The 58,840-nt window shown below is 60.2% G+C and overlaps 1 protein-coding gene across 1 annotated transcript; it reads right to left on the bottom strand.

Moving 5' to 3' along the window:
- Window positions 1-21,781: 21,781 nt before the first annotated feature.
- On the bottom strand, window positions 21,782-53,355 carry KCNN3 (potassium calcium-activated channel subfamily N member 3). The gene is made up of 10 exons (XM_029055466.1): window positions 53,245-53,355; window positions 52,735-53,157; window positions 52,494-52,688; window positions 48,352-48,447; window positions 43,765-44,183; window positions 38,089-38,230; window positions 30,686-30,796; window positions 26,466-26,593; window positions 24,510-24,579; window positions 21,782-22,039 (listed from the first exon to the last, which is right to left on the bottom strand). Exons 1-10 carry the CDS (start codon window positions 53,353-53,355, stop codon window positions 21,782-21,784), a joined length of 1,953 nt encoding a protein of 650 aa, XP_028911299.1.
- Window positions 53,356-58,840: the final 5,485 nt, after the last annotated feature.

Genomic DNA, 58,840 nt, shown 5'->3' with positions numbered 1-58,840 from the left:
CCACGTGGAGGGGCCCTCCGAACACAGGCTATTTATTGAGCGCTCGTTATGCGGAGAGCAGTGTACTGAGCCCTCGGGAGAGTCCACAACAACGGAGTTGGGGGACGAGTGCTGCGGAGCTGTGGGTGGGGCGAGTATCGCTGCCTCAAGAGGACAGATGATTTTTATTATTGTGAAGGTATTTGTTAAGCGCTCACTATGTGCCAGGCGCTGCTCTAAGCGCCGGGGGGGGGGGGGAGATACGAGGTCATCAGGTGAAGCAGCGTGGCTCAGTGGAAAGAGCACGGGCTTTGGAGGCAGAGGGCATGAGTTCCAATCCCAGCTCTGCCACTTGTCAGCTGTGTGACTGTGGGCGAGTCACTTCGCTTCTCTGGGCCTCAGTGACCTCCTCTGCAAAATGGGGAGTAAGACCGTGAGCCCCACGTGAGACGACCTGATTCCCCTGTGTCTACCCCAGCGCTTAGAACGGTGCTCTGCACATAGTAAGCGCTTAACAAAATACCAACATTATTATTATTAGGTGGTCCCACGTGGGGCTCACAGTCCTAATCCCCATTTTCCAGACGAGGGAACCGAGGCCCAGAGACTTTCCACTGAGCCACGCCGCTTCTAGGACAGGGACCGTCCGACTCGATTTGCTTGTATCCACCCCGGTGCTTGGTACAGTGCCTGGCGCATAGTAAGCATTTAAATCCCACAATTATTATTATTATTATTATTATTTTTCTCCGGGCCTCGGTCCCCTCAGCTGGAACGAGGGGATCGAGGGTCGGTGTCCAACCTGACTCGCTTGTATCCATCCCAGCGCTTAGCACAGTGCCTGGCACACAGTAAGCGCTTAACAGATACCACGATTATCATTATTCAAAGCCTTACTGAAAGGCCACCTCCTCCAAGAGGCCTTCCCCGACTAAGCCTTCATCTCCCCCTCTCCCGTACCCAAATAAAGGGATTTGCGCCCTTCACTCACCCCTTCCTCATCCCCACAGCACTCACGTCTACATCCCTAATTTACTTATTCACTTTTATTTCGGTCTCCACCTCTGGACTGCGAGCTCGTGGCGGGCGGGGGAGTCGCTAGGACCTGGGTTCTAATGCCGCCTCGGCCACTTGTCTGCTCCGTGACCCTGGGCCGGTCACGTCGCTTCTCTGGGCCTCAGTTCCCTCATCTGGAAAATGGGGACTGAGACTGGGAGCCCCGAGGGGGGCAGGGACTGGGTCCAGGAAGCAGCGTGGCACGGTGGAAAAGAGCCTGGGCTTCAGAGTCAGAGGTCGTGAGTTCGACTCCCGGCTCTGCCGCTTGTCAGCTGTGTGACTGTGGGCAGGTCGCTTCACTTCTCTGGGCCTCAGTTACCTCATCTGTAAAATGGGGATTAACTGAGCCTCGTGCGGGACGACCTGATGACCCTGTATCTCCCCCAGCGCTTAGAACAGTGCTCTGCACATAGTAAGCGCTTAACAAATACCAACATTATTATTATCTTGTATCTGCCCCAGTGCCTGGTACGGTGCCTGGCACATAGCAAGCGCTTAATATCACAATTATTATTATTATTACTGCACTCGCCCAAGTGCTTAGCATACTGCACCGCACACAGTAAACTCTCCATAGAGAAGCAGGGTGGCTTAGGGGCAAGAACCCGGGCTTGGGAGCCAGAGGACGTGGGTTCTAAACCCGTCTCCGCCACCTGTCTGTTGTGTGACCTGGGGCAAGTCACTTCACTTCTCTGGGCCTCCATTACCTCATCTGTAAAATGGGGATTCATTCATTCAATAGTATTTACTGAGCGCTTACTGTGTGCAGAGCACTGGACTGAGCCCTTGAAATTCAACAGAATTTTATTGAGCGCTTACTATGTGCACAGCACTGGACTAAGCGCTTGAAATGTACCGTTTGGCAACGGATAGAGACGATCCTTGCCCAGTGACGGGCTTTCAATCTAATCGGGGGAGACAGACGGACAAAAACAAGACAACGTCATCACAATAAACTGAATTAAGATAAAGACTGCGAGCCCCACATGCGACAACCCGATTACCTTGCATCTCCCCCAGTGCTTAGAACGGTGCTTGGCACATCGTAAGCGCTTAACGAATACCACCACTATTATTATTATTCTTCTCTGGGCCTCAGTTCCCTCATCTGGAAAATGGGGATGAAGTCTGTAAGCCCCGCGGGGGACAACTGATTACCTTGTATCTACCCCAGTGCTTAGAACAGTGCTTGGCACATAGTAAGCGCTTAACAAACACCATCCTCATTATTATTATTCTTCTCTGGGCCTCAGTTCCCTCATCTGGAAAATGGGGATGAAGTCTGTAAGCCCCGCGGGGGACAACTGATTACCTTGTATCTACCCCAGTGCTTAGAACAGTGCTTGGCACATAGTAAGCGCTTAACAAACACCATCCTCATTATTATTATTATTCTCTGGGCCTCAGTTCCCTCATCTGGAAAATGGGGATGAAGTCTGTAAGCCCCGCGGGGGACAACTGATTACCTTGTATCTACCTCAGTGCTTAGAACAGTGCTTGGCACATAGTAAGCGCTTAACAAACACCATCCTCATTATTATTCTTCTCTGGGCCTCAGTTCCCTCATCTAGAAAATGGGGATGAAGTCTGTAAGCCCCGCGGGGGACAACTGATTACCTTGTATCTACCCCAGTGCTTAGAACAGTGCTTGGCACAGAGTGAGCGCTTAACAAACACCATCATCATTATTCTTCTTCTCTGGGCCTCAGTTCCCTCATCTGGAAAATGGGGATTACCTTGTACCTACCCCAGCGCTTAGCACACAGTAAGCGCTTAACAAATACGGTCATAATTACTATTCTAAATACGACTGATGGATCAGCCTCCTCCCAGACCTGCCGACCTCTGTCTCTCCCTGCTCCACTCCAAACCTCCTCTCTGCCGCCCGGATTATTTTCCTAAAACAGATCTGCTCCCGTGCCCACACTCCTCAAAACCCTCTGGTGGTTTTCCAATTCCCCTCCGCCTCGGGCGGAAATCTGGCGGAAATCTCCCGGCAATCGGCTCCCTCCTTCCCCCGCGTCCCGGCTCCTCTCGAACCAACCGCCCTCTCCCACGGCGCCTCTCTCATCTCGCCCGCCTCCTCCGGGAGGCCCTCCCCGACTCCTCTCTCCCTTCCCCACCCTGCTTCCCTCCCCACTGCTCCTTCGGGCCTCTCCTCGGCAAGTGACTTGGCCAAGGTCACGCCGCAGGCGGGGGCCGCGGCCGGGATTAGAACCCGGGTCCTCGGACTCCCGGGCCCGAGAGCTAAGCCACGCTGCTTCCCTATCAAAATAATTACCGTTTTACATTAATTATTGGCACTGTGTCTATCCCTCCCTCTGGAGAAGCAGCGTGGCTCAGTGGCAAAAGCCCGGGCTTGGGAGTCCGAGGTTATGGGTTCGAATTCTGGCTCAGCTGTGTGACTGTGGGCAAGTCACTTCACTGGGCCTCAGTGACCTCATCTGGAAAATGGGGATGAAGGCCTGTGAGCCTCACCTGGGACAGCCTGATGACCCTCTATCTCCCCCACCGCTTAGAACAGTGCTCTGCACAGAGTAAGCGCTTAACAAATACCAACATTATTATGATTATTTGGTCTCCCCCCGGCCCCAGCCCCACAGCATTGATGTATATATCTACCATTTTATTTATTTGCATTGCTATCTGTCTCCTCCTTCTAGATGGTGAGCTCAACTGTGGGTAAGGGACTGTCACCGTTCATTGTATTCATTCATTCAGTAGTATTTATTGAGCGCCTACTATGTGCACAGCACTGTACTAAGCGCTTGGAATGAACAAGTCGACAACAGATAGAGACGGTCCCCGCCGTTTGACGGGCTCACGGTCTAATCGGGGGAGACGGACAGACGAGAACGATGGCGATAAATAGAGTCGAGGGGAAGATCGTCTCGTAAAAACAATGGCGACCAAATAGAATCGAGGCGATGTACATTTCATTAACAAAATAAATAGGGTAATGAAAATATATACATTGTAGAACTGTACTTTTCCAAATGTTTAGTTCGGTGCTCTGCACACAATAATAAGAATAATAATAATATTGGTATTTGTTAAGCGCTTACTACGTGCCGAGCACCGTTCTGAGCGCTGGGGGAGATCCAGGGTCATCAGGTGGTCCCACGGGAGGCTCAAGGTCTTCATCCCCATTTGACAGATGAGGTCACTGAGGCCCAGAGAAGTGAAGTGACTTGCCCACAGTCACCCAGCTGACAAGTTGATTCTCGATTCTATTTATTGCTGTTGTTCTTGTCCGTCCGTCTCCCCCGATTAGACCGTAAGCCCGTCGAAGGGCAGGGACTGTCTCTCTCTGTTTCCGATCTGTCCATTCCAAGCGCTTAGTCCAGTGCTCTGCACATAGTAAGCGCTCAATAAATACTCGTGAATGAATGAAAGTTGCAGAGCCGGGAAGCGCTTAATAAATACAACTGAATGAATGAATGACCTCCCAGGCTCTACCCACTAAGCCACGCTGCTTCTCTGCTACAGCAGCGCCCGGCACATAGTCAGAGCTAAAAGAACACCTTTAAATAAAAACGATAATAATAATGACGAAAGAACTCGGGAGTCTCTTCCCTTCCTTAGGCGAACGCTGTCACCCCAAACGCCTCCAGAAGCCCCCTCCTCTCTTGCGGCGCCTTGGCGGGGGGAAGGCCCGGGGCCTCAATCCCCAATCCTCCTCCGACCCAGCCCGCACCCTCCGCTCCTCTAATGCCAACCTTCTCCCTCTTCCTCAATGTCACCTACCCCGCCGCCGCCGTCTCGCCCGCGTCCCGCAACGCCCTCCCTCGATCATTCGATCGTATTTACTGAGCGCTTCCTCTGGCCTACGCGCTTGGAAAGTACAGTTTGGCACCAAAGAGAAGCGATCCCTGCCCACAGCGGGCTCACCGTCTGGAAGGGGGGAGGCAGACAGCAAAGCAAGTATTCAGGCATCAATAGCATCAGTATAAATCATAGCTACACACGAATGAAACCGAATTATAAATACGTGTATTCACACACGAGTGCGGCGGGGAGGAGGGTAGAGCAGAGGGAGCGGGGAGGAGGGGAAGGGGAGCAGAGAGAAAGGGGGGCTGAGCTTGGGAAGGCCTCCTGGAGGAGGTGAGCTCTCAGAAGGGCTCTGAAGGGGGGGGAAGAGAGTGAGTGCGGTGGATGCGAGGAGGGAGGGCGGGACGGAGGCCCGGGGAGGAGCGGAGAGTGCGGGCAGGGATGGAGAAGGTAGGAGGGGGCCAGGGGATGGACGGCTTTGAGGAGTTTTGGTCTGATACGGAGGTCGATGGGCAACCGCTGGTGGTTTTTGAGGAGCGGGGTGACGTGCCCAGAGCGTTTCTGGAGCCAGAGAATCCGCGCAGCGGAGTTTGAAGCAGAGCCTGAAGCGGGGAGACACAGGAGATCAGAAAGACTGTATATATTTTCGTTACCCTATTTTGTTAATGAATTGTACATCGCCTCGATTCTATTTAGTTGCCATCGTTTTTACGAGATGTTCTTCCCCTCGACGCTGTTTATCGCCATCGTTCTCGTCTGTCCGTCTCCCCCGATTAGACCGTAAGCCCGTCAAACGGCAGGGACTGTCTCTATCTGTTGCCGATTTGTTCATCCCAAGCGCTTAGTGCAGTGCTCTGCACATAGTAAGCGCTCAATAAATAAATAAATACTACTGAAAGACGTGGCCCTCCAGGGGGGAGAGGATGAGTGACTAAGGTGGTAACGGTTTGGATGGAGAAGAAAGGGCGGAGCTTGGCGATGTTGGGAAGGTGAGACCGGCAGGTTTGGGTGACTGACGGCTCCCTCCTCATAAATAGAGCAGCGGCGTGGCTCGGTGGAAAGAGCCCGGGCTTGGAGTCAGAGGTCATGGGTTCGAATCCCCGCCACTGGACAACTGGGTGACTTTGGGCCAGTCGCTTCACTTCTCTGGGACTCGGTGACCTCATCTGGAAAATGGGGATGAAGACTGCGAGCCTCACGTGGCCCTGTACCTACCCCGGCGCTTAGAACAGTGCTTTGCACATAGTAGGTGCTTAACAAATGCCAACGTTATTATTATTATAAATGACAGACCACCACTCTCCCCCGCTTTCAAAGCCTTACTGAAAGTTCATCTCCTCCAAGAAGCCTTCCCCGACTAAAGCCCCCCTTTCCTCTTCTCCCACTCCCTTCTGCATCATTCTGCCTCCGTCCCTTTATCCGTTTACTGTTCTCCTGTCCTCTCCCAAGCGCTCAGTACAGTGCTCTGCAGAAGCACCTGGCTCCTTCCTGCCCCCCCGCCCCAAAAATGCATGCAAGGAGACGTAATGGATAGAGCCGGGGAGTCAGAAGTCTTGGGTTCTAATTCCAGCTCTCCCTCTTGCCTCGGGCCAGTCCCTTCACTCTGTGAGCCTCACTTTCCTCATCTGTAAAATGGGGATTAAGACTGTAAACTCCACATGGGCCAGGGACTGTGTCCAACCCAATGTGCCTGCATCCACCCCAATGCTTAGTACAGGGCTTGGCCCATAGTAAGCGCTTAAACACGAATGCAACTATGAAGCAGCGTGGCTTAGCGGCAAGAGCCCGGGCTTGGGAGTCGGAGGACGTGGGTTCTAATCCCGCCTCCGCCTGCTGGATGGCCTCGGGCCAGCCGCTTCCCCTCTCTGTGCCTCAGTTCCCTCATCTGGAAAATGGGGGTGAGGACCGTGAGCCCCACGGGGGACAACCTGATGACCTTATATCCCCCCCCCGGCGCTCAGAGTAATAATAGTGGTATTTGTTAAGCGCTTACTAGGTGCCAAGCACTGTTCTGAGCGCTGGGGTAGATCCAAGGTCATCAGGTTGTCCCATGTAGAGCTCACAGTCTTCATCCCCATTTAAAATAATAATAATAATAATTATAGTGGTATTTGTTAAGTCCTTACTATGTGCCAGGCACTGAACTAAGCACTGGGGTAGATCCAAGGTCATCAGGTTGTCCCACGTACAGCTCACAGTCTTCATCCCCATTTAAAATAATAATAATAATAATTATAGTGGTATTTGTTAAGTCCTTACTATGTGCCAGGCACTGAACTAAGCACTGGGGTAGATACAAGCTGATCAGGCTATATGCACTGATTCATTCGTATTTATTGAGCGCTTACCGTGTGCAGAGCACTGTACTAAGCGCTTGGGAAAGTACAATGGTGCCAAACGCTGTCCTGAGCGCTGGGGACACACAAGGTCATCAGGGTGACCCCCGTGGGGCTCCCAGTTTTCATCCCCATTTTCCAGCTGAGGTCACTGAGGCCCAGAGAAGCGACTTAACCCCAAGTCACCCAGCAGGCAAGGGGCGGAGGCAGGATTAGAACCCATGATCCCCCCCCCCCAGCCCGGCTTTCTGCCCCCGACCCGCGCTGCTTAGCACAGGGCTTGGCGCAGAGTGGGCGCTTAGCAGAGACCTTCGTCATGCACGCCGGGCAACGAGCCCGACGACCCTCTTCTGCGGTGCTCTCCCAAGCGCTTGGCACAGCGCTCTGCGCCCAGTGCACTCAGTCCAGGCGCGTGCACGACCCCCGGGGACGCGCTCTGGGGGTGCGCGCGCAGCTCGTCCTCAGGGAGCACGAGGCACGTGCCCCCCCCCCGCGCCTGCGCCTGCGCGTCCCCCTGAGCCAGGCGGCCTGGCGAGGCTGTGCTTCGCGCCCCCCCCCCCCCCGCGCATGCGCGCTTCACTCGCCAAGCGGCCACGCGGAGCTGCGCCTCGCGCGCCCCCTCGAGTCCGCGCAGGCGCGCCCCCTCCCCCCCCCTCCCCCGGCGCCGCGGAGGAGGCGGTGGGGGAGGGCGCGCGGTGTCCCCTCATGGCGCTCCGCTCCGCGGGAAGCCCTTACCGCGCCTTCCAGCCCGGGGCCGCCCGGCCGTCTGTCCGTCCGCTTGTCCGCCCGGCCGTCCGAGCCGCCCGCCGTCCCCCAGCCCGGCTCCCCTCGGCCGCCGCGAATCAATGGCCCCGGCGCGGGTCCGTGACGTCACGGCCGCGACGCCGCCGCGAGGGAGCGCGAGCACCACGTGACCGCCCCCCCCACACCTTCTTCTTTCTTCCCCATCCCTCCCCACCCCCTTCTTTTCCTCTTTCTCCCTAAAGGCCCCACACAATATTAAAAAGCCCCGCCCCCTATCAATAATTGTGCTATTTGCTAAGCGCTTACTAGGTGCCAGGCACTGTATTCATATTAATACTGATGATGGTCTGCATTATGCGCTTACTAGGTGCCAGGCACTGTATTCTTATTAATACTGATGATGGACTGCATTAAGCACTTACTAGGTGTCAGCCACTGTATTCATATTAATACTGATGATGGTCTGCATTAAGTGCTTAGTAGGTGCCAGGCACTATATTCATATTAATGCTAATGATGGACTGCATTAAGCGCTTACTAGGTGCCAGGCATTGTATTCATATTAATACTGATGATGGTCTGCATTAAGCACTTACTAGGTGCCAGGCACTGTAGTCATATTAATACTGATGATGGACTGCATTAAAGCGCTTACTAGGTGCCAGTAACTATAGTCAGATTAATACTGATGAGGGACTGCATTAAGCGCTTACTAGGTGCCAGGCACTGTAGTCATATTAATACTGATGATGGACTGCATTAAGCGCTTACTAGGTGCCAGTGACTATAGTCAGATTAATACTGATGAGGGACTGCATTAAGCGCTTACTAGGCACTGTATTCATATTAATACTGATGATGGACTGCATTAAGCACTTACTATGTGCCAGGCACTGTATTCTTATTAATACTGATGATGGTATGTATTAAGTGCTTACTAGGTGCCAGTCATTATATTCATATTAATACTGACTATGGTCTGCATTAAGTTCTTACTAGGTGCCAGCCACTGTATTCATATTAATACTGATGATGGTCTGCATTAAGCACTTGCTAGGTGCAAGTCACTATATTCATATTAATACTGATGATGGTCTGCGTTATGCGCTTACTAGGTGCCAGGCACTGTATTCTTATTAATACTGATGATGGACTGCATTAAGCACTTACTAGGTGCCAGCCACTGTATTCATATTAATACTGATGATGGTCTGCATTAAGCGCTTACTTGGTGCCAGGCACTATATTCATATTAATACTGATGAGGGACTGCATTAAGTGCTTACTAGGTGCCAGTCACTATATTCATATCATTACTGATGATGGACCGCATTAAGCACTTGCTAGGTGCCAGTCACTATATTCATATTAATACTGATGATGGTCTGCATTACGCGCTTACTAGGTGCCAGGCACTGTATTCATATTAATAGTGATGATGGACTGCATTAAGCACTTACTAGGTGCCAGCCACTGTATTCTTATTAATACTGATGATGGACTGCATTAAGCGCTTACTAGGTGCCAGTCATTATATTCATATTAATACTGATGATGGTCTGCATTAAGCGCTTACTAGGTGCCAGGCACTGTATTCATATTAATACTGATGATGGACTGCATTAAGCGCTTACTAGGTGCCAGTCACTATATTCATATTAATACTGCTGATGGTCTGCATTAAGCGCTTACTAGGTGCCAGGCACTGTATTCATATTAATACTGATGATGGACTGCATTAAGCACTTACTAGGTGCCAGGCACTGTATTCATATTAATACTGATGATGGACTGCATTAAGCGCTTACTAGGTGCCAGGCACTGTATTCTTATTAATACTGATGATGGTCTGCATTATGCGCTTACTAGGTGCCACCCACTGTATTCTTATTAATACTGATGATAGACTGCATTAAGCACTTACTGGGTGCCAGCCACTGTATTCATATTAATACTGATGATGGTCTGTGTTAAGCGCTTACTAGGTGCCAGGCACTGTAGTCATATTAATAATGATGATGGTATTCATTCATTCATTCATTCATTCAATACTATTCATTGAGCACTTACTTTGTGCAGAGCACTGTACTAAGCCCTTGAAATGTACAAATCGGCAACAGATAGAGACAGTCCCTGCCCACAGACAGCCTTACAGTCTAATCGGGGGAGACAGACAAAAACAATAGCAATAATCTCATTAAAACAATAGCAATAAATAGAATCAAGGTGATGTACATCTCATTAACAAAATAAATAGGGTAATGAAAATATGTACAATTGAGCGAACGAGCACAGTGTTGAGGGGAGGGGAAGGGAGAGGGGGAGGAGCAGAGGGAAAGGGGGGAAAAGAGGGCTTAGCTGAGGGGAGGGGGAAGCAGAGGGAAAAGGGGAAGCTCAGTCTGGGGTATGTGCTAAGGGTTTACTAGGTGCCCGGCACTGTATTCATAATAATAATAATAATGTTGGTATTTGTTAAGCGCTTACTATGTGCGGAGCACTGTTCTAAGCGCTGATGATGGTATGTGTTAAGCGCTTACTTGGTGCCAGACACTGAATTCATAATAATACTGATGATGGTATGTGTTAAGCGCTTACTAGGTGCCAGCCACTATATTCATATTAATACTGATGATGGTATGTGTTAAGCGCTTACTAGGTGCCAGCCACTATATTCATATTAATACTGATGATGGTATGTGTTAAGCGCTTACTAGAGAAGCAGCGTGGCTCAGTGGAAAGAGCCCGGGCTTGGGAGTCAGAGGTCATGGGTTCGAATCCCATCTCTGCTGTTTGTCAGCTGGGTGACTTTGGGCAAGTCACTTCACTTCTCTGTACCTCGGTTACCTCATCTGGAAAATGGGGATTAAGACTGTGAGCCCCACGTGGGAAAACCTGATCACCTTGTACCCTCCCCAGGGCTTAGAATAGTGTTTCACATATAGTAAGCGCTTAACAAACGCCAGCATTATTATTATTATTGCTACTAGGTGCCAGACACTGTATTTATAATAATGCTGATGATGGTGTTTGTTAAGCGCTTACTACGTGCCAGGCACTGTACTCGTAATAATACCGACGATGGTATTCGTTAAGCGTTTACTACGTGCCGGGCACTGTATTCATAATAATACCGACGACGGTATGTGTTAAACGCTTACTATGCACCAGGCACTGTATTAATAAGGAGCGTGGCTCCGTGGAAAGATCCCAGGCTGGGAGTCAGAGGTCATGGGTTCTAATCCCGCCTCCGCCCTTTCTCCGCTGTGTGACCTTGGGCAAGTCACTTCACTTCTCTGGGCCTCAGTTCCCTCATCTATCAGAAAGGGGATTAAAAAAATGGGAGCCCCAGGTGGGACGATCTGATTACCCTCTATCTGCCCCAGCACTTAGAACAGTGTAATAAGCACTTAACGAATACCATAATTATTATTATTGTCAATTCCAGCTCCGCCACTCGTCCGCCCTGTGACCCCGGGCAGCCTCCATCTCGCCCGTCCCGCCGTGGACCCCGGCCCACGTCCTACCTTCTGGCCTGGAAGGCCCTCCCTGCTCAGATCCGCCAGACAACCAACTCTCCCCCCTGCTCCAAAGCCCTTCTGCGAGCTCACCCCCTCCAGGAGGCCTTCCCGGACTAAACCCCGCTTTTAATAATAATAATAATAATGTTGGTATTTGTTAAGCGCTTACTATGTGCCGAGCACTGTTCTAAGAGCTGGGGTAGACATAGGGGAATCAGGTTGTCCCACGTGGGGCTCACAGTTTTAATCCCCATTTTACAGAGGAGGGAACTGAGGCCCAGAGAAGTTAAGTGACTTGCCCACAGTCACACAGCCGACAAGTGGCAGAGCTGGGATTCGAACTCATGAGCCCTGACTCCAAAGCCCGTGCTCTTTCCACTGGGCCACGCTGCTTTTCCTCAGCTCCCGCTCCGTCCCGCTTCACCACGCCTCGGGCCTCTCTCCCTTTGCTCTTCCGCCCTCTCCCCACCCCACGGCACTTGCTCATATATCTATCATTCCATTTATTTATCTTGATGCCTCTTTCCTTGCACTGAGGTCCGTCTCCCCCTCTCTGGACCGTGAGCCCGCTGTGGACAGAGATGGTCTCTATTTGCTGGACTGTACTCTCCGAGCGCTTAGTACAGAGCTCTGCACACAGTAGGCGCTCCGTAGATAGAGTTGAATGGAAGAATGAAGGAAAGTATAAGCCTAAGAAATAGCCCAAATCATCTTCCAAGAGGGTCCGCAGGGCGGCAGCCTCTTCCCGCCGCCCAACCTCAGCGCCGACCTTGGGTTTATTTCGAGGGGTCGTTCCCCGCTCTCCTCCCCCTCCTCCTTTCCTCAAATAGCCCCTACTCCTACTCCTTTCCTCCTTAGCCCCTCTCCTCGTCCCCCTTTCCTCCTTGCCCCCCTCCCTCTCCCCCTTTCCTCCTTAGCCCCTTTCTCCTTCACACCTCTCTGTCTCCCCCCCTTTCCTCCTTAGCACCTCTGTCCCTCCCCCTTTCCCCTTTCGCTCCTCTCCCCTTCCCCTTTCCTCTTTAGCCCCTCTCCTCTTTCCCTTTTCCTCCTTAGCACCTCTGTCCCTCCCCCTTTCCCCTTTCGCTCCTCTCCCCTCCCCCTTTCCCCTTTCGCTCCTCTCCCCTTCCCCTTTCCTCTTTAGCCCCTCTCCTCTTTCCCTTTTCCTCCTTAGCACCTCTGTCCCTCCCCCTTTCCCCTTTAGCCCCTCTCCCCTTCCCCCTTTAGCCCCTCTCCCCTCCCTCTTTAGCTCCTCTCCCCTTCCCCTTTCCTCTTTAGCCCCTCTCCTCTTCCCCCTTTCCTCCTTAGCCCCTCTCCCCTTCCCCTTTAGCTCCTCTCCCCTTTTCTTTTTAGCCCCTCTCCTCTTCCCCCTTTCCTCCTTAGCCTCTCTTCCTCTCTCCCTTTCCTGCTTAGCCCCGCTCCCCCTCCACTTTCTCCTTTATCCCCCTTCCCCCTTTCCTCCTTAGCCTCTCTCCCCTTCCCCTTTCCTCTTTAGCCCCTCTCCTCTTCCCCCTTTCCTCCTTAGCCCCCTCCCCTTCCTCTTTAGCCCCTCTCCCCTTCCCCCTGTCCTCTTTAGCCCCTCTCCTCTTCCCCCTTTCCTCCTTAGCCCCTCTTCCTCTCTCTCTTTCCTCCTTAGCCCCTCTCCTTTTCCCCCTTTCTTCTTTAGCCCCCTCCCCCCACCACTTTCCTCTTTATCCCCTCTCCCTCCCCCTTTTCCTCCTTTGCCCCTCTCCCCTTCCCTCTTTAGCCCCTCTCCTCTTCCCCGTTTCCTCCTTAGCCCCTCTCCTGTTTAGCCCCTCTTCTCTTCCCCCTTCCCTCCCCGTTTTCTCTCTCTTCCCCCTTATCCCCTTTCCGTTTTTCCTCTCCGGCTCTCCCTTCTCCCTCTGGTCCCTCCCCTCTCAGCCCTTCTCCTCACTCTCCCCTCCCCACTCCCACCCCACCACAAAATCGTGGGCTTCCTGGAAACGTCCTTGAGCTAGGATCAGTCAGTCAGTCCATCCTATTGACCGAGCGCTTACTGTGTGCGGAGCACTGTGCTAAGCGCTTGAGAGAGTACGACAGAACAATAGAACAGACACGTTCCCGGCCCACAAGGAGCAGACAGTCTAGAGGGGGAGACAGACATGAATAGAAGTGAATAAATGTGGGATGTGGACACGATTAGACTGGAAGCCCGTCACTGGGCAGGGATGGTCTCTATCTGTTGTCCAGTTGTATATTCCAAGCGCTTAGTACAGTGCTCTGCACACAGTAAGCGCTCAATAAATACTACTGAATGAATAAATGCCGTGGGGCCGGAGTTGGGGGACGAATAAAGGGAGCGAGGGGGTGGGACTTCCACAATCTTCCTTACTCCCCGCTAACCCCAATAAATAATAATGTCGGTATTTGTTAAGCGCTTACTATGCGCGGAGCACTGTTCTAAGCGCTGGGGTAGATACAGGGTCATCGGGTTGTCCCACGTGAGGCTCACAGATAATCCCCATTTTACAGATGAGGTAACTGAGGCACAGAGCGGTTAAGCGACTCGCCCACAGTCACACAGCGGACAGGCGGCGGAGCTGGGATTCGAACCCATGACCTCTGACTCCCAAGCCCGGGCTCTTTCCACTGAGCCACGCTGCTTCTCTGTTCTGTTCCCAGCGGGTGCTCAGTACAGTGCTCTGCACCCAAGGAGATTGCTTATTATTGAGCCCCGCAAATAGTAGTCGCCCAGCACTCTGCACCCACGGGCACTTACTACAGCACCCTGAACGCATTAAGCACCCAGTACAGAGCTCTGAGCCAGAAGGTGGCGGTTCAGCTCCCCCCAGGGAGATGGGAGGTAGCTCCGCCTGGGTAGGGGAGAAGCAGCGGGGTGTAATGGTTAGAGCCCGGGCCTGGGAGTCCGAAGGTTGTGGGTTCTAATTCCGACTCCGCCACTTGTCTGCTGTGTGACCTTGGACAAGGCACTTCACTTCTCTGGGCCTCAGTTCCCTCAACTGTAAAATGGGGATCAGGAGTGTGAGCGCCATGTAGGACGGGGCCTCTGTCCAACCTGATTTGCCTGTACCTACCACAGCCCTGTGTACAGCGCTTGGCACAGAGTAAGCACTTAACAAATATCACTCTTATTATTCTTCTGGAGTCTGGACGGTGCCTGGCACAGAGTAAGCACTTAAAAAATACCACTGTTATTATTCTGGAAGCTGGACTCTGGATAAATTCACCCTAGAGAAGGTCTGGGGAGAGAGTTGGGGGAGCAGGTACATGGCCTCGAGGGAGGGTCGGAAAATAGATCCCCCCACCCCTCGCCACCGGAAAGGCTGAACGTTTCCTGCGGGAAATGGGAGGTTGGAGTGGAGGAAATCTCCGAGAAAGAAAGGAAGCTGGAGCCCCTCAGCCCCACACCACTGGGAGAGAGCCCGGGCTCGGGAGTCAGAGGTCACGGGTTCGAATCCCCGCTCTGCCACTTGTCAGCTGGGTGACTGTGGGCAAGTCACTTCACTTCTCTGGGCCTCAGTGACCTCATCTGGAAAATGGGGATGAAGACCGGGAGCCTCACGGGGGACAACCTGATTCCCCTGTGTCTACCCCAGCGCTTAGAACAGTGCTCGGCACAGAGTAAGCGCTTAACAAATACCAACATACCAACGGACTGAGCCACGTTTGCCGAGCGGCCCAGAGAAGGTGAGCGAGCCGGGGAGAAGGAGGGAGGGGGAGGCTGAGGGAGAAATGGTCGATGACTTCACATTATTGCGTCCTGGATGGGACAAGTGTTGGGAGACGTTCCAGATCTTCCCGTCTGGGACCCGGAGCGTGTGCGTGACAGTCGGATGCTTCCAGCTCGCACGCCCTCACATCCCCTCCTCGCCCGGGCCTCCATCTCGTCTGTCTCCCCGCCGTCCTCCGGCCCATAATGACTCTCCCCCACCCTTCAAAGCCTTATTCATTCATTCCATAGCATTTAGCGAGCGCTTACTATGTGCACAGCACTGTACCAAGCGCTTGGAATGGACAATTTGGCAACAGATCGGGACTTATAATAATAATAATAATAATAATAATAATAACGTTGGTATTGTTAAGCGCTTACTATGGGCACTGTTCTAAGCGCTGGGGGCGATCCAGGGTAATGAGGTTGTCCCCCGTGGGGCTCCCAGTCTTCATCCCCGTTTTCCAGATGAGGTAGTAACTGAGGCCCAGAGAAGTGAAGTGACTCGCCCACAGTCACCCAGCTGACAAGGGGCAGAGCCGGGATTCGAACCCGCGACCTCTGCCTCCCGAGCCCGGGCTCTTTCCACCGAGCCACGCCGCTTCTCGTCCAAGGCCCACCTCCTCCATGAGGTCTTCTCCGAACAAGCCCTTCCCTTTCCTCTTCTCCCACTCCCTGGCCCGCTCCCTTTATTCTTCCCCAGTCCCGCGCCGCTTCTATCTGGCATTTATTTCTTTCGATTCGTGCCCGTCTCCCCCTCTAGACTCTGAGAGCTTGTGGTAGGCGGGGAATGTGACCGTTTATTGTTGTCCCGCCCTCTCCCGAGCACTCAGTACAGTGCCCGGCACAGAGCGAGCCCTCGAGGGATCCGATCGACTGGTGGGATGAGTATGAGAAGCAGCGTGGCTCAGTGGAAAGAGCCCGGGCTTGGGAGCCAGAGGTCATGGGTTCGAATGCCACGGCTGGGCGACTGTGGGCGAGTCGCTTCGCTTCTCTGGGCCTCAGTGACCCCATCGGTCAGATGGGGATAAGGACTGGGAGCCCCACGGGGGACAACCCGATCACCTGGTATCCTCCCCAGCGCTTAGAACGGTGCTTTGCACATAGTCAGCGCTTAGCAAATGTCATTATTATTAGTATCCAGGCATGCCCTCCAGCACTGGGTCAACACCCCTAAAGGTTACCCAGAATCTTCTGCCCCATGCGGGCACGCTCTCCGTCACAGTTTTCAACGCCCCTTGAGGCTCCCCAGAATCCTCTGCCCCATCCGGGCACGCCGTCCATCACAGCGTCAGTGCCCCTAGGTGCTGCCCAGAATCCTCTACCCCATCCGGGCATGCCCTCCATCACAGGGTCAACGCCCCTTGTGGCTCCCCAGAATCCTGTGGCCCATCCGGGCCCGTCGTCCATCACAGCGTCAACGCCCCTTGTGGCTCCCCAGAATCCCCTGCTCCATGCAGGCAGGCCCTCCATCGCAGTGTCAACGCCTCTAGGGGCTCCCCAGAATCCTCTGCCCCATCCGGGCCCGTCGTCCATCACAGCGTCAACGCCCCTTGTGGCTCCCCAGAATCCTCTGCTCCATGCAGGCGTGTCCTCCATCGCAGTGTCAATGCTCCTAGGTGCTACCCAGAATCCTCTGCCCTATGCAGGCACACTCTCCATCACAGTGTCAGTGCCCCTTAGGTGCTACCCAGAATCCTCTGCCCCGTCCGGGCACACTCTCCATCACAGTGTCAACGCCCCTTGAGGCTCCCCAGAATCCTCTACCCCATCTGGGCATGCCCAACATCCACGTGTCAGTACCCCTAGAGGCTCCCCAGAATCCTGTGGCCCATCCGGGCCCGTCGTCCATCACAGCGTCAACGCCCCTTGTGGCTCCCCAGAATCCCCTGCTCCATGCAGGCAGGCCCTCCATCGCAGTGTCAACGCCTCTAGGGGCTCCCCAGAATCCTCTGCCCCATCCGGGCCCGTCGTCCATCACAGCGTCAACGCCCCTTGTGGCTCCCCAGAATGCTCTGCCCTTGCAGGCAGGCCCTCCATCACAGCGTCAACACCCCTAGAGGCTCTCCAGAACCCCCTGCCCCGTGCGGGCCCGTCCTCAGTGGATACGTTTCCCCCCGCCCCCACCCAGGGGGTCCCTCGCACCCCACCGCCCGGGCCCGGGGTTGGGGCTCCGTCCCGCCTCCGGCTCTGGGGTCCGGGCGGGGCCCCCCTCCCCACCCCGGCCCAGGGTCCCCGGCTGCCGAAGGAAAGAAGTCAGGCACGCGGGCTGGTGGCGGGTTTTCTTTTTTTTGTAACCTTTACCTTTTTAATAAAAAGTAAAAAACAAAACTAATAAACAATGATCGTCATAATTATTATAATAATACACCGTTGTTCGGAAGCAGGACCCCTGTGCAACAAGGTCGCTTTTGGAACAATAGATGTCAGACTAGATCGGAGCGGCAGATAGCGGTATGATTGGATATTGAGAAGCTGTCCTATCGGGGAAGGGTCGGGGGGACCGGGGGGTTCGGGGGGGCGGGCGGTAGGTATATATCCTCTATCGAGTGGGGTGGGCGGCCGGGGGTCTTGGGGGGGGGGGGCTCTCGCCTCCACAGGGAAACACCCACGCGAATGTCTCTGACCTCTTCGCAGTGAAGACCAAGGCACTTTTTGCAGGGAAAAACAGGATCGAAGCCCGTCGTTCCGGACGGGGCTATTTCTGGGCACGTCATCTCTCCGCGGGCGGCCGGCGGAGAGATCTCTGAAATGTCTCCCCCCTCCCCCTGCTCCTCTCCCCTGCGGGGTGGGTTGGAGAAGTGGGGGGGGGGGGGGGAGGACGAGGAAGAGGAGGAGGAGGAAGGTCCCCTGGGGGCGTCCGGATGGGGGAATCGGGGGGGGGGGGGGGGAAGGGGGTGAGCGCGTTTCCCACCGCCTCGCCGCCCCCCTCTTTCCGAGAGCGTCGTCTCCCCCGCCGCCCCGCGGGAGCGAACCCCCCATCCCTCCCCACCCCCAAGGCCTCGCGAAAGACGACGTAGAAAGATCTTTTTGGTTTTCAGGTTTCTCCCCCCCACCCCGCCCCAGATAAAAGCAAAGGAAAAGGGAGAAGGGAAGAGCGTAGAAAAAGGAAGGAAAAAGCCGGACTCTTGGCCTGGTCCCGGGGGGATCCCCCGGATCCCGACCCGCTCTCCCGGAAAGAAACGAATCGGGCAAGGCCCGGTTCGGGGCGAGGAAGCCGGGGTGGGGAGGGGGCCGTTAAGGCCTTTCGAAGGGCCGGGTCGGGCCAGATCGAGTACCCCTCGCCCCCACCCCGAATCACACGAACGAAAAGCGTGGGGGAAGTCGGAAGGTTTCCAGAGGAGGGGCCCCTCCGGCCCGTCCCCCGCGGCGGACGGCCGGGCCGGAGAGGAAGGTCGCCGTCCCGCCCTCGACGACTCCGGGCGGAATCCCGGGCTAACCACGGGTCACCCCTGGCGGGAGGGGACGGGGAGGCCGGAGCCTGGGGGCGCGCGGGGGTCCCGTCGCGAGGACGAGACCCGACTCCGTTGGCAGTGAGGGCCGCCCCCTTTGACCCCCGACCTCCTCCCCCGGACGCGTCCCGGGGGCCCCAGGAGGACGGGCCGGCGGGGAGCGATGGCTATTGATCCCGGTCCCCTGACCCGCCGGGAAGGCTGGCGAGAACCGGGGTTTTCTGGGGGCGGCGGGGGGCTCCGTGGTCTCGGGCCCGGAGGGACGGCAGTTATCAAGGCAGTGACCAGGCCGCGGCCTCCGGGACTCACTGCGAGGGGTCGGCCGGGACAAGGGGTGTAAACAAGGCGATCCTGGGGGGCCGGAGGGGCAGACTGGGCGTGCGTGTCGGGGAGCGAAGAAGCGGGTGGTCGACGAGAGAGGACGGAGTGACCCCAAGTGGCCCCCGCCCCCCCACCGAGGCCCCGGACCGACTCCGGACGGATCGCGGGGGACGGGGGAGCGGATCCCCCCCAACCATCGTCCACCCGGGATGGAGATGAAGGTGGGGGGACCCTTGGGGAAATTCCCCCACGGTATCTCGCCCCAGTCCCTGGGGGTCTTGGGGGGGGGGGGTCTCACCAGGCCCAAGCGGGGAAGACAGAGGGGAGCTGGGGGATCCATCCGGGGCCGGGCCCAAGTCCGGGCCGGTCCGAGCTGTAGCTTCCCTGGCTCCGGACCCTCGTCCACCATCTCCCTCCCCTCCCGGAGGGCCGGGAGAGGGGCGGGACCCACGGCTCCCCTCCTTTCTCGCCCCTCTCGACACCCGACTCCCCCGAACCCGGATCCCCTCGTCACCATCACCCCACTGACCACCGCCGGTCGTTCTCTGGCCCCAGCGCCGAGCCCAGCGTAATGAATCCTCTCCTTCCAAGGGGGTCCGGCCCCCAGCCCCTCCCTCCTCGGGCAAGCGGGCAGAGGGAAGGAGCCTCTTTGGTGGGGGGGGGGGTCGTCTCTTTAAAAGGGACAGAGGGCGGAGGGGGACCGACCGGGCCGCTCAGAGGGGAAGCAGAGCAGGGTGACGCGGGAAGGACCCCGTGGCTCGAACCGTAGCGGGGGGCCGGAGCTAGCGGGACCCCGTCCCGGGGGAGGAGGGGTCTCTGAGATCACAGTATATCCCTGACCGTACTACCGTACAGTACTTAAGATCGCACTATGGCTTGAGGGGACTGCGTGCCGCTGTTTCCTTGGGGTCCCCTTCCCCCCGAGATGAATCGGGGAGGGGGGCCGGGAGCGTCTAGGCGGGGAAGAGGTCCTGCCGGGCGCCCTCGTAGTACCGAAGGGGAGGCGTGCCACTGAGTCTTCTGGAAGATTTTGCTCCTTTCTCCTCCCCTTTCCCTCCCGGGAGACGGGGCCATCTTGGCAAAAGGCGAGGGCGCCCACGTCCTCCGGAAATAGCCGTCTCTCCGCGGCGACGGCGACCCGGGGCCCGGGAGGATGGTCGACCCCCGTGGACGACCCGGGTCTCCCCCCACCTAGGCCGCGTAACCCGCCAGAAGGGCAGCCGGAGGGCAGAGCGGGCTTAGCGGGGTGGGAGGGGGAGTGGAGAGGGTCACCTCCGGTCCTCCCGCGACCCCCGTCCCTCAACACGGTGGAGAGAAGGGATTCCTGAACGATCCAACCCCTCGGGTCGCCGAGAGCGGGCCGGTCGAGTTGCGGCCCCGGCAGAGGCCGCCCCCGGGGTCCCCCCACCCCCTCTCTGGGTCCCCGGTTTCCGAGCCTCGGTCTCCGCGCCTCTGCCGGGTGGGGGGTCGGGGTCGCGGGGGGCGGGGGCGGGTCAGAGAAACATTCTTTGGCTGGGGTGGAGCCGCAAGGCCCCGGGGCGGGTGAAAATCCGCCGCCGGCTCGGACGCCGCGAGGCGAGCGGGAGAGGACCGTTGCGGGACGAGGGGCCGGGGTGGGGACGGGGAGGCCTCCCTGCCACAATCCGGGGAGGGGGCGTCCGCCCGGCTCCCCTCAGGACAGAGGTAGGGGAGCCTCGTCTGGGGAGGGGGAGGAAGGCGGTGGTCCCCACACCCGCGGATAAGCAGCATCCGCGGATGAGCGGCACCCGCCGACCGTCGAAGAAGAACGTGGTTCCCGGGAGGTCCCCGCTGTTCCCCACCTACCTCCCGGGGGGTCTGGGAAGGGCCCCCCCCCACCATTCACCCAGGTCACCAATGCGCCGGCACCCCCCGCCTCGGGCCCACCTCCCAGGAGGCCGGAGACCGGGCGGGCCCGAGGCCGAGGCGTCCGACCCGGGCCTTCCCGTTCCACCTTTTCCCAGCGCGGGCGGTCGGCGCCGCGCCGCCGGCTTCCCGGCCGGCCCGGGGAACCGGGCTCGGCCGGCTCGCCCCCGGGACCCTCAGAGAGCCGGTTCCCGAACAAGACCGTCGCGCAAATCCCACCGCCCCCGCGGTCGGGAGAAAGGTGTGAAAGTGCAGCTCCCCCAATCTGGCTCAGCGGGCCGGGCCGGCGCCCAGGTGCCCTTCGGGGACTGGAACAGGTTGGGGTCTGTTTGGCACAAGGCAAGGGTGCCGAAGTTTCTCAGACGGCACGGACTCCCCGTTACCCGCGGTGATGGCTGGCCGGCGGCTGTGCGGATAGATGAACCCCCGCCCCAAGGATAATATACACGCGCGTGGATAATCCGGCCCCGCGGATAATCAGCACCAGCGGGGTCATCCGAGACGTCCCCGGAAACGCGACCCGGCTCGACCCCGGGTTCCGGCCCACCCGGGAAGCCCCCCCGCCCGACCCCCGGGGGCCGGCGGCCGGCCGCGCCCGGGAATTCGGGACGGAGCCGGGCTGGGGAGGCGCGGGGAAGCCAGGGGGTCCCGTGGACGGGGGGGACGGGGAGAGGGAGGGTCTCCCCGGGGGTCTGACGGCCGCCCTCCCCCCCCCCCCCCCCCGGGTCCGGGGCGCGGGGTCGTTTGAGTCAGACGCCGCCGCCGCCGTCTCCGCCGTCCGTCCGGTCCGGATCCGAAACCCTGAGATCGGGGGGGCTGGGCCGGCCGGGACCCCCGCCCCCCCCCCGACCCCCCCCGACCCGGGCAGGGGCACCGGGCCCGGGAGGGCCGGCTCGGATGGCGAGGGTCCCCCCGGGCCTCGACCGGCGTCGTAGGCCCCGGCCCCTACCGACGCGCCCGGGAGCCGGAGGCCGTCGAGCGGGCCGCGGGGTCGGGGTGGGCGGGCGGGCCCCGGGGTCGGGGGCTCCCTCAGCAGGTCCCGGGGCCGTCGGCGGGCCGGGGGGCCCGGGCCGGGCCCGGGGGTCGGGGGCCCGCGGCCCGGGCCTCGGCCACGGCGGCCAGAAGCTGCTGCTGCTGCTGGCGCAGGGCGTCGGCGATGAGGAGGGGGAGGGCGTGGAAGCCGGCGGCCAGCTGCTCCAGCTTCGACTCCAGCCCGGCCACCTGCTTCTCCAGGTCCTCGCTGCGCTCGTTCAGCTCCGTGATCAGGTCGAACATCACGTTCTGCATCTGCCGGCGGGCGGGGGAAACGGGACGGTCGGGGTCAGGGGGCGCGGGGCCCCGGCCGCCCCCGGCCCGGGCGACCTCCTCGCCGGGCCTCGTCCATCCCGCCCCCGTCCTGCCTCTGGCCCGCTCCCCCTCCTCAGATGATAATCCCGGCACTCGTCGGGCGCTTACTACGCGCCAGGCGCTGCGCTCGGCGCCGGGGCGCGGGCCGGGGAACCGGGTCGGACGCGGTCCCGGCCCCGCGAGGGGCTCAGTCTTCGGCCCCCTTTCACGGATGAGGGAACCGAGGCGCAGAGGAGTGAGGTGACCCGCCCCAGGCCGCCCGGCACAGACTCGTGGGGCGGCCCGGATTAGAACCCAGGACCTACCTACTCCCAGGCCCGGGCTCTATCCACTACGCCATGCTGCCTCCCTATCACATCCCACAGACGGTCACCCTCCCCCCGCTTCAAAGCCTCGTCGAAGGCCCGCCTCCTCCAAGAAGCCTTCCCCGACTAAGCCCTCCTCTCCTCCCACCCCCTCCTGCGTCCCCCTGCTTCACTCGCGGCATTCATCCCCCCTTCCCGGTCCCAAACCGTGACCCGATCTGGGCCTCCCACCCGGGGATCCTTCCGAGCCCCCCGGGATCTGCCGGTATTCCCGGCAGCACAGCTCCGCGGGAGAGCGATTCCCTCTGCTCCTCTCCTCCACTTCCTGGAAAACCGTGCTGGCTTCCGTTGGTCCTCCCTGCCCCCCCCCCCCCCCGAGAATCCCCTTCGCGGGGGTCCACGACCCCCGACCCCACCCGTCCCGGCCTGCCGTGCAGTTGGGACGCGGCTCAGTGGCAAGAGCCCGGGCTTGGGAGCCGGAGGTCAGGGGTTCGAATCCCGGCTCCGCCCCTTGGCAGCTGTGTGACTTCGAGTCACTTCACTTCTCCGGGCCTCAGTTCCCGCATCTGGAAAACGGGGATGAAGTCTGGGAGCCTCACGCGGGACAACCCGATGACCCCGCATCGACCCCGGCGCTCGGAACAGCGCTCTGCACACAGTAAGCGCTTCACAGATACCAGCGTTATTGTTCTCATTCTTATTGGGGGTGGGTGAAGCAAAGTGCCGCCCTCTGAGAGACTGCTATTAATAAGTTTGCTGGCGGATTGCATCCTCCCAAGCGCTTAGCACAGCGCGCTACACACGGGAAGCGCTCAAGAAATACCACCGGATGAATCGACGTTCTCTAGGCCTCTCCCGGAGCCCTGCGGCGACCGCTCCCCGCCACTCGGCCGCCCCGGTGATCCCCGTCCCCACCCCGGCGTGGGTGTTCACGAAGCACGGGGAGCACGCGTGCGGGGAGGCTCTGAAGCTGCCCGCGCACATGCTCCGGGCCCCGGCCCCGGCCCCCCGGCGCCGCGGGACCCATTCTTCGGAGCCGGGGGCAACCCGTCCCTGGCACCCGGAGGCGGGCGTGGGGCCCCTCGGGGTCTCCGGAGGAGCCTCCGACCCCACAGGCTGACCAAGAGGGGTGGGAAAGTCAGTGTGGAAAGTGGCGGGGTACGGGAGGAGGCAAATCCTGATGCTGGGTCCCCCCCAGATCCCCGTCACTAGACCGCGGAGCCGGGGCCGGGAAGAGACGGCGCGAGGGAGAGAAGAGACGGTGGAGACAGGGAAGCTGTCTCCCTGTCTCTTTCTCTCTCCCCATCCCCCTCCTCCTCTGCCGATTAGCTATTGCCCCCCCCACCCACCCACCCACCCAACCCGACGCCCCCCTTCTCCGCCTCACGGCAGGGGGACGGGAGGCAGAGGGGTGAAGGAGATCTGGCCACGGGGAGCGGGGCAGGTCTGCAGGCGAATGACCCAAGCTGGGTCCCTGGGGAGAGTCAGGGACGGAGGGGGGAGAGGCGGGGTGTGGGACGGTCAGCGCCGGGTCACCGGGGGAGAGTCGGGGACGGAGAGGGGAGAGTCGGGCTGTCGGAGGGTCGGCGCCGGGTCACGGGGGAGAGTCGGGGGTGCCGGATGGTCCACACAAGGGCACTGGGGGAGAGTCGGGGGCGTTGGATGGCCCTGGGGAGAGTCGGGGACGGAGAGGGGAGAGTCGGGCTGTCGGAGGGTCGGCGCCGGATGGTCCATACTGGGTCACTGGGGGAGAGTCAGGGAGGGAGAGGGAAGAGCCAAGGGTGTTGGATGGTCTGTGCTGGATCCCTGGGGGAGAATCAGGGAAGGAGAGGGTAGAATCGAGGGTGCTGGATGGTCAGTGCCGGGTCACCGAGGAGAGTCGGGGAAGGAGAGGGGAGAGTGGGGGATCTTGGAGGGTCCCTTGGCAACCGTGCACGGGGGTGGGGGCAGGCCAGCCACAGCACAGTTTATTCCAGAATTCTGACCCCCAAACGCCCCCCAGACACCCAGCGACGACCGTGGCTTTCAGCCCCGAGCCTCCCCACAGAGCACAGACCCTCCCTAAGCTCCCTCCTCCTCCCCGGCCCCCGGCGGGGGTCCCTGACCTTGGACAGATCCACCAACGTGTTGGCCTGGTCGCTCAGCTTCCTCTGCTCCATCTTGACGCTGCGTAACCTGCAGGCGAGACCCACACCCAGAGACCAGCCTCGTCCCGCAGGCGCCCCCCTCCTCTCCCTCGCCCCTCGGTGACCCACCGGGTGACCCCACGGGAGTGGGGGGGGAGAAGGGAAGAGGGGCACCCCCAGCCTCAGTTGCCCCCGAACACGTCAGCCCGGAGAAGCAGGGTGGAGTCAACCCCGTTTCTCCCATGGGCGTCGCAGGCTCAGAGCCCAACTCGAGCTCGTCTCTAGACGGATAAGCTCGTTGCGGGCGGGGAAAGTAATCATTAATAATAATAATAATAATGGTATTTCTTAAGCGCTTACTATGTGCCCAGCACTGGACTAAGCGCTGGGGTGGATACAAGCTAATCGGGTCGGACACAGTCCCCGTCCCACCTGGGGCGCACAGCCTCAATCCCCATTTTCCAGATGAGGGAACCGGGGCCCGGAGAAGTAAAGCGACCTGCCCAAGGTCACACAGCAGACAAGCTGGTGGGGCCGGGATTAGAACCCAAGACCTTCGGACGCCCGGGTCCGGGCTCCATCCACTACGCTTGGTACAGTGCCCGGCCCGCAGTAAGCGCTCGGTAAATACGATCCATCGATCTCGCTTTTCGGATTCTGTCAAGGCCGGGGCCGCCTACACGGATCCGAGACCGACCCGTTTTATTTTTTTTATGGTATTTGTTAAGCGACTACTATGTGCCAGGCACTGTTCTGAGCGCTGGGGTAGACACAGGGTAAACAGGTCGGACCCAGTCCACGTCCCACACGGGGCTCACGGTCGTCATCCCCATTTTACAGATGAGGGAACCGAGGCAAAGAGAGGAAAGGTGACTTGCCCAGGGTCACCCGGCAGACAAGTGGCAGGGCCGGGAGCAGGAGAAGCAGGTCCGTCTGACTCTCGGGCCCGGGCTCTAACCACTAGGCCACAAGCCTAGGGGACAGAGGTCACGATGGAAATTCTTCCCATCTGCCCTATCGGTGTCCTGGGCGGTAAAGGGTCAATCAATCACTCGATCAATTAATAAATACATCATATTGTACTCAATAGAATCTAATAGAACGCAATAGAGAACTCAATAGACTACGAGACTACTATATCGAATCCCGGCTCGGCCACTTGTCCGCTGTGTGACTGTGGGCAAGTCGCTTGACTTCGCGGTGCCTCAGTTACCTCATCTGTAAAATGGGGGTGAAGACCGTGAGCCCCACGTGGGACAACCTGACTCCCCTGTGTCCACCCCAGCGCTTAGAACGGTGCTCGGCACATAGTAAGCGCTTAACAGATACCAACATTATTACTACTATATTGTCCTCGATAATGTATTGGACTCGAGGTATTGAATCCTGCACTCTGTTATTATGGTATTTGTTAAGCGCTATGTGCCGAGCACTGTTCTAAGCGCTGGGGTAGGTGCAGGGTCATCAGGTTGTCCCAAGTGGGGCTCCCAGTCTTAATCCCCATTTTACAGATGAGGTAACTGAGGCACAGAGAAGTTAAGCGACTTGCCCACAGTCACACAGCTAAGTGGCAGAGCCGGGATTCGAACCCATGATCTCCCCCAGTGCTCAGGACAGTGCTCGGCACCTAGTAAGCGCTTACCAAATACCATGCTTATCATTATCGTTATTCTCTTTGCCTCGGTTCCCTCGTCTGTCAAATGGGGACGAAGACCGGGAGCCCCACGTGGGACAACCCGATGAGCTTGGATCTATCCCGGTGTTGGGCACATAGTGAGCGCTTAACAAATACCGTCTTCGTTATCGTTATCATTGTTACGGGCGTTGGGGTGCCCGAGACAGCCGGGGGGGCTTCCTCGGGGGGGGGGGGGGCAGGACCCCCGGGGTGGGCGGCGGGGAGCGGGAGATACGAGAGGGGCGGGGGGCAGGGCTTACTGGTGGATGGCCTGCAGGAACTTCCTCTGGTGTTTGCGGACTTTAGCGTGGTGGATTTTCTTGAGCAGCTTGGTGTGCTTATAGATGAGCCAGGTCTCACGCAGGACGTTGGCGGCCGCGTTCTTGATCTGAGCAGGGAGGGCGGCGGGGGGGGCGGGGACGGCGGGGGACCGGTCTGACCCCGCTCCCTCTCACCGCAGCCCCACCGTCCCCCCCCCACCCCGTGTTTACGCCGAGAGGGGCCCTCCGCTCCCAGGCCGGGGCTCCCGGGTCGGGCCGGAGAGGAGAAACGAGGCCTCCCGGGACTGTCGCGAGCCCCCAGTTCCGCCCCCAACTCCGGGGACCCCCAAACCTGACCCCCCACCGCTCCCATCGCAGCCCCCCAGCCTCGATGAGAATATCTGTTAAGCACCGACTACGTGCCAGGCACCGTTCTAAGCGCTGGGGGAGATACGGGGTCATCGGGTCGGACCCGGTCGCTGTCCCACTCGGGGCTCACAGTCTTCAATCCCCATTTTACGGACGAGGTTACTGAGGCCCGGAGAATCATAATCATAATTTTGGTAGTCGTTAAGCGCTTACTACATTGCCAGGCACGGTACTAAGCGCCGGGGTGGATCCGAGCAAATCGGGTCGGACACAGTCCCCGTCCCACGCGGGCTTCACAGTCTCAATCCCCATTTTGCAGACGAGGGGGCTCCGGTACAGGGCAGCCAAGTGACCCGCACGAGGTCACCCGGCAGACAAGAGGCGGAGCCGGAATTAGAACCCAGGTCCTTCCGACTCCCGGGCTCCGGCCACTAGGCCACGTCCCTTGGCCGGCCCCTGGCCCGCCCCCGCCCCCCTCCAGCCCCCGGCGGGACTGACGGCGTCCAGGACCCCCCGGCGGGGGGAGCGGTGACCCGTCTGCGGCCCCTCCGGCCGGACCGCCGGTGGCTCGGACGCCGTCCCTTTGGACGCTCCTCCCGCGCCGGTCCTAGACGTCTCCCAGCTGGGCAGGTTCACCCAATCCCGCCCCCTCCCTCGAGGAGGCGTCCAGAGGTCATCCGGTCCACGCCCCGGCCTCCGGACGGCCAGGCGGCTCAGACCCTCTCCCCGGCCCCGGGTTCAGGTTCACCCGTCTCGCCGCTGCCAACTCCTCGCCCACGTCCCGCCTCTGAAACGCGCTCCCTCCTCACGGCCGACAGACGACGACTCTCCCCCTCTTCGAACCCTTAGCGGAGGCCCATCTCCTCCAGGAGGCCTTCCCCGACGAAGGCCCCCTCTCCTCCCGCTCCCTTCTGCGGCGCCCCGACTCGCTCCCTTAATCATTGTTATCGTAAAATAACAACTGAGGCATTTGTTAAGCGCTTACTATGCGCCAGGCACTGTACCGAGCGCCGGGGTGGATCCAAGGAAATCGGGTTGGACACGGTCCCCGTCCCACCCGGAGCTCACGGTCTTAACCCTCGCTTTACAGACGAGGTCGCCGAGGCCCAGAGAACCGAAGCGACTCGCCCGAGGTCACACAGCCGGCAAGTGGTGGAGCCGGGATTAGAACCCAGGACCTTCTGACTCTCAGCCCCGGGCCCTAGCCACTAGGCCAGGAACCTTTAATGACTTTTAGGGCAAGCGGACTATCCATCCTGAGGGCTCTCCTCGACAGCTGATTACGACCAGGGGTATTTTTGTTCTTTTACGGTAATTAAGCGCTTACTATGTGCCAGGCTCTGTACGGGTAGATACAAGCTAATCAGGTTGGACACAGTCCATACGCCGTATGGGACTCACGGTCTCAATCCCCTCTTGACAGATGAGCAGAGAAGCAGCGTGGCTCAGCGGCCAGAGCCCGGGCTTGGGAGTCAGAGGCCGTGGGTTCCAATCCCGGCTCCGCCACCTGTCTGCTGGGTGACCTGGGGCAAGCCACTTAACTTCTCTGGGCCTCAGTTCCCTCATCTGGAAAATGGGGATGAAGACCGTGAGCTGGGACAACCCTGTGTCCCCCCGGCAGCGCTCAGAACAGTGCTCGGCACATAGTCAGCGCTTAACGAACGCCCACATTATTATTATGAGGTCAGCGAGGCCCAGAGGAGTGAAGCGCTTTGCGCGAGGTCACACGGCCGACACGTGGCAGAGCTGGGATTAGAACTCGGGTCCTCTGGCTCCCAGGCCTGGGCTCTTTCCACTAGGCCGTGCTGCCGTTTTGTTTTTGTCTTGGAAAACAGCAACTGGCTTCCTTCTGGTCACCTCCCCGTCTCTAGGGGCTGCTTCCTCCAGCCGGCGGCTGGACTGGGGTCGGCGCCTCCCTTCCCAAACACCCACCCGATCACACGCGCGCTCTCCCAACCACTCAGGACAGTGCCAAGTGCTTAGTCCAGTGCTCTGCACGCAGTAAGCGCTCCATAAATACGATGGGATGAACGAACGGAGGAGAGGCAACGGGACTGCGCGCGGGCGTGCTGCGTGTATGTGCGCGTGTCTAGGCGTCGGGGTGCCTGCCCGCCCCGGGGGCCCCCAGCCCCCCCAAATCCCAGTCAGACCTGGGGTGGGTCCTGCCCCACGCGCCAGGAGGTTCAACTGGGGTGAGATAAGGTATTAATAATAAGGCATTCGGTATTATTATTATTCGACTGGGGTGGGATTATTAGGAGTCCCTAATGATAGGAAGGCATTTCTCATTATTCAACTGGGGTGGGACGGGTCAGGGGTCCTTAATAATAGTCTCCCCCGATTAGACCGTAAGCCCGTCAATGGGCAGGGACTGTCTCTATCTGTTACCGATTTGCCCACTCCAAGCTCTCAGTACAGTGCTCTGCACGTAGTAAGCGCTCAATAACTACTATTGAATGAATAATAATTACGGTATCTGTTATCATTATTGTTATTCGACTGGGGTGGGACGGGTCAAAGGGTCCCCCTGCCTGTTTGCCCCAGACCCAATTCGAGTGGGCAGAGGGGGACCTCGCTTATAATCCCAATACTCGTTGAGGAGAGGAACTGGGCCTTTAAACATTCGGGACCCGTCACCCTCACGCCCCTCAAAGAAACCTCCAGGGGTTGCCCATCCACCTCCATATCCAACCAAAACTCCTCACCCCCAAGCCGTCCATCCCCCGGCCCCCTCCTCCCTCACCTCCCTCCTCTCCTTCTCCGCCCCGGCCCGCGCACTCCGCTCCCCTGGTGCCGCCCCCCTTCTCGCCGGGCCTCCATCCCGCCCGTCCCGCCGCCGACCCCCCGGCCCGCGGCCCGCCTCGGGCCCGGAAGGTCCTCCCTCCTCAAATCCGACTGCCGATGACTCTCCCCCGCCCCAAAGTCTTCTCGAAGGCCCATCTCCTCCAAGAGGTCTTCCCAGACTCAGCTCCACTTTTCATCTCCCCCTCCCTTCCGCGCCGCCCTGATTCCCTCCCTCTGCTCTTCCTCCCTCCCGGCCCCGCCGCGCTTCCGTCCCCATCTGTCGCTTTATTTACGTAGATCACCGTCTATCTCCCCCGGTCTAGCCTGTCGGCTCGTTGCGGGCAGGGAAAGTCACCGTTTATCGTGGTGTCGTACTTTCCCAAGTACTTAGTCCACCAAGCGCTCAGGAAATACGACTGAATGAATAAATGGACGATTTCCACAGTCGCCCCGCACGTTCCCCTGCCTTCACACGGGAGGCGGTCAGTACAGCACGCCGCATTAGGAAGGCACCCGAGAAATACCAGCGACGAGGACGATAGTGACGGCGAGGGTGGGGCCGCTGATGAAGACGCCAATGATGATGCGGGTGACGGAGATGGTGGTGATGATGAAGGATGACAATGATGAGGAGGAGGAGGAGGAGAGTCAGTTCTCCAGCGGTCGGGGAAGCGGGCTTCGGGTAATAATAATAACCGTGGCATTCGGTGAGCGCTTACTCTGCGCCAGGGACTGCACTAAGCGCCGGGCTGGATCCCAGCAAATGGGGTTGGACACGGTCCCCGTCCCGCGTGGGGCTCACAGTCTCCATCCCCATTTTCCAGACGAGGCCCAGAGAGGTGAAGCGGCTTGCTCGAGGTCACAGAGCAGAGAAGCGGCGGAGCCGGGATTAGCACCCACGACCTTCTGACTCCCGCGCCCGGGCTCTACCCATTAGCCACGCTCTTCCCTCCCCCCCTCGCCCAAGGACGCCCGGGAAAGCCCCGGCCCCCAGCGGCCCACCAAGGCGCCAACCTGGGGGGTCCCCCGGGCCCCTCCGCTCTCGCCCTCACCCCGACGTCCCTTACCCGCTTGGTCAGCTGCGTGTCCATCATGAAGTTGTGGACGTGCTTCTCGGCTTTGGTCAGTTCCAGCTTCCGGGCCACCACGGCCACGACCAGGGCGGTGCAGCCGGCCCCCTAGGCCAAGAACCGCGCAGACAGGGATTGCTGGGGGAGCGGGGGGACTCCTCTCGGACCACCCCACCCTCCCTGCCCCGTCCTGCGCGCTCGACCCGCCCCCCGCTTTTACGCCAAGCCTCCGGAGCGTCATTTCTGCTTTTGGCTGAGCACGCCCGGGGGTATCCCTGCGGATATGATGACGAGAATTTGCTTAGCACTACGTGCCCTACGCTCTGGGGTGGACCGCGAGCTAATCGAGTCGGACCCCGTCCCCGTCCCCCACGGGGCTCACGGACTTAATCCCCATTTTCCAGATGAGGGAACGGAGGCCCAGAGAGGTGAAGCGACTCGTCCGAGGCCGCACAGCAGGCACGTGGCGGAGCCGGGATTAGAACCCAGGTCCTTCTGCCTCCCGGGCCCGGGATCCACCCACTAGGCCGTGCTGATATCCCTGGCGCGTGCTCACCTAGATTCCGGACAAGACCTCTTTCGCCTGGAGGTCCCTGAATAAACTTTGTTCATTCATTCAATAGTATTTATTGAGCGCTTACTATGTGCAGAGCACTGTACTAAGCGCTTGGAATGGGCAATTCGGCAACAGATAGAGACGATCCCTGCCCATTGACGGACTTTAGGGGGCTTGTGGACAGCAGGGGGATTTGGGTGAGGAGGAGGAAGAGGAGGAGAAGGAAGGGAAGAAGGAGCGGGAAGAGGAGGAAGACGAAGAGGAGGAAGATGAAGAGGAGGAAGAGGAGAAGGAGGGGGAGGAGGGGAAGAAGGAAGAGGAGGAGGAAGAAGAGGAAGAAGAAGAGAAGAGGAGGAAAAAGGGAGGAGGATGGGGAGGAGGAGAAGGAAGAGGAGGAGGAAGAAGAGAAGAGGAGGAGGAAAACGAGGAAGAAAAGGAGAAGAGGAGGAAAAAGAGAGGAGGATGGGAAGGAGGAGGAGGAAAACGAGGAAGAAGAGGAAGAGGAGGAAAAAGGGAGGAGGATAGCGAGGAGAAGGAGGGGAAGGAGGAGAAGGAAGGGGAGGAGGAAGTAGAGAAGAGGAGGAAAAGAGGAGGAGGAAAACGAGGAAGAAGAAGAGAAGAGGAGGAAAAGAGGAGGAGGAGAAGCGGAGGGAGAAGAGGAGGAGAAGCGGAGGAGAAGGAAGAGGAGGAAAAGAGGAGGAGGAGAAATCGCATAGATGAGCTCATTGTGGGCAGGAATGTGCCTGACTGTTGTTAGACTGTACTCTCCCAAGCGCTTAGTACAGCGCCTTGCACACAGTAAGCACTCAAATACGACTGAACGATTTGCTCCAGATGGCGCCCCCGGCCGTGCCCCGACTCTGGAAAAGCCCACGCCCGCAGCGTCCTGAACGGACAAACCCCGGGCGTCCCCGCTCGGTGTCCGGCCGGAGTGAGTCACTACCCTTTCCTGCAGCTCCGCGGTCGCCGGGCCCCCCACGGCGGCCTCCTGCCCGGAGCCCCGGGCCCGGCTGGCCGGCCGGCGGGGGGCCGGAGGGAAGGCCCCTTTCGGATCCGGCGCGGGGGACAACCGCCACCGAGGGGTGTCCGGCGCGGGCCCGGCCGGAGCCGGGGTGGGGGGCAGGGCTGCAGAGGGAACCCCAGGAGCGGGGAGGGGAATCAGGGAGGACGGAGAGAACCAGCGGCAGCGGTTGGCACCTGGACACCTGGCCGGGGCCTTGGAGAAAGCACCGCGGGCCTAGCGCCCACCTAACGCCCGCCTCCACCACGGAAACGCGGCTACCTGCAGAGGGGAGAGGGGGGAACCGAAATAATAACGATGACGGCCTTTGTTCGGCCCTTCCGACGTGCAGAGCGCCGTTCTAAGCGCCGGGGAGGAGACAAGGTCATCAGGTCGCCCCCCGTGGGGCTCGCAGTCTTCATCCCCATTTTCCAGTTGAGGCACAGAGAAGTGACCCGCCCAAAGTCACCCAGCTGACCAGCGGCGGAGCTGGGATTTGAACCCGGGACCTCCGAGTCCCCAGCCCGGGCTCTTCCCGCTGAGCCGCGCCGCTTCCTAAAGGATCCACGTCTCCAAAATAGGGGTGGGAGTGGTGGCGGGCCGGGGAGGGGGTCCGTGCTCCCCCCCCCTCCCCACACGCTAAGCGCTCAATAAATACGATCGACGGACTGGCTGGAACGCATCCAGTGCATTCGTTCATCCGATAGTATTTACTGAGCGCTTACTGCGTGCCGAGCACTGGCCTAAATGTTTGGGAGAGCGGCGCAGCGGAGGCGTGCTGGGCCCATAACCCAGAGGTCGAAGGATCGAAACCTTCCTCTGCTACTAGCCCTTGATTTCTTTACGAGAAGCAGCGGGGCTCAGTGGAAAGAGCCCGGGCTTTGGAGTCAGAGGTCATGAGTTCGAATCCCGGCGCTGCCACTTGGCAGCCATGGGACCCAAGTCGCTTCACTTCTCTGTGCCTCAGTTCCCTCATCTGTAAAATGGGGATGAAGACCGGGAGCCCCACGTGGGACAACCTGATTCCCCTGTGTCTACCCCAGCGCTTAGAACGGTGCTCTGCACATAGAAAGCGCTTAACAAATACCAACATTATTATTATTATTATTATTAAAAGTACAACAATAAACAGACACGTTCCCCGCCCGCGATAAGCTGCAGCTCAGCACCTCTAGAAATTCAGATTCGGGGCCCAGAGCGGTGGGGCACCGTGGGAGTCACAAAGACCTGGGTTCGAATCCCCGCTCCGCCACGTGTCAGCTGTGTGACTGTGGGGCAAGTCACTTCCCTTCTCTGGGCCTCAGTGTCCTCGTCTGGAAAACGGGGACGAAGACTGGGAGCCCCACGTGGGACAGGGACTGTGTCCAACCCGATTAGCTCGGATCTACCCCGGTGCTCGGCACAGAGTGAGCACCTAACGGAGAAGCAGCGTGGCTCAGTGGAAAGAGCCCGGGCTTGGGAGTCAGAGGTCACGGGTTCGAATCCCGGCTCTGCCGCTCGTCAGCTGTGGGACCGTGGGCAAGTCACCTCACTTCTCTGGGCCTCAGTTCCCTCATCCGTAAAAGGGGGGTGAAGACCGGGAGCCCCAGGTGGGACAACCTGATTCCCCTGTGTCTACCCCAGCGCTTAGAACAGTGCTCTGCACATAGTAAGCGCTTAACAGATACCAACATTCTAACAAGCACCATCATTATTATCAAATCCACAGCGGATCCGTCCCTCTAGACTGCAAGCTCGCTGTGGGCAGGGAATGCGTCTGTTTATTGTCCTCTCTCAAGCACTTAGCACAGTGCTCTGCACGCAGTGAGCGCTCAATAGATACGATCGAATTGAAGAGGTGCTCAGCCGGGAGGCCCAGAGTCCTGGCTACTGGTGCTCGGTCCCCCCCGCCACTCATCCGCCCCGTCCGTTTTATTCTGTCCTCTCCCGGGCGATCAGCACAGTGCTCCGCACCCGGTCGGCGTTCAATACATAGGGTCGAATGAACCGAACGAACGAAGCAGCTGCCTCTCCTCCAGCCCCCGCGCCTGGCCCGTCCGTCCCCGACTCCGGGAAACGGCTCCCAGCTGGACGAACCTCGGCGCCAGGGGGTGAGGAAGGGACACGAGGGGCTGGGCGGCAGGGAGGAGGCTTGGGTCAGGAGGACCTGGGTTCTAATGCCGGCGTCGACACTCGTCTGCTGGGTGACCCCGGGCAAGTCGCTCCACCTCTCTGGGCCTCGGCGGCCTCGTCTGTAAAATGGGGATGAAGACCGGGAGCCCTCCGGGGGACGACCTGATGACCTTGTCTCTTCCCCAGCGCTTAGAACAGTGCGTGGCACGTAGGAATCGCTTAGATACAAACATTATGATTATTATCATTATTCTCTGGGCCTCAGTGGCCTCGTCTGTAAAAGGGGGATTAAGACTCCACACTGTAGGTTCTTCGTGGGATGGGAATGGGTCTGTTCATTGCCCTAGTCCACTCTCCCAAGCGCTCAGTACAGTGTTCTGCACACAGTAAGCGCTCAATAAATGCTTCCCTGACCGCGCCCTCCTCAGTGGAAAGAGCCCGGGCTTGGGAGTCAGAGGTCATGGGTTCGAATCCCGAATGTCAGCTGGGTGACTGTGGGCAAGTCACTTCACTTCCCAGGGCCTCAGTGAACTCATCTGGAAACTGGGGATGAAGACTGGGAGCTCCACGGGGGACACCCTGATGACCCTGTATCTCCCCCAGCGCTTAGAACAGTGCTCTGCACATCGTAAGCGCTTAACAAATACCGACATTATTACTATTATTATTTCCTCTTCTCCCACTCCCCTCTGCATCCCCCGAACTCGCTCCCTCTATTCGTCCCCCTCGTTGCGGGCAGGGATTGTGTCGGTCCCACAGGCAGCCCCCCACCACACAATCGCACCACAAAACCTCACAGTCGCACACACACACAGGTACAGGGTCACACTGGCAGCCCCCCCTCCCCCAATTACCCACCACACCACCTTGGGAACAGAGGTGTGGTGACACACAGGCACCTCCCACACACACACAATCCCACACCATCTCACGCACACAGGTGTAGTGTCATACAGGCAGCCCCCCCTCCACACACACAATCCCACCCCATCTCTCACACACACAGGAGTGGTATCACACAACCAGTTCCCCCCTCCACACTCGCACAATCCCACACCATCTCATGCACCCAAGTGTGGTGTCACACAACCAGTTCCTCCCCTCCACAATCACACAATCCTTCACCCTCTCACACACACAGGTGTGGTGTCACACAACCAGTTCCCCCCTCCACACAATCCCACAATCCATACCATCTCACACACACAGGTGTGGTATCACACAATCAGTCCCCCCCCCCCCAATCCCACACCATCTCACACACACAGGTGTGGTGTCACACAAACAGATCCCCCCCCTCCATAATCCCACACCATCTCACACACACAAGTGGGGTGTCACACAACCAGTCCCCCTCCACACAATCCCACACCATCTCACGCACAGGTGTGGTGCCACACAACCAGTCTCCAGCCACACAATCCCACAATCCCACACCATCTCACACGCACAGGTGTGGTGTCACACAACCAGTGCCCCCCCCAATCCCACACCATCTCACGAACAAAGATGTGGTGTCACACAATAATAATGTTGGTATTTGTGAAGCGCTTACTATGTGCCGAGCACTGTTCTAAGCGCTGGGGTAGACATAGGGGAATCAGGTTGTCCCACGTGGGGCTCACAGTCTTAATCCCCATTTTACAGATGAGGGAACTGAGGCACAGAGAAGTTAAGTGACTTGCCCACAGTCACACAGCCGACAAGTGGCAGAGCTGGGATTCGAACTCATGAGCCCTGACTCCAAAGCCCGTGCTCTTTCCACTGAGCCACGCTGCTTCTACACAACCAGTCCCCCCCCCCACAATCCCACACCCTCTCACACACACAGGTGTGGTGTCACACAACCAGTTCCCCTCCACACAATCCCACACCCTCTCACACACACAGGTGTGGTGCCACACAACCAGTCCCCCTCCACACAATCCCACACCCTCTCACACACACAGGTGTGGTATCACACAGGAAGCCCCCCTCCCCCCACACACAATCACACACTACCCCCATCTCTCTCTCTCTCTCTCTCACACACACACACACACACAGGTGCGGTGTCACCCAGGCTGCGCAGGCGCACACAATCACACACACACACACACCACCCCATCGCTCTCTCACACACACACACACATGCGGTGTCACCCGGGCGGCGCATGCGCACACAACCTTCTAGCGTAGGGGCCCTCGCGCAGGCGCAGGCGCACGCCTCCCCGTATCCATGGCAACGCCCCGTGGGGCGGCCTGGTGGGGCGCCCGCGCCCGGGAGACCCTCAAAAGAACAATAAGAAGAAATAATAATAATGTTGGTATTTGTTAAGCGCTTACTATGTGCGGAGCACTGTTCTCAGCGCTGAGGTGACACAGGGTGATCAGGTGGTCCCACGTGAGGCTCACAGTTAATCCCCATTTGACAGATGAGGCAACTGAGGCCCACAGTCACACAGCTGCCAAGTGGCGGAGCCGGGATTCGAACCCATGACCTCTGACTCCCAAGCCCGGGCTCTTTCCAATAACGGGGGTCCCTGCCAAGCTCTGACTCTGTGCCAAGCTCTGTTCTGAGCGCTGGGGGTGGATCCGACTTCATGTGGGTGGACACAGCCCTTGTCCCACACGGGGCTCGCGCTCTTTGACCCCATTTGATAGATGAGGAAATGATAATAATAACGATGATACTAATGATGGCATTTGGTAAGCCCTTACTCTGTGCCAAGCGCTGTTCTAAGCGCTGGGGGAGATACGAGGTCATCCAGTTGGCCCTGGCGGGGCTCCCAGTCTGCATCCCCATTTTCTAGATGAGGTCACTGAGGCCCAGATAAGTGAAGTGACTTGCCCCCAGTGACACAGCTGACGAGGGGCAGAGCCGACATTCGGACCCGTGACCTCTGACTCCCCAGCCCGGGCTCCTTCCACTGAGCCACGCTGCTTCTTACAATTGTCCATTCCAAGCGCTTAGTACAGTGCTCTGCATACAGTAATCGCTCAATAAATACTATTATCGAATGAATAACAGGGTATTTGTTAAGCGCCAATGTGCCAAGCGCCATACTAAGCGCTGGGGTGGATATAAATAATGTTGGTATTTGTTAAGCGCTTACTATGTGCAGAGCACTGTTCTAAGCGCTGGGGTAGATACAGGGTCATCAGGTCGTCCCACGTGAGGCTCACAGTTAATCCCCATTTTACAGATGAGGGAACTGAGGCCCGGAAAAGCAAAGCGCCTTGCCCGAGGTCACCCCCGGCAGACAAGTGGTGGAACCGGGATGCGAACCCAGGTCCCTCTGACTCCCAGGCCCGGGCTCTAGCCATTAGACCACACTGCCTCGTGACACGAGCCTCACCGATTGACTCCCCGAGAGCGACGGAGGCCGTACTTGGTATTTGGTATTTGTTAAGCGCTTACTATGTGCAGAGCACTGTTCTAAGCGCTGGGGTAGACACAGGGGAATCAGGTTGTCCCATGTGGGGCTCACAGTCTTAGTCCCCATTTTACAGATGAGGTCACTGAGGCCCAGAGGTGAAGTGACTTGCCCACAATCACACAGTTGACGAGTGGCAGAGCTGGGATTCGAACTCATGACCTCTGACTCCAAAGCCCATGCTCTTTCCACTGAGCCACGCTGCTTGACTGTCGCGTTACATCGGGGCGGCGGGGGAGGGTCTGGGCCCAAGCCGGACCCAGGCCAGGGGCCGGGGAGGGGAGGAGGGGAAGGGGCCCGGGCCCCGAGCGCTCACCATGATGCCCGTGAGGAGGCACACGCCCTTGCCGCAGTACGTGTGGGGGACCATGTCGCCGTAGCCGATGGAGAGGAAGGTGATGGAGATGAGCCACATGGCTCCCAGGAAGTTGCTGGTCACGTCCTGCTGATCGTGGTACCTGCGGGCGTGGACACCGGCGCCAGTCAGCCGGGCCCGGGGTCCCCGGAGGCCCCGCCGCCCCCGCGAGGAGCTCGGGAGGCCGCCGGGCCCGGCCAAGGGAGCGTTCACGTCATCTCGCCTCACACCTCCTCCGTGGCTGCCACCGGGAGCGGGTGGGAAGCGAGGGGGTCCGGGCCCAGCGCAGGCCCGACGGGCCGGCGGCCGCCCCACCGGCGCCCCTTGACCGGCCGCCGTGAGGGCCGGGCCGGGCGGACCTCGGGGGTGGGCACGTTGCCCCGGGGCTCAGGGGGCTCAGGGGCTTGGAGATTAGAGGCTCAGGGGATCCGTGGAGCCCAGAGGCTCGGGAAGCTCAAGGGATCCAGGGGGTGTCAGAGGATCCAGGGGACCCAGGGAGCTCAGGAGTTAATAATAATAATCTTGGTATTTGTTAAGCGCTTACTAGGTGCCGAGCACTGTTCTAAGCACTGGGGGAGATACAGGGTTATCAGGTTGTCCCACATGGGGCTCACCCACTTTAATCCCCATTTGACAGATGAGGGGACCGAGGCCCAGAGAAGTGAAGTGACTGGCCCACGGTCACACAGCTGACAAGTGGCAGAGCCGGGAGTCGAACTCATGACCTCTGACTCCAGAGCCCAGGCTATTTCCACTGAGCCACGCTGCTTCTCCGTTCATAGGATTCAGGGAATTCAGGGATCGAGGAGGGCTCAGGGACTCAGGGAGACAGATCTTCTAATCCCAGTTCTGCCTCTTGTCTGCTGTGGGCAAGTCTGTACCTCCGTTCCCTCTGGCAAATGGGGATGAAGACGGAGAGCCCCACGTGGGACAACCTGATTACCTCGTAACTCCCGCAGTGCTTAGAACAGGGCTTGGCACAGAGTAAGCGCTGAACAAATATCATTATTGGTATTATCGGGGATCGTGCTCGGGGAGCTCAGGGGCTCAGGGGATTCAGAGGCTCAGGGGATCCAGGGAGCCCAGGATCTAAGGGGATGCAGAGGCTCCAGGGATTCAGGGAGCTCAGGGACTCGGAGGCTGAGGGAGATCAAGCACCTCAGGGGTCTCAGGGAGCTCAGGGGTCTCAGGGGCAGGGCCGGGCCACTCTCCGGTGGCCCCCTCTGGACCAGGGGCCCAAAGGGCAAGGGCGTCCAGCCCGGCCTACCACTCTGCGCCTGGAGCGGCCTACGGCCCGGCTCGCCGAGGGGCCGTCAGGTGGGTGCCGTGGGTGGGGGCGTCCGAGTGACCCCTCGGGCCACACCCTGGGTCCAGCAGACCTCCCCCGACCCCCTGACCGCCATCCCTACCAGAAGAGCATCCCCGGGGGGTCACTCTGGCCTCGGGCTCTAGTCCTCTGCCCCCCCCCTTCGGCCGGACACCCCAGAGAAGAGACGCAGAAAGAGACCCGGACAAGAGACTCCGACAGAGAGAGACACTGACGGAGAGGGAGAGAGAGAGAGAGGCGGTTTGGATGGAAAACTACCGTTTGCAGACGTTTGTTTGAAAAGCCCATCGCTCCTCTGATCTCACCGAGGAGAGTCAGGCGCTCACCCTCCCATTGTGAGCCTCAGATGGCTGATCCCGGTCCTCCCCGGTCCACCCGCTGCCCCGCTTCGCCCCACCGGCTGGACCATCCGGCCCACCCTCCCCCTACCTGTAGCCCTGCCCCCTCCCCTGCCTCCCCCCATCGCCCCGACTGGCTCCCTTTGCTCTACCCCCCTCCCCGCCCCACGGCACTTGTGATTCTATGTACATATTTCTATTTACCTTTATTAATGATGCATATATATCTATGATTCTGTTGATTTATAATGATGCTTACTGATGCCTGTTTAGTTGTTTTGATGTCTGTCTCCCCGCTTCTAGACTGTGAGCCCGTTGTGGGCGGGGATTGTCTCTGTTGCTGAATCGTACCTCCCAAGCGCTTAGTACAGTGCTCTGCACACAGTGAGCGCTCAATAAATACGACTGAATGAAGGGAATTATGGCAGGACCCAGGTAGAACTAGGGCTCGCCGCTCCAGGCATAGAGGATGCCCAGACCTGGCCTCCGAGAGGTCACTGGACCCGTTCTCCTGTCTCCATCATGAGACTGCACACCTCTCCTCCACCGCCATCTCCAGGGCCGAAGCCCTCGCCCACCCGAGACGGTCAGGGCTCTCAAATCTAACCGTGCTCCTTCTCGTTATTCTGCTGTTCATCCCCAGGGCCATTCCCGACTGCCTCCTGCCCACGTCAGAGCGGGGAGGAGAATAACCCTAAAAATAATTGTGGTATTTGTCAAGTGCTTACTATGTACTAAGCACCGGGATGGAAAGAGCAAATCGGGCTGGACCCAGTCGCTGTCCCACGTGGGGCTCACCCGGCCTTAATCCCCCTTTTCCAGAGGGTCGGAGGGTTTGGGGGAGGGAGGGGTCAGCAGCAGGGAGTCTGGGGAAATGATAAATTGTGGATTTATATTAATGTCTGTCTCCCCCTCCAGACTGGAAGCTCGTCGGGGACCGGGAACGCGGCTACCCGTTCTGTCGTACCGTGCTCTCCCAAGTGGAGCACTCTGCACACAGTAAGTGCTCAGTAAATACCGTTAATGGATTGAGTGGGAGCAGGTGGAGAGAGAAGGTTGAGGGGGAAGGAGAGAGGAAGAGAGGAGGTAGAAAGACGCAATATGTGGATTAGGGGAGAGATCCCGGGAGCTGGGTATCGGTGGACCTGAGTTCTAACTCCAGCCCTGTCCCTGGACCTTGGTCAGGTCACTGAACTTTTCTGGGCCTGTTCTCCTCGCCTTACTAGACTTTGAGCCCTGGGCGGCTCGTATCTCGTAACTTCTTATCTGCCCCAGGACCTGAAACACAGTAAGGCTTAAGAAATACCTCCGAGGCCAGGTATAGGGAAAGAGATGAGATCGAGATAGAGACAGACAAGCAAAATCACAGAGAAAGAATGACTCAGGGAGATGCAGAGACATAAAAACAGACACATATACACCTGCCCACCTCCCCTTCCGACCACACCCGCACGCTCATGCTCCCCAAGCTGATCGTGTCTGTAAAAAATGGGTAAAATGGGGCTGTGTAAAAATCCCCCTTGTACAGATGAGGTAACTGAGGCCCAGAGAGTAAAGTGACTTGCTCAAGGTCACACGCTCTGGTTCATCCCAAGTGCTTAGTACAGTGCTCTGCACACAGTAAGCGCTCAATAAATGCGGCTGAATGAATGCACAGGCCTGGGCCCTACCGACTATGACCTCCTAACTCCCTTCTGGCTCTCACTGTAGTCTCCCAAGCGCTTAGTACAGTGCTCTGCACACAGTAAGCGCTCAATAAATGCGGCTGAATGAATGCACAGGCCTGGGCCCTACCGACTATGACCTCCTAACTCCCTTCTGGCTCTCACTGTAGTCTCCCAAGCGCTTAGTACAGTGCTCTGCACACAGTAAGCGCTCAATAAATGCGGCTGAATGAATGCACAGGCCTGGGCCCTACCGACTATGACCTCCTAACTCCCTTCTGGCTCTCACTGTAGTCTCCCAAGCGCTTAGTACAGTGCTCTGCACACAGTAAGCGCTCAATAAATGCGGCTGAATGAATGCACAGGCCTGGGCCCTACCGACTATGACCTCCTAACTCCCTTCTGGCTCTCACTGTAGTCTCCCAAGCGCTTAGTACAGTGCTCTGCACACAGTAAGCGCTCAATAAATGCGGCTGAATGAATGCACAGGCCTGGGCCCTACCGACTATGACCTCCTAACTCCCTTCTGGCTCTCACTGTAGTCTCCCAAGCGCTTAGTACAGTGCTCTGCACACAGTAAGCGCTCAATAAATGCGGCTGAATGAATGCACAGGCCTGGGCCCTTCCGACCGTGACCACACGCGCACGCTGCCCACGTGCACAGTCCACGCGAGCTCCTCCTAGGCAGGGGATGTGCCTGTTTATTGTTCCATGGTCCTCTCCCAAGCGCTTCGCACAGTGCTCTGCACACGATAAGAGCTCCATCAATCCTCCTTCTAGACTGCAAGCCCGGTGTGGGCAGGGATCGTCTCTCTTTACTGTTCCACCGTCCGTTCCAGGCGCTCCGTCCAGTGCTCTGCACACAGTGAGCGCTCAAAAAATACGATTGAATGAATGAATGTGATTGAATGAACATGCCTGAGGCGGTCACCTCTCCCCCTCCCCCATCCCCGCGCATGCTCCCTCGTCCGTCGGGTCTGCGCACGTGCCCCGCCCTCGACCGACCACGCCCTCGCGCATGCTCCCTGCCCCAGCGCGTCTGTGCACGTGCCCCCTTTCCGAGGACGCCCTCGCGCCTGCTCCCCGTCCGAGCGTGTCTGTGCACGTGCCCCCTTCCGACCACGCCCTCGCGCATGATCCCCTGTCCGGGCGTGTCTGGGCACGTGCCCCCCTTCTGATCACCTCCTCGCGCCTTGCTCCCTGTCCGGTGTCGGCGCACGTGCCCCCTTCCGACCACGCCCTCGCGCCTGCTCCCCGGTCCCAGCGTGTCTGTGCACGTGCCTCCGTTCGGATCACCTCTTCGCGCATGCTCCCCTGTCCGACCGTGTCTGCGCACGTGCCCTGTTACGACCAGGCCCTCGCGCCTGCTCCCTGGTCCGCCGCGCCTGCGCACGTGCCACCCCTTCCGACCACACCCTCGCGCCTGCTCCCCTGTCCGGGCGTGTCTGTGCACGTGCCCCCCTTCCGTTCACCTCCTCGCGCATGCTCCCTCCTCCAAGCGTGTCTGCGCACGTGCCCCCTTTCCGACCACACCCTCGCGCCTGCTCCCCTGTCCGGGCGTGTCGGTGCACGTACCCCCCCTTTCCGTTCACCTCCTCGCGCCTGCTCCCTCCTCCAAGCGTGTCTGTGGACGTGCCCCCTTCCGACCACGCCCTCGCGCCTGCTCCCCCGTCCCAGCGCGCCTGCGCACGTGCTCCCCTTTCGACCACGCCCTCGCGCCCGCTCCCCGGCCCCAGCGCGCCTGCGCACGTGCCCCCTTTCAGACCACGCCCTCGCGCCCGCTCCCCGCGCGCCTGCGCACGTGCCCCCCTTTCCGACCCCGCCCTGGCGCCCGCTCCCCCGTCCCCGCGCGCCTGCGCACGTGCCCCCCTTTCGACCACGCCCTCGCGCCCGCTCCCTCGCCTATGGCGCCTGCGCACGTGCTCCCCTTTCGACCACGCCCTCGCGCCCGCTCCCCGGCCCCAGCGCGCCTGCGTACGTGCCCCCTTTCAGACCACGCCCTCGCGCCCGCTCCCCGCGCGCCTGCGCACGTGCCGCCCTTTCCGACCCCGCCCTGGCGCCCGCTCCCCCGTCCCCGCGCGCCTGCGCACGTGCCCCCTCTCGACCACGCCCTCGCGCCGGCTTCCCTGTCCGTCGCGCCTGCGCACGTGTCCCCCCCCTTCCGATCCCCTCCTCGCGCATGCGCCCTCGTCCGGTGGCGCCCTCGCCCGGGTCCGCCCCAGCCCCGGCGCGCATGCTCCGCGCCTCGCCGGCCGCCGCCCACGTGCTCCCGGCTCCCGCCCTTTCCCACGGTGGGGTCCAGCCCGACCTTTCGCACACCCGGACGGTCCAGGCGGCGATGATCCAGAGGGAGATGCTGAAGACGAGCAGCACGGTGCCCGGGCAGATGGTCATGAGGGTCTTCATGACGAAGCGGGTGTTGAAGTTGATCTTGTTGAGGGCCCCGATGCTGCGGGAGGAGGCGTCGGTGAAGAGCTTGCTGTGCAGCAGCATGACCCGCGCGATCAGGTAGAGGCGGAGGAACATGGGCACCGACAGGATGACGTCCACGTCGGCCTCGGTCCGCGACGGGGTGTAGGAGAAGGCCAGCCGGGCCGTCCAGAAGAACTTGTACTCGCCCGGGACCGGGTGGATGGCGCACACCAGCATCTCCAGCCCGATGAACAGGATGCGCTCGTACGTCATGGCGATCCGCCAGTCGTCGGCCCCGTTGTCGATCACGAACAGCTGCCCGGGAGAGGGGCGAGGGGAGAAGGGTCGGGCGGGGCCGGGGGCGCGGGCACGGATGGGGTGGGGGTACGGAGCTGGGCACGGGCACGGATGGATGGACCGGGGGGGGGCATGGTGGGGCGGGGGCGCGGAGCTGGGCGCGGGCACAGATGGGATGGGGTAACGGAATGGGCACAGATAGGGTGGGGGCACGGAGTTGAGCACGGATGGACGGACGGGGGCACGGTAGGGTGGGAGCACGGAGCTGGGCACGGGCACAGACGGGATGGGGTAACGGAATGGGCACCGATAGGGTGGGGGCACGGAGCTGGGCACGGATGGACGGACGGGAGCACGGATGGGGTGGGGGCACGGAGCTGGGCAGGAGCACAGTTGGAGGGGAGCACGGAGCCGGGCACGGATGGGCTGGGGGCACGGAGGCGGGCACGGATGGGGCGGGGGCAGGGAGCGCGGCAGCCCCGCATCGTCGGCGCGTTTCCGGCAGAGGGAGGGGAGAGGGGAGCCCCCGGCGGGGGAGGGCGAGGGGAGCCCCCCGGGGTGGGGGGAGGGGCGAGGGGAGCCCCCGGCCCATCGCGGGAATCCCGAGGTGGGGGAGGAGGAAGGACTGACAGCTCAGACCTGCCGCCTCCCCCTCCCCCGGGCCTTCCTCCCCTCCCCCTCCTTTATCGCCGGCATCCCCCCCTTCCCTCCCCTCCCCCCCTTCCCCGGCATCCCCCTCCCCTCCCCCCGCCCCGGGATCCCCTCCCCCTCCCCCCTCCCGCCCGCCCCATCCATCCGCTGTGGACGAGGAGAAGGTGACGATGGGGTTCCCATGGCAACGGGAGGCTTGCTCCTTCCCGCCCCCGGAGTCCCACGGCGAGGTGGGGGCGGGGAGGCCCGGGGGGAGGGGCGGGGGAAGGCCCGGGGGGAGGGGAAGGCGGGGGGGGGGGCCTCTGTCGCACACACATACGGGGGGGCCCGGAGCAGCCCCCCACTTTCCCTCTCCCCCCCCCCATATCCGCCCTCCCCATCCTGGGGGTCGCGCAGAGCCCGGGGGCTGGCTGGGTGGGGGTTGGGGGGGGTCTGAGGGAGCCCCCCCCGCCCCCATGTCTCCCCAGGGTCTCCCGCCCCATCTCCGCGTCTCTGCCCCTCCGCTGGGGGTTGGGGCGGCGGGGAGGGGGCGTGAAATCAGCAGACTGGAAGAGCCCCCTCCTACGAAAAGATTGACCGCATGCGCCCACCCTCGGCAGAGCGTGTTTGTGTGTGTGCCTTGTCATGCCCACCCGACGGGCAGCATCTCGAGGTAAGACCCCCGGCCTGCGCCCCCCCGGGGCCTGTGCCCTCTGGCCCTGGGCCCCCCCGGGCCTGTGCCCGCCCTGCCAGGCGGGGATGTCGTGTCGTCCGCAGCGCCTTGCTGCTTCCTGGCACCAGGACAAGGGAACTCCACCCCTACCCCGGCCTCCCTCCCTTCCTTCCCCTCTCCCTCCCATCCTTAGCCTCTTTCCCTCCTCCTCCTCCTCCTCCCATCCCCGGACTCCTTCCCTCCCCCTCTGATCCTCAGCCTCCCTCCTCCCCTGGTCCCCGGCCTCCCTCCCCCTCTGGTCCCCGGCCTCCCTTCCCCTCTGGTCCCCGGCCTCCCTCCTCCCCTGGTCCCCGGCCTCTCTCCCCCTCTGGTCCCCGGCCTCCCTCCCCCTCTGGTCCCCGGCCTCCCTCCTCCCCTGGTCCCCGGCCTCCCTCCCCCTCTGGTCCCCGGCCTCCCTCCCCCTCTGGTCCCCGGCCTCCCTTCCCTTCTCGTCCCCGACCTCCCTCCTCCCCTGGACCCCGGCCTCCCTCCCCCTCAGGTCCCCGGCCTCCCTTCTCTGATCCCCAGCCTCCCTCCATCCTTCCATAGTCAGCTGAGTGAAGGCCAGCCCAAGATGGAGCAGGGCAAGGAAGCCTCTAATCCATGGGGTCACCATTTTACCCCCCACCCTGCCTGTCCATCTCCCCTCTCTTCGGGTCGTTCCTGACCAAGAGAGGGAGGAGAGAAGGGGAGGGAGAGAACGCCTTTCCCAAGAAGGAGGAAAAGGAGGAGGAGAAGAAAGAAGAAGAGGAGGAGGAGGAAGAAAATAATCACGGTAGTATTCATTAAGCGCTTAGAGTGTGCCCGGCACTTTACCGAGCATTGCGGTAGATACAGTATAATCAGATCACAGTCCCCGTCCCCTGCCTGATCCCAGCTCCTCCACTTGCCCGTTGTGCGACCTTGGGCAAGTCACTTCAGTTTGCTGTGCCTCAGTTCCCTCATCCGTAATATGGGGATGAAGAGTGTGAGCTTCACGTGGGACAGGGACCGTGTCCAACCCGACTGCCTCATGTCTCCCTCAGAACAGTGCCTGGCACATAGTAAGCACTGAGCAAATACCAAAAAAGAAACCAACCCAAAATGGAGCGCACAGTCTAAGGGACTGGGGGAGGAGTAGGAAGAGCGGGAGGAGATGGGGTCGAACTGCAGCAAGAGGGACCATGGGTAGACAGCAAGAGGGAACAGCGGGTCAGAAGGCGAGATCTGCTCCTCACCCCGGGCAGATGACTCCCCCACCTGCTCTTGTCCAGCGGCCCAGGATCGGGTCCGCCTGTCCATCCCTCCCGCCTCTCCCCACCCCCAGACGCTCATAATAATTTTAATTAATACTAATTATGGTACTTGGTAAGCGCTTGCTTACTATGCACCAAGCATTGTTCTAAGCACTGAATACACGTTAATCAGGTTGGATGCAGTCCCTACCCCAGATTGGGCTCCGCACGGTAAATCTCCATTTCGTACAGAGAGGGGAACTGAGGCACGGAGAAGTGAAATGACTCGCCCAAGGGCACACAGCAGATAAGTGGGACCCTTTCTCCCCGACCCCCCCACCCCGCACCTCCAGCTCACAGGGAGGAGGGACTGCCTGTACCAGAACTTTTCCTTTTCACTTAAAGTGCTCCTGCCGGGGTGGGAGGAGAGGGGGCGGTGGCCGGGGGAGAGGGAAATCAGGCCTGCCCCTTTTCTTTTTTTTTTAACAAAAAGGTATTTGTAAGCGCTTACTATACGCCAGGCACTGTACTAAGCGCTGGGGTCAATACGAGATACTCAGGTTGGACCCAGTCCCTGTCCCACATGGGGCTCACGGTCTTGATCCCCATTTTACAGATGAGGGAACTGAGGCACGGAGAAGTGAAGAGAAGCAGCGTGGTCCAGTGGGTAGAGCCCCCGGCCCGGGAGTCGGAAGGACCTGGGTTTTAATCCCGGCTTGCCGCTTGTCTGCTGGGTGACCTTGGCCAAGGCACTTGGCTCCCCTGGACCTCAGTTCCCTCGTCGGCAAAATGGGGATTAAGACCGTGAGCCTCACGGGGGACGGGGGACGGGGACCGGGTCCAACCCCGTTGCCTCGCATCCGCTCCGGCGCTCAGTACAGCGCCTGGCACACAGAAAGCACTCAATACCACAGGAATGATTGTTATGGCCCTGAAAGATGGGTGGGGGGGGGGGGGAATCCTGACCTTCCCTCCATCACCCCGGCAGTCTCCCCCTCCCCCCAAGGGAAAAGACCTGTCTCCTCCCTCCGTCCCCGCCCCTGCGCCCAACACTCTGCATATATGTGTGCGCGTGAGCACGCGCTTCCAGCACACAGCCGGTCCCCATCACAACCACAGGGAGTCACAACACGTTGTCACTAACACCACCCCCGGAGTGTGAAGGAGACCCAGCAGGCTTCCTCAGCTCCCACATCCCCCTCCCCCTGCCCAGGACACCCCGGGAGCCTCTCGGCTGTCGGCTCCTTGTGGGCAGGGAGGGTGTCTCTTCTACGGTCCTCTCCCCGGCGCTTAACACAGCGCCCCGCACACCGGAAGCGCGCCGTCGTATCGCCGGGGCGCCGGGTCGGTCGGCCCCGGGCCTAGGGGTAGCCCCGGCCTTCCTCCTCCGCCCTCCCCGACCTCCCTCGACCCCAAGCGGGGAGGAAATCGGGCCCGGGCCCCGGGGCCTGCTCGGGGTGGGCCGGTGCAGGCCACGCTCGTGCTCCGGGTGTCGAGCCCCGGCGGCGAGGCCGAAGGGGATAGGATGGGCAGGGGCAGCGGGCCTCGGGGGTCCCCCCCCCGCCCCCCCACGCCCACTGATGTCCGCACCCACCCCCTCCCCACGCCCCACGGGGGAGGGGACACCCACCTGGATCTCCCGCGTATGGTAGGCCACAATGAGCCCCAGGAGGATGGCAGTAGACAGGCTAATGAGACATTTTAGCGCCAGGGAGAACATAGATTCCTGGTGGGGGTGGAAGGAGGCGGAGAATTAGGGGTGGGGTGGGGAGGGATCGTCCCTCCGCACCCCTCCCCTCTTGATGGGTCGGGCCCCCCCCCCCCCAAACCCCTCACCCTGGTGCTTACTATATGCAGAGCGCTGTTCTGAGCGCTGGGGGAGATACAGGGTGATCAGGTTGGCCCACGTGGGGCTCCCAGTTTTGAGCCCCATTTTCCAGATGAGGGAACTGAGGCCCAGAGAAGTGAAGCGACTGGCCCACGGTCACCCAGCTGACAAGTGGCAGAGCCGGGGATTCGAACCCATGACCCCTGACTCCCAAGCCCGGGCTCTTGCCGCCGAGCCACCCGGCTTCACTTCTAGACCGTGAGCCCGTCGTCGGGTAGCGGTTGTCTCTGTTTGTTGCTGAATTGTACTTTCCAGGCGCTCGGTACAGTGCTCTGCACACAGTGAGCGCTCAATAAATACGATTGAATGAATGAGGGAGCTCAGACCATGGCTCTCCCCACCTTCAAAAGCCTTATTGAAGGCCCACCTCCTCCAAGAGGTCTTCCCTGACTGAGCCCTCCTTTCGTCTACTCCCGCCGTCTTCTCCATCACCCTGTCTTGGCTCCTTTTATTCATCCCCCTGCCCCGATTCATTCATTCAATCATACTTACCGAACGCTTACTGAGCGCAGAGCGCTGTACTAAATGCTTGGAAAGCACAACCCAGCAACAAATAGAGACAATCCCTGCCCACGAGGGGCTCACAGTGTGGAAAGGGGGACAGAGGTATCCAAAAAAGTAAACAGGCATCACTATAAAGAGATAGAATTATAGATATAAACACAGCGTTAATAAATAGAATAATAAACAGCTACATATATATGTATATATAAATATGCATATATAGACAAGTGCCATCGGGCGCTTATGTTCACACCTGTCATTTATTGATTTCATTTCAGTTCTGTCCCCGTTCCCCCCCGGATTGTCAGTTCATTGCGGGCAGGGAATGGGTCTGTTTATTGCTGTATTGTCCTCTCCCAAGCGCTCAGTCCAGTGCTCTGTCTCTGTCTGTTGCCGCTTTGTCCATTCCAAGCGCTCAGTACAGCGCTCTGCACATAGTAAGCGCTCAATAAATACCATTGAATGAACGAACGCTCTGCACACAGTAAGCGCTCAATAAATACGACTGACCGACTGACTGAGAATAGGCTGTGGAGGCGGGTAAGGGGCAGCGGACCCGGCCTGAATCTCGCTCGGGAATCCCCTCACCCTCGAGACCCATAATTTGGGGGTTTTTTGGGGGGGTGGATGTTCCACCCACCCACCCCAAGACCACCCAACATCTTCGCTGGGACCATCGAACCGACAAGGGTCGCGGGGGTTGTGCCCTCCCACTCCCCCCCCCCCACCCCCAACAACTGCCCCCAGGAGCCGGGCTCACGTGGGGTCAATCGGGGGGAGCCCCTCAGGACCCCCGCCCTGCCAGGGAAGGGGGGTGGCCCGAGACCCCCAAGAAAGAGCCTTGGACACCCCAAGGTCGACACTCCTGCCAAAGCCATCCTTCCATTCCTTCAATCATATGTACTGAGCGCTTACTGTGTGCGGGGCACTGTACTGAGCGCTTGGGAGAGGAGAAGATCACAATAAACTTTGTCGATTGCCTCCCTGTGGCCCTGCCCTCTCTTCCCTAAGCCCAGAGCCAGTGTTCCTTGGCAGGGAGTGGCTGGGGTGGGGGGCAGGGGGACCCCAAGGCCCCCGGGGGAGAAGGGGGACACCCCACCCCACCAGATCCAAAATCTCGTCTAACGGGCCTCTAGGCCGTGAGCTTGCCGGAGGCGGGGATCGTGTTTATTAACTCTGCTCTGTGGTCCTCTCCCAAGCGCTTAGTACAGTGCCCTGGCGCACAGTAGGTGCTCAATAAATACCACTGACGGTGACGCTAAAGGCGCCTGGGAGCCGGCTCTGCCTTCCCCTGCTCTGCCATCTCCCCTTCAGTCGTATTTGTCGAGCGATTACCGTGTGCGGAGCGCTGTACTGGGCGCTCGGGAGAGGACAGTACAACATAAACGGGCACATGCCCTGCCCACGACGAGCTTAGAGTCTAGAGGGAGGGAGACGGGCGTTAATTCAGAAAATAAATAAATGAGAGATCAGGACATAAGCGGTGTGGGGCTGGGAGGAGCGGGAGAAGAGGAAGGGGGTGGGGAATAGCCGGGGAAGGCCTTCCCCGAACAGCGCTCAGAACAGTGCTTGGGCCCCTAATAAGCGCTTAACAAATATCATTATTATAATTCAATAAGGCTTTGAAGAGGCTCCCTCCTCCGGGAAGCTAGCCTGGATTCCACAGGGCCATCCTTCCTTCCCCCCCCGGCCCTTTCCTCCAAGACCGCCTTTGCCAGGGGAATCGATCTGGTGGGGGCCGGGGAGGGGGGTGGGCACGGTATGGAGAGTTGGTTGGAATGGAAATTTGCACAGATGAAATTTTCCTGAATCCCCCCCCCAAAAAAAAAAGCAGGTGCTTCGTTGTAGGGGGAGAATAAAGAGGGAAGACACCACCTCCAATCTCCTCCTCGGGGGGTCCTCGTTACCCCAGCCCCCGAACTCCGGACCACCGCCCTCAGCGGGGGAGGCCAAGCTGTAGCCGAAGGGAGAGCGTGTGGGGGAGGGTGGGTGGCTCAGAGTCGGGGGGGGGGGCGGGTTTTTAAACCCCATTTCACAGGTGAGGAAACTGAGGCGCGGAGTCGGGGTGTGTCGGGGGATGGATGGGGCCCGCGCCTGAGGGTGGGAGGGGGATGGCGGGGGGGTGTCACCCCAGGGAGGCATGCCCGCCGAGCTGACCCTCGGGGGGAGGCCCGGACGACCCCCTACTCGGAGCGCAACCTCTTGGGGGGACTCTCGGGTGGGGGAAAGACCCCTACATTGAAGTCCAGTCTCCCGGGGGGACCGTGGAGGTGGGGGGCAACGACCCCTACCTTGGAGCCCAGCTCCGAGAGGGGACCCACGGGTGGGGAGAAAGACCCCCCACCTTGGAGTCTTAACCGGTGGGGGGACCCTGGGGGGGGGGAAAGACCCCCTACCTTAGAGTCCAGCCCGTCGAGTGGACCCTCGCCAGGAACGATGACACCTACCTTGGAGTCCAGCCCCAGGGGGGGGACCCACAGGTGGGCAGAACGACCCCCTACCTTGGACTCTAACCCCGAGGGGGGGGGGATCCTGGAGGGGAGAACTGCCCCCTACCTTGCAGTCCAGCCCCGCGGGGGGAGGCGGACCCTCGTTTCGGGGGGAAAACGACCCCTACCTTGGGGTCCAACCCCACGGGCGGACCCTGAGAGGGGGGGACGACCCCCTACTTGAAGTCCAGCCCCGCGGGGGGACCCACAGGTGGGCGGAACGACCCCCTACTTTGGAGTCTAACCCCTGGGGGGGGGGGAGAACTCCCCCCTACCTTGGAGTCCAGCCCTGCGGGTGGACCCTCGGGGTGGGGGGGAGGGGGACGATGACTCCCACCATGAAATCCAGCCCCGCGGGCGGCCCCCTTGGGGTGGTGAGGACCCCTACCTTGAATTCCAGCCCCTCGGGGGGGAGAAAAGACCCCTACCTTGAAGTCCAGCCGCTCGGGGGGACCCTGGGGGAGGACGACGACCCCCTACCTCGGAGTCCAGCCCCTCGGGGGGGACCCACGGGTGGGCAGAACGACCCTCCCCCTTGGAGTCTAACCCCGAGGGGGGCCCGGGGGAGGGGAGAACTGCCCCCTACCTTGCAGTCCGGCCCCTCGGGTGGGAGGAGGACCCCCGTGGGGGGGGGGGGAAACGACCCCCTCCTTGGAGCCCAACCCCACGGGCGGACCCTGAGCGGGGGGAACGACCCCCTGCCTTGAGGTCCGGCCCCGCGGGGGGGCCCTGGGAGGGAGAAACTCCTCCCCCCCCGCCCCCTTGGAGTCCAGCCCTGCGGGTGGACCCTCGCGGCGGGGGGGGGGGGGACGGGACGATGCCCCCCACCGTGAAGTCCAGCCCCGCGGGCGGAGCCGTCGGGGCGGGAAGACCCCCCCCGCCCCCCCCTACCTTGGAGTAGAGCCCCCAGGACAGCTCGGTCTCGATCACCATGACGACGATGCCGAACATGCCGAAGATGAGTGCGTAATCGCTCAGCCGCTTCCTCTTCTCGAAGAGCGCCCGCCGATGGCCCAGCCGGTACCCGATGTTCTGGTGCTTGCGCTTGGGGGCCTTGGGCGGGGGTCCCCCGGCCGGGGGGGGGGAGGGGGCCTCCCCCTCCTCCCCCTCCTCCCCCTCCTCCTCCGCCGGCCGGGTGATGGTTCTGCAGGCCGGAGGGCGGCGTGGAGGAGGAGGAGGCGGCGGGGGGCAGCAGCAGGGTCGGGCGGGGGGAGATGACGATCTCCGGAGGGGGCGGCCCCCCCGCTCCTCCTCCTGCTCCTCCTGCTCCTCCTCCTCCTCCTCCTCCTCGGGGCCCGTCCTCGTCGGTGGTCGCCGCCCCCTCCACCAGGTTCCTGCGCGAAGCGCTGAGCCGGGTGAGGGGCTTCATGCCCCCGCCGCTGTACTTACACGAGCTCATGGCGATCTCCGTGAAGGGGTTGCTGTCCCTCCGGTGGGCCAGGGGGCTGGGCTGGCGGGGCCGGGGGCCGGTGCCCGCCGACCCCGGGGAGTGCCCGCCGCCCCCGGCCCCCGCCCGCTCCGTCAGGCTCAGCTGGCTGCCCGGCCGGGGCGGAGGAGGAGGAGGAGGAGGAGGAGGAGGAGGAGGAGGAGGAGGATGCTGAGAGGGAGCAGGAGGCGGGGGAGGGTGAGGAGGGGTCCTGGCCGAGGGCGAGGCGGGCAGGAGCCCCCGGGGCAGCGGCAGCAGGGGCAGCAGAGGCGGCGGGCCCGGCGCGGGGCCCTCGGCCCGCTCGCGGAAAGGCCCGGAGGGCTCCATGGCGGCGGCGGCGGCGGGGGAGGGGGCGCTGGGGGAGACGGGCCCCCCCGGCCCGGCCCCCCCCCCGCCCGGTGCCCCCCGACCCCGCCGCTCCGCCACGGCCCGCCCGCTCAGCGCATGGGGGCCCGTTGGGGAGGGGGAGGCCGCGGACCCCGGCCCCAAGCCCCCCGCCCCCAGGACCGCCCGCCCGCCCCCTCGGGCCTCGGGCCTCTGCCTCCTCCTCCTCCTCCTCCTGCTGCCTGCCGCCGCCGCCGCCGGCTCAGCTCCGCCCCGCCCCCCCCGCCGCCGCCGCCGCCGCCCCGCTTATAAAGCCCCCGGGCCCCGCCCCCCCCGCCCCGCTCATTGGCTCCCCCGGTCCCCGACGCCCGCACGGAGCCCCACCCGCGCCCGCCCCGCCGCCGCCGCCGCCGCCGCCGCCGCCGCCGCCGCCGGGGAGAGGATGCGCCCCAGCCAGCCAGACCGCCCGCCATCCCTCCGCCCATCCCTCCATCCCTCCGTCCGTCCCTCCCTCCGTCCCTCCATCCCTCCGTCCCTCCCTCCGTCCCTCCATCCCTCCGTCTCTCTGTCCCTCTGTCCATCCCTCTCTCCGTCCCTCCATCCCTCCCTCCCTCCCTCCCTCCCTCCGTCCCTCCCTCCATCCGTCCCTCCGTCCATCCCTCTCTCCATCCCTCTCTCCATCCCTCCCTCCATCCCTCCGTCCATCCCTCCATCCCTCCATCCCTCCACCCGTCCATCCGTCCATCCACCCCTCCATCCCTCCATCCATCCACCCATTCATCCACCCATCGATCCATCCACCCATCCATCCACCCATCCACCCACTCATCCATCCATCCACCCATCCACCCATCCATTCATCCACTCACCCATCCACCCATCCACCCATCCATTCATCCATCCACCCACCCATCCACTCATCCATTCATCCATTCATCCATCCACCCACCCATCCATTCATCCATCCACCCACCCATCCACTCATCCATCCATCCATTCATCCATCCACCCATCCACTCACCCACCCATCCACCCATCCACCCCTCCATTCATGCATCCACCCATCCGTCCACCCATCCATCCATCCATCCATCTGGAGCAGCCTGGACTATTCATTCATTCATTCATTCACTAGTATTTATTGAGAGCTTACTATGTGCAGAGCACTGGACCGAGCGCTCGGAATGGACAGATCGGCAACAGAGAGAGACGGTCCCTGCCCTTTGACGGCCGCACGGTCTAATCGGGGGAGACGGGCGGACGAGAACGATGGCCATGAATAGAACCGAGGGGAAGAACACCTCATTAAAACAATGGCAAATCAATAGAATCGGGGCGATGTACATCTCATTAACAAAATAAATAGGGTGATGGAGGTATATACAGTCGAGCGGACGAGTACGGTGCTGAGGGGAAGGGAGAGGGGGAGGAGCGGAGGGAAAGGGGAGCTCGGTCGGGGAAGGCCTCTGGGAGGAGGTGAGCCGAAAGGAGGCTTTTGAACAGTGCTCTGCACATAGTAAGCGCTCAATAAATACTATTGAATGAATGAATGAATGAAAAGAGGGGAAGGGAATGGGTTCGGCGGAGGTGAGGGGGGAGGGCGTTCCGGGGCGGCGGGAGGACGTGGGTCGGGGGTCGAGATGGGCGAGACGGGGGGAGGACGGGGGGACGGGACGGTGAGGAGGTGGGCGGGAGAAAGAGAGGAGGGAGGAGCGGGAGGAGGGGGCGAGGGGACGGACGGCCTCGAAGCCCAGAGTGAGGAGGTTTTCGTTTCGTGCGGAGGTCGACGGGCCACCAGGCCCGGCCACTTCTCCCCTGGGGGGGCTGAGGGCCCGTCTCCTCTGGTCCTCCTCTCCCCCCCCATCGCCCCGACCCCCTTCCTCTGCTCTACCCCCGCCCCCCACCAAACGGCACTTGTGTATCGATGCGCAGATTTCTCGTTGACGATGGCATCCGTTGCGCGCTCACTCTCTGCAGAGCGCCCTTCTGAGCGCTGGCGAGGATGCGAGGCGATCAGGTGGTCCCACCCGGGGCTCCCCGTCTTCATCCCCCGTTTGACAGATGAGGGAACTGAGGCCCAGAGAATCATCATCATCATCATCGTCCTCGTCATCAGGTTGGCGTCTGTTAAGCGCTTACTATGTGCGGAGCACCGTTCTGAGCGCCGGGGTCGTCCCACGGGGGGCTCCCGGTCTTCATCCCCATTTTCCAGACGAGGGAACTGAGGCCCAGAGAAGTGAGGTGACTGGCCCACGGTCACCCGGCTGACCGGTGGCGGAGCCGGGAGTCGAACTCACGACCCCTGACTCCCAAGCCCGGGCTCTTTCCACTGACGCGCCCCGAGTCACCCAGCTGACGAGCGGCGGAGCCGGGATTTGAACCCGTGACCTCTGACTCCCCAGCCCGGGCCGCTTATTATTCTACTTACGATGCGTATCTTTCCATAATTCTATTTATTGGCGGTGATGCTACCGATGCCCGTCTGCTCGTTGTCTTGTTGACCGTCTCACCCCCCTTCTTTGTCGGATAGGGATCGTCTCCGTTGCCGAACTGTACTTTCCGAGCGCTCGGTACAGTGCTCTGCCCTCGGGAAGCGTTCAATAAATACGACCGAATGCACTTCATTTCGCTGGGCCTCCGTTCCCTCATCTGTGAAAGGGGGGATGGAGACTGCGAGCCCCACGTGGGACAGGGACCGTGTCCGACTGAACTCGCTTGGATCCACCCCAGCGCTTAGTACGGTGCTCGGCACGTAGTAGGCGCTTAACAAATACCGTCATGATTATTAGAGGCGTTCACAGTTTAGGGGCGGGGAGAGACAGACATCGTTACGAGTGAACAGGCATCAACGTAAAGGAATGGAAGTAGAAATTAGAATAATCGGGTTATGCACCTGTTGATCGTCCTGATCTCCCATCCCAAGCGCTCAGTACAGTGCTCTGCACCCCCAGAAGCAGCGTGGCCTAGCGGCTAGAACCCCGGGCCTGGGAGTCAGGAGGACCTGGGTTCTGCTAATAATAATAATAATAATAATAATAAACGTCGGTATCCGTTAAGCGCTTCCTCTGTGCAGAGCCCTGTTCTAAGCGCTGGGGGAGAGACAGGGTCATCGGGTGGTCCCACGTGAGGCTCCCAGTCTTCATCCCCATTTGACAGATGAGGTCACTGAGGCCCGGAGAAGGGAAGTGACTTGCCCACAGCTGACAAGTGGCAGAGCCGGGATTCGAACCCATGACCTCTGCCTCCCAAGCCCGGGCTCTTGCCACTGAGCCGGCTCTGCTCCTTGTCTGCTGGGCGTGACCTTGGGCAAGTCCGGACGGACCCCGAGATGGACAGAGGCGATCGATCCATAAATAAAAGCAATAATTATGGTCTTCGTTAAGCACTTACCATGCGCCAAGCGCTGGGGTAGTAATAATAATGATGATGATGAGGGTATCTGTTAAGCGCCTACTATGTGCAAAGCGCTGTTCTAAGCGCCGGGGGAGGGGAATACAAGGTTGATCAGGTTGCCCCGCGCGGGGCTCACCATCTTAATCCCCATTTTACAGATGAGATGACTGAGGCACAGGGAAGTGACTTGCCCAAAGTCACTCAGCTGACCAGCGGCGGAGGCGGGATTAGAACCCACGCCCTCTGACTCCCAAGCCCGGGCTCTTTCCACTGAGCCACGCTGCTCCTTCCTCGGGTGCAGAGCACTGTCCCAAGCGCTATGAGCAGACACTATCCCTGCCCAGGGCGACCTTAGAGTCCCTCATCTCATCCGTCTCCTTCTACTGCCGTCTCTCCTTTCTCCCCGTGCCCTGTCTCTCTGTCTCTGCGTATTTCTCGTGTCTCAATGGAAAGGGCCCGGGCTTGGGAGTCCGAGGGCATGGGTTCGAATCCCGGCTCTGCCCCTTGGCAGCTGGGTGACTGTGGGCGAGTCACTTCCCTTCTCTGGGCCTCAGTTCCCTCATCCGTCCAATGGGGATGAAGACTGGGAGCCTCCCGTGGGACAACCTGATGACCCTGTATCTCCCCCAGCGCTTAGAACAGGGCTCTGCACTGAGTAAGCGCTTAACAAATACCAACATTATTATTATTATTATTATTATTATTATTATTATTATTATCTCTGCCTCGCCGTGTCTCTGCGAGATTCCCTAGTTGCGGGGCGCCCTCTGCTGGCCAGCGTGGAAGCGGGCTGCTGCGGCGGTCTAGACGGTGGAAATAATAATAATAATAATAATAATAATTTACTATTATTATTATGGTATTCGTTCAGCGCTCACTATGTGCCAGGCCCTAAACTGAGTGCTGGGGTAGATCCAAGCGTGGCTTAGTGGAAAGAGCCCGGCCTTGGGCGTCGGAAGTCGTGGGTTCTAATCCTGCATCGGCCCCGTCAGTTGGGTGACTGTGGGCAAAGTCACTTCTCTGGGCCTCAGTTCCCTCATCTGTAAAGTGGGGATTAAGACTGTGAGCCCCATGTGGGACCACCTGATCACCTTGTATCTAGCCCAGCGCTTAGAACAAGTGTCTGGCACAGAGTAAGCGCTTAAAATACACCATTATTGTTAGTATTAATAACCGTCTCTCATCTCCGGGCCCTCCCTCTGGGCGTGTCTCTGTCATCTCCCCGTCATCCGCCTCTCATCTCTGGGCCCTCGCTCAGGGCGTGTCTCTGCCATGTCTCTGCAGATGTCTCTGCCATCTCCCCCTCCTAATAATGCTGTTGGTATTTGTTAAGCGCTTACTGTGTGCCGAGCACTGTTCTAAGCGCTGGGGGAGATACAGGGTCATCGGGTTGTCCCACGTGAGGCTCACAGTATTCATCCCCCATTTTCCAGAGGAGGTCACTGGGGCCCAGAGAAGTGAAGTGACTCGCCCACAGTCACCCAGCTGCCAGGTGGCAGAGCCGGGATTCGAACCCATGACCCCCGACTCCCAAGCCCGAGCTCTTTCCACCGGGCCTCGCCGCTCCTCATCCATCTCTGTTCCTGCCTTTCGTCTCTGGGTCCTCCCTCGGGGCGTGTCTCTGCTATCTCCCCGTCACCCGTCTGATCTCTGGGCCCTCCCTCAGGGCGAGTCTCTGCTATCTCCCCCTGATCTATCCGATCTCTGGGCCCTCCCCGGGGGCGTGTCTCTGCCATCATCTCCCCCTCCTCCGTCTCTGGCTCCCTCAGAGCGTGTCTCTGGCATCTCCCCTCAAACCTCTCTGATCTCTGGGCCCTCCCCGGAGGCGTGTCTCTGCCATCTCCCCCCCATCCCTCTCTGATGTCTGGGCCCTCCCTGGGGGCGTCTCTGCCATCTCTCCCTCATCCATCTGATCTCTGGGCCCTCCCTCCGGGCGTGTCTCTGCCATCTCCCCCTCCTCCGTCTCTGGCTCCCTCAGCGCGTGTCTCTGCCATCTCCACCTCATCCGTCTCTGATCGCTTGGCCCTCCCTCAGAGCGTCTCTCGACCATCATCTCCCCCTCCTCCGTCTCTGTTCCCGCCTTTCGTCTCTGGGC

Source organism: Ornithorhynchus anatinus, chromosome X5, assembly GCF_004115215.2.
Source record: "Ornithorhynchus anatinus isolate Pmale09 chromosome X5, mOrnAna1.pri.v4, whole genome shotgun sequence".
Lineage (NCBI taxonomy): Eukaryota > Metazoa > Chordata > Mammalia > Monotremata > Ornithorhynchidae > Ornithorhynchus > Ornithorhynchus anatinus.
This window is presented reverse-complemented; position numbering and strand designations above follow the sequence as displayed.

Excerpts from the sequence above, each read along its gene's own strand:
- KCNN3 (XM_029055466.1), bottom strand. The coding sequence starts at position 53,355 with ATGGAGCCCTCCGGGCCTTTCCGCGAGCGGGCCGAGGGCCCCGCGCCG. Across the intron at positions 52,689-52,734 it reads GCCTGCAGAACCATCACCCG|TCCCCCCCCCCGGCCGGGGG; the intron begins GCCGGCGGAGGA and ends GGGGAGGCCCCC. Across the intron at positions 24,580-26,465 it reads TTCCTGCAGGCCATCCACCA|GTTACGCAGCGTCAAGATGG; the intron begins GTAAGCCCTGCC and ends TCTCGCCTGCAG.